This window comes from Oncorhynchus clarkii, chromosome 32 (assembly GCF_045791955.1).
Source record: "Oncorhynchus clarkii lewisi isolate Uvic-CL-2024 chromosome 32, UVic_Ocla_1.0, whole genome shotgun sequence".
Taxonomy (NCBI): Eukaryota; Metazoa; Chordata; class Actinopteri; order Salmoniformes; family Salmonidae; genus Oncorhynchus; species Oncorhynchus clarkii.
Genome location: NC_092178.1, coordinates 2,551,792 through 2,623,411, shown reverse-complemented (window position 1 = coordinate 2,623,411; position 71,620 = coordinate 2,551,792). Strand labels below are relative to the sequence as shown.

General features: G+C 46.8%; 3 protein-coding genes across 6 annotated transcripts in view; 2 read left to right on the top strand and 1 right to left on the bottom strand.

Moving 5' to 3' along the window:
- LOC139391706 (uncharacterized protein C6orf62 homolog) overlaps nt 1-5,330 on the top strand; it is a 10,852-nt gene extending 5,522 nt beyond the window's left edge. For all 3 annotated transcript variants that reach the window (XM_071139180.1, XM_071139182.1, XM_071139181.1), the window contains 2 exons: nt 180-314; nt 3,669-5,330. In XM_071139180.1, the coding sequence (XP_070995281.1) occupies nt 180-314; nt 3,669-3,794 (261 nt within the window). In that variant the 3' untranslated portion in view covers nt 3,795-5,330. The remainder of the gene's footprint in view (nt 1-179; nt 315-3,668) is intronic.
- Nucleotides 5,331-11,165: 5,835 nt separating this feature from the next.
- LOC139391705 (tyrosyl-DNA phosphodiesterase 2b) lies at nt 11,166-18,171 on the top strand. Of its 2 annotated transcripts, none has more exons than XM_071139177.1 (7): nt 11,166-11,396; nt 11,937-12,067; nt 12,274-12,489; nt 14,565-14,656; nt 16,398-16,516; nt 16,623-16,793; nt 17,287-18,171. In XM_071139177.1, the coding sequence occupies exons 1-7, from the start codon at nt 11,262-11,264 to the stop codon at nt 17,566-17,568; spliced, it is 1,146 nt and encodes a 381-aa protein (XP_070995278.1). In that variant the 5' UTR covers nt 11,166-11,261; the 3' UTR covers nt 17,569-18,171. The 2 variants fall into 2 exon arrangements, with proteins under 2 accessions (XP_070995278.1, XP_070995279.1); XM_071139178.1 differs by having other exon boundaries at nt 11,207-11,520.
- Nucleotides 18,172-31,478: 13,307 nt separating this feature from the next.
- Nucleotides 31,479-63,295, bottom strand: LOC139391871 (transmembrane protein 64-like). Its single transcript, XM_071139480.1, has 3 exons — nt 61,745-63,295; nt 37,539-37,694; nt 31,479-32,886 (listed from the first exon to the last, which is right to left on the bottom strand). The coding sequence occupies exons 1-3, from the start codon at nt 62,462-62,464 to the stop codon at nt 32,698-32,700; spliced, it is 1,065 nt and encodes a 354-aa protein (XP_070995581.1). The 5' UTR covers nt 62,465-63,295; the 3' UTR covers nt 31,479-32,697.
- Nucleotides 63,296-71,620: the final 8,325 nt, after the last annotated feature.

The following is a 71,620-nucleotide window of genomic DNA, read 5'->3' as shown; positions in this document are numbered from 1 at the left end:
CTGTTTTGGTTTATTAGCTGTTTTGTGTGTTCCTCGTGAATATGCCCCTGAAATCAAATTATATTCAACTAATATTCTGTACTGTTCCGTTGATGTCACGGTGAACGTAGTGGAGCCTATTGAACTTGAGCTGTTTTTACAAAGTGTTGTATCCCATATCCTGTTTTGTTTATCCACAGGCCAAGTTTGAGTTTCATCATGGAGACTACGAGAAGCAGTTGTTGCATGCTGTCGGCCGGAGGGACAAGGCTGGAGTGGTTATGAACAACCCAACTCAGTCGGTCTTCCTCTGTATGGACCGACAGCTCTTACAGGTCAGTCCGTTCACACAGCACCGCTGAGCTTAACACCCACGGGGCTCTGGTCAACAGGGTGTATCTTTCGACCAATAGGCAAAATGATAATTGTGTAGATACTCCTATAAGAAAACCAATGGTCCAACCGTCACCGTCAAAAGTTGTTACGAGTTTTAACCCTTTGTAGGAGAACGCTGTTCATTGGCTACAGCTCAGCGTTCAACACCATACTGCCCTCACAGCTCATCACTACGCTAAGGACCCTGGGACTAAACCCAATCTAAATCAATGGAGGCCAGAGGAAAAAGTGGTCCAAAAAAATCTGGAAAATGGCATTGAGTTGTGCTGTGGCACCGGCGCACTGAGTGTACACTGAGCGTACACTGAGCGTTTTTATTTTCAACGCCTTTTACATTTCATTCCGTGTGTTAATTTGTCTTTTTGCGTCCTCGGGGAAACAACTCAGACCACCACAACGTGAAGTCGATGCTAGAAAGCGGCTCTGTCAAGACCTCGGTGATAATTATCCGATGTATTACGTTGCGAAATCCTACTTTTGGGATATAACGTGTTTTTACGATGACCACTATCATTCCTGTCCCTCAAGAACTTCTAATGCTTCATGCCGATGACTAACTTCCTGTCACTTCTGTAATCAGGAAGTACTTTGAGAGGCTGGTTATGGCACACAATTAGTCCACCATCCCAGACACCCTGTATCCACTCCAATTTACATACCGCCCCAACAGATCCATAGATGATCCAGTCTCTATTGCATTCCACACTTCCCTTTCCCACCTGGACAAAAGGAACACTTATGTGAGAATGCTGTTCATTGACTACAGCTCAGCGTTCAACACCATAGTGCCCTCAAAGCTCATCACTAAGCTAAGGACCCTGGGACTAAACACCTCCTCCAGCAACTGGATCCTGGACTTTCTGGCGGGCCGCCCCCCAGGAGGTAAGGATAGGTAACAACACATATGCCACCCTGACCCTCAACTGGTGGGCCCCTTAGTCCCCTCCTGTACTCTGTTCACCCACAATTGCGTGGCCATGCACGATTACAACACCATCAAGATTGCTGACGACATGACGATGGTAGGCCTGATCACCTGCCACAATGTGTCAGCTGACAGGGAGGAGGTCCGTGACCTGGCAGTGTGGTGCCAGAACAACCATCTCTCCCTTTAAAGTAGTCGAAACACACGCAGGATGTTCTTCCCCCTCAGGAGGTTGAAAAAGTTTGACCACCCAAGCCATAGACTGTTCTCTCTCTGCTTCCACAAGCAGTACCGGTGCCAACAGACTCTAGAACAGCTTCCATCCCTAACCAGTAAGACAGATTAAATAGCTAACCAAATAGCTACAAGGACTATCTGAGTCTATTTGACTCTTTATTCTCTGTCTCTATGCACACTCACACAAACACTCACTCCATCATCTGATCACTCACACAAACACTCACTCCATCATCTCCATCGTCTGATCACTCACACAAACACTCACTCCATCATCTCCATCGTCTGATCACTCACACAAACACTCACTCCATCATCTGATCACTCACACACAGTGGTGGAAAAAGTACCCAATTGTCATTCTTGAGTAAAAGCGAAGAGAACTTATTTACATACAGTTGAAGTCTGAAGTTTACATCCACTTAGGTTGGAGTCATTAAAACTAGCTTTTCAACCACTCCACACATTTCTTGTTAACAAACTATAGTTTTGGCAAGTCGGTTAGGAGATCTACTTTGTGCATGACACAAGTCATTTTTCCAACTATTGTTTACAGACAGATTATTTCACTTATAATTCACTGTACCACAATTCCAGTGGGTCAGAAGTTCACATACACTAAGTTGACTGTGCCTTTAAACAGCTTGGAAAATTCCAAATTATGTTATGGCTTTAGAAGCTTCTGATAGGCTAATTGACATCATTTGAGTCAATTGGAGGTGTACCTGTGGATGTATTTCAAGGTCTACCTTCAAACTCAGTGCCTCTTTGCTTTACATCATGGGAAAATCAAAAGAAATCAGCCAAGACCTCAGAAAACAAATTGTAGACCTCCACAAGTCTGGTTCGTCCTTGGGAGCCATTGTTAAACGCTTGAAGGTACCATGTTCATCTGTACAAACAGTACGCAAGTATAAACACCATTGGACCACGCAGCCATCATACCTCTCTAGAAGGAGACGCGTTCTGTCCCTTAGAGATGAACGTACCTTGGTGTGAAAAGTGCAAATCAATCCCAGAACAACAGCAAGAAGGACCTTGTGAAGATGCTGGAGGAAACAGGTACAAAAGTATCGATGTCTACAGTAAAACAAGTCCTATATCGACATAACCTGAAAGGCTGCTCAGCAAGGAAGAAGTCACTGCTCCAAAACCGCCATAAAAAAAAGCCAGACTACAGTTTGCAACTGCACATGGGGACAAAGATCACACTTTTTGGAGAAATGTCCTCTGGTCTGATGACACAAAAATATAACTGTTTGATCATAATGACCATCGTTATGTTTGGAGGAAAAAGGGGGATGCTATGTAGGGAATAGGGTGCCATCTGTTTAGGGAATAGGGTGCCATCTGTTTAGGGAATAGGGTGCCATCTTTTTGGGACGTAGAGAAGCAGACAGACCACTCATTTGTGTTTTCATGTGTGTTTGTGTCTGACTTCAGACTCCCCCTTAATTCGAACATAATGCCACTCAACCAAGTGCAGCCACACAATGGCTTTGGGGAAGCTAATAGCCTATTGAGTTGTAGTACTCCGTTGGGAGCCATTGATTCAATGAGGTGATCATTCAGACAATGTTGCTAAACCACGGCGTAGTACCTTTTTTATTTCTACAGGGTTAGACAGTTGCTCCAGGAGACGTGTAGCTCCAGGAGACGTGTAGACGTGTAGCTCCAGGAGACGTGTAGCTCCAGGAGACGTGTAGCTCCAGGAGACGTGTAGCTCCAGGAGACGTGTAGACGTGTAGCTCCAGGCGACGTGTAGCTCCAGGAGACGTGTAGCTCCAGGAGACGTGTAGACGTGTAGCTCCAGGAGACGTGTAGCTCCAGGAGACGTGTAGACGTGTAGCTCCAGGAGACGTGTAGCTCCAGGCTAACATTCCTTCTCTTTGTGGCAGACTCCCCTCAATGCTAACCTGTCACCACTGCACTAGTCACACAATGGCTTTGGTAAAGCTGAGCGCTCTAACGTAGGTGGTAGAGAATCATTCTTCCTGTCATGGGGCGATGATGTCTTACCCACAGAAATATAATGTATAAGTGGAGTTACTAATTGTTAATAGATTTTAATTCTGTGGTCTAAACGGTCTCTTCCATGTTTTCTCTTGTCATCCCTTCTCTCCCCTGTCAGACTCCTAAAACCAAGGCCACAGTTTTTAAGTTGTGCAGCCTTTGTCTGTACCTGCCCCAGGACCAGCTAACGTGCTGGGGCGTTGGCGACATCGAAGACCATCTCCTCCCGTACATGCCTGACTAGGGCCAGCCGGCCTCCATGGCTTTCACCCACAACACAAGGAAGATTGACCCACAAGCCACTGAAGCAAGTTGATGTCTCTCTCTCATCCACCACACATCCTTCCTTTTGAATAGAATTGAACTGGTGCTTGGATCTCCCGTTTTGTTGTTAAACACTTGTTCATTCATTCATTTCCGTCCTCCTGAAGCACATTTGTTTTTCCTTACCAAGCTTCCTCCTCCGACCAGTTTCGGCTTGGTTTTCCCTTTTATCCTCCATCTTGTTTATTTTGAACCTACACAAACATTGATTTTGAGTGGTTGGTTATTCCCCCCCATGGAGCTGCACTGTCAACAGACCAGTCCAGTCACTGAAGGAACTCTTTATGTTGCTACCAAGCAGGAACAAAAGCCACACAGGCTTTCATGACGTTCAGTCTCTGCTGGACACATTGTAACCCAAAGATTGTAAAAGCTTCTGTCATTTGAAAGATGTGTTTTTAAAGAGGAAAAGATGCCCAGGGGGGTTCTAGAACGACATCTATGATGTGTTTTTAAAGAGGAAAAGATGCCCAGAGGGGTTCTAGAACGACATCTATGATGTGTTTTTAAAGAGGAAAAGATGCCCAGAGGGGTTCTAGAACGACATCTATGATGTGTTTTTAAAGAGGAAAAGATGCCCAGGGGGGTTCTAGAACGACATCTATGATGTGTTTTTAAAGAGGAAAAGATGCCCAGAGGGGTTCTAGAACGACATCTATGATGTGTTTTTAAAGAGGAAAAGATGCCCAGAGGGGTTCTAGAACGACATCTATGATGTGTTTTTAAAGAGGAAAAGATGCCCAGGGGGGTTCTAGAACGACATCTATGATGTGTTTTTAAAGAGGAAAAGATGCCCAGAGGGGTTCTAGAACGACATCTATGATGTGTTTTTAAAGAGGAAAAGATGCCCAGAGGGGGTTCTAGAACGACATCTATGATGTGTTTTTAAAGAGGAAAAGATGCCCAGGGGGGTTCTAGAACGACATCTTTTTAAAGATACATATGAACAGTATTTAAAAATCATTTGGTGTAGGTATTTCTTCTTTGTTTTCCTTTTTAAGAAGCCTCCTTAGTTTGAAGCTGGGTGTTTGTTTTGTTTTTTTAATTGATTTTGGCCGTCATTTGCATTCCTGTGAAATATTCCAGGCAGATCATTTTTGGTAAGAGCTGGAGTATAGATGAGAACAGTTGAGAGGGAGTTTTGAGACCAGTGTTGTAAATCGCATGGTGCGGACAGACACACAGTGTCGATGTTGGTTAGATGTTAACACGCAAGCCGTTCAAGCTACTGAAATCTGATGGGTTTTTTCCCCCCCAAGTGGGTTGACAAGGGTGAATGCTGGAACTGGTGTTAAAAAGATCATGTGCCTAACAATGGAACAGGTTGTGGAGTTGAAATGAATGTGATCGGCAGATTTATGTTCCTTAATTTGACAAACAACAGTATCCTAAGAGTACTAATTGATGCGGTGCTTATAAAATGGGTGTGTTTAAAAAATAAAATAATAATAATAATGTTTTGCAAGCTTGCTTTGCCGGGGGAAATAAGGCACAGTCGGTACATTTCATTTAGTTTTTTCTTTTGATTCAATGTGTTCACCTGAAGGCAGGTCAATGTGTTCTCCTGAAGGCAGGTCAATGTGTTCACCTGAAGGCAGGTCAATGTGTTCTCCTGAAGGCAGGTCAATGTGTTCTCCTGAAGGCAGGTCAATGTGTTCTCCTGAAGGCAGGTCAATGTGTTCACCTGAAGGCAGGTCAATGTGTTCACCTGAAGGCAGGTCAATGTGTTCACCTGAAGGCAGGTCAATGTGTTCACCTGAAGGCAGGTCAATGTGTTCACCTGAAGGCAGGTCAATGTGTTCTCCTGAAGGCAGGTCAATGTGTTCACCTGAAGGCAGGTCAATGTGTTCACCTGAAGGCAGGTCAATGTGTTCACCTGAAGGCAGGTCAATGTGTTCTCCTGAAGGCAGGTCAATGTGTTCACCTGAAGGCAGGTCAATGTGTTCACCTGAAGGCAGGTCAATGTGTTCACCTGAAGGCAGGTCAATGTGTTCACCTGAAGGCAGGTCAGTGTGTTCTCCTGAAGGCAGGTCAATGTGTTCTCCTGAAGGCAGGTCAATGTGTTCTCCTGAAGGCAGGTCAACCTGAAGGCAGGTCAATGTGTTCACCTGAAGGCAGGTCAATGTGTTCACCTGAAGGCAGGTCAATGTGTTCACCTGAAGGCAGGTCAATGTGTTCACCTGAAGGCAGGTCAATGTGTTCACCTGAAGGCAGGTCAACCTGAAGGCAGGTCAATGTGTTCTCCTGAAGGCAGGTCAATGTGTTCTCCTGAAGGCAGGTCAATGTGTTCACCTGAAGGCAGGTCAATGTGTTCACCTGAAGGCAGGTCAATGTGTTCACCTGAAGGCAGGTCAGTGTGTTCTCCTGAAGGCAGGTCAATGTGTTCTCCTGAAGGCAGGTCAATGTGTTCTCCTGAAGGCAGGTCAACCTGAAGGCAGGTCAATGTGTTCACCTGAAGGCAGGTCAATGTGTTCACCTGAAGGCAGGTCAATGTGTTCACCTGAAGGCAGGTCAATGTGTTCACCTGAAGGCAGGTCAATGTGTTCACCTGAAGGCAGGTCAATGTGTTCACCTGAAGGCAGGTCAATGTGTTCACCTGAAGGCAGGTCAATGTGTTCACCTGAAGGCAGGTCAATGTGTTCACCTGAAGGCAGGTCAATGTGTTCTCCTGAAGGCAGGTCAATGTGTTCACCTGAAGGCAGGTCAGTGTGTTCACCTGAAGGCAGGTCAGTGTGTTCTCCTGAAGGCAGGTCAATGTGTTCTCCTGAAGGCAGGCCAATGTGTTCTCCTGAAGGCAGGCCAATGTGTTCTCCTGAAGGCAGGCCAACGTGTTCTCCTGAAGGCAGGTCAACGTGTTCACCTGAACGCAGGTCAATGTGTTCACCTGAAGGCAGGTCAACCTGAAGGCAGGTCAATGTGTTCTCCTGAAGGCAGGTCAATGTGTTCACCTGAAGGCAGGTCAATGTGTTCACCTGAAGGCAGGTCAATGTGTTCACCTGAAGGCAGGTCAATGTGTTCACCTGAAGGCAGGTCAATGTGTTCACCTGAAGGCAGGTCAATGTGTTCACCTGAAGGCAGGTCAATGTGTTCACCTGAAGGCAGGTCAATGTGTTCACCTGAAGGCAGGTCAATGTGTTCACCTGAAGGCAGGTCAATGTGTTCACCTGAAGGCAGGTCAATGTGTTCACCTGAAGGCAGGTCAACGTGTTCACCTGAAGGCAGGTCAACGTGTTCACCTGAAGGCAGGTCAACGTGTTCACCTGAAGGCAGGTCAACGTGTTCACCTGAAGGCAGGTCAACGTGTTCACCTGAAGGCAGGTCAACGTGTTCACCTGAAGGCAGGTCAACGTGTTCACCTGAAGGCAGGTCAACGTGTTCACCTGAAGGCAGGTCAACGTGTTCACCTGAAGGCAGGTCAACGTGTTCACCTGAAGGCAGGTCAACGTGTTCACCTGAAGGCAGGTCAACGTGTTCACCTGAAGGCAGGTCAACGTGTTCACCTGAAGGCAGGTCAACGTGTTCACCTGAAGGCAGGTCAACGTGTTCACCTGAAGGCAGGTCAACGTGTTCACCTGAAGGCAGGTCAACGTGTTCACCTGAAGGCAGGTCAACGTGTTCACCTGAAGGCAGGTCAACGTGTTCACCTGAAGGCAGGTCAACGTGTTCACCTGAAGGCAGGTCAACGTGTTCTCCTGAAGGCAGGTCAACGTGTTCTCCTGAAGGCAGGTCAACGTGTTCTCCTGAAGGCAGGTCAACGTGTTCTCCTGAAGGCAGGTCAACGTGTTCACCTGAAGGCAGGTCAATGTGTTCACCTGAAGGCAGGTCAATGTGTTCACCTGAAGGCAGGTCAATGTGTTCACCTGAAGGCAGGTCAATGTGTTCACCTGAAGGCAGGTCAATGTGTTCACCTGAAGGCAGGTCAATGTGTTCACCTGAAGGCAGGTCAATGTGTTCACCTGAAGGCAGGTCAATGTGTTCACCTGAAGGCAGGCCAATGTGTTCACCTGAAGGCAGGTCAATGTGTTCACCTGAAGGCAGATCAATGTGTTCTCCTGAAGGCAGGTCAACCTGGAGGCAGGTCAACCTGAAGGCAGGTCAATGTGTTCACCTGAAGGCAGGTCAATGTGTTCACCTGAAGGCAGGTCAATGTGTTCACCTGAAGGCAGGTCAATGTGTTCACCTGAAGGCAGGTCAATGTGTTCACCTGAAGGCAGGTCAATGTGTTCTCCTGAAGGCAGGTCAATGTGTTCTCCTGAAGGCAGGTCAATGTGTTCTCCTGAAGGCAGGTCAATGTGTTCTCCTGAAGGCAGGTCAATGTGTTCACCTGAAGGCAGGTCAATGTGTTCACCTGAAGGCAGGTCAATGTGTTCACCTGAAGGCAGGTCAATGTGTTCACCTGAAGGCAGGTCAATGTGTTCACCTGAAGGCAGGTCAATGTGTTCTCCTGAAGGCAGGTCAATGTGTTCTCCTGAAGGCAGGTCAATGTGTTCACCTGAAGGCAGGTCAATGTGTTCACCTGAAGGCAGGTCAGTGTGTTCACCTGAGTTGATTCTTTATTTTGAAATGAATCTAGAAAACAACACTGCTGAACATATCCCAATACAATGCCAACTTAAAGTATTTCCTGGTGTTTTATTTATACAAAGTGTGTAGATATATATTTACTGCACAATTAGATACACAAAATAATCATCTTTCTTCACCCCTCCACAGACTTGCTGACTAACACAGTGCCACAGTAGCAGTGTGACAATTCCTGATTGGCTGACAGTGGCTCCGGGGTGAAGTTTCCCCCTAGCAACATGATCTAAGGTTCAGCTTCCGCTCCCCCAATCCTAACCTTTGGTGGGGAAATGCAAAACTGACCCAAGGTCAGCGTTTTGGGAAAGCACCCACCCTACATCAAGTAGCTACCAAGGTGCTTTTGAGTGTCTTTTGTGCGATGAGTTTTCCCAGAGGCTTTGCCAGTGAGGTCGACAGTAGCGAATGCCAGGGGTCCGTCCTTGCTTCAACACTGTGGCTGTGATCAGCACGTCTTCACCCACCTCGGCAGCCTTCATGTACCTGTCGGGAAACAGTTGTTCCATTCAGTGGCTGTGTCACAAATATCACCCTGTCCTCTTATATTGAGCACTATCTTTTGTCCCGAGCCCTAGACTGCCATTTTCAGATGCAGCCAAGTGAGCTTTTCCATTCATTGTTTTAGATGACAGGTTACTCTTTAATCTTTCACCCAGTGTGGAGCAACAGTTTTAGAGCTAAAGGGCTACAACAAGGTTCTGTATAAATGGCTTCCATTCATTCTACAGGTATTATCAAGCCTGGGTAGGAGTCTGTTTTGTGCCATCGTGCTACTTGTCATACCAAACTGCACAAAAAGACCTGAGACCAGGCTATTCTCCCATGTATCAGCTAGCTCCTGTAATTCAACTATAAAACTCAGGTGGTGTTCATGTCTGACTGGGGACCTGACAACCAGTCATTCATTATCCCTTGATCAACAGTGAAGGCAGGCACGGTAATCTGTCAGTTGCAAGACTGGTAGTCACATCTCAATTGTATGTCCTGGATTCCTTGTGTACTCTCTCTCTCCTTGCCCATTTCTCCAAAATGTAGAGAAACCTCAGCTATTCTGCTGCGGTAAGCTTTGAGATGGAGACGAGGGAGGTCAGGAATCCAGGACATACAATTGAGATGTGACTGCCAGTCTTGCAACTGACAGATTACCGTGCCTGCCATGCTCTGTTCACTGTTGATCAAGGGATAATGAATGACTGGTTGTCAGGTCCCCAGTCAGACATGAACACCACCTGAATTTTATAGTTGAATTACAGGAGCTAGCTGATACGTGGGAGAATAGCCTGGTCTCAGATCTGTTTGTGCAGTTTGAATGACTGGTTGTCTGGTCCCCAGTCAGTTTTATACCCTAGGTAACCTGAGAAAATGTAAGGGTGTGGTGAGGACACCTTTGTTGACAAGGCTGTTGAGGTCTGATTTTATCTTTAGCAATTTTTTTTTATGTAAAAAAATAAAACACCTTAACTCGATCAAACCCCTGAGTGTCCAACATATGCCAACATTTTTGTTTTAACTACTTCAAAGTTAGAGAAACCATATTTAACGACGCTGTACGCAATTTAATTCTCAATCGCATTAGTGGAACCAAACTTCCCTCAAAACAGTCTGCTTCTCCGGGTCGCTGATTGGTCAGTTCACGTTGCTGCTAACCCTTGTATTTTATTGGCTAGCTTCGCGAGGTGCGCTTGGCTAGCTTCACGAGGACGTGAAGTCTTTGCCCATCTAAGTGATGTTAGGATATATAAGTTATCCCGTATGAGCTTTTGTGCCGACTACATTACGTTGTTACAGGTGTCAAGATTATGGGCAAGTGGCAGCAGTGTGTCGGAGGACCGTTCCAAGGTGTGAGAAGTGTGCAGAAGGGCATGGGATGGAGGAATGTGTAGTATTGGGGAAAGTAGTGGTATGTGTTAACTGCAGGGGTGCCCATGTGGCTGGGGATCAGAAATGTCCCGTGTGAGAGAGGCAGGTTGAGGTTTCCAGGGTTAGTAGTGCAGAAGTTGTCATATGCTGAGGTAGTGAAGAAAGCAGAGGAAGGGATCCTGAGAGGACTGGTGTGACTAGTAGATCTGTACCAGTACAGAGGGAGGGATCCTGAGAGGACTGGTGTGAGTAGTAGATCTGTACCAGTACAGAGGGAGGGATCCTGAGAGGACTGGTGTGAGTAGTAGATCTGTACCAGTACAGAGGGAGGGATCCTGAGAGGACTGGTGTGACTAGTAGATCTGTACCAGTACAGAGGGAGGGATCCTGAGAGGACTGGTGTGAGTGGTAGATCTGTACCAGTACAGAGGGAGGGATCCTGAGAGGAGGGGTGTGAGTAGTAGATCTGTACCAGTACAGAGGGATAAACCAACAAGTGATATATGTTTCAGTAAGATTGGGCTTTCTAGCATTTATAGCAATGGTTATCAACTGTACTGCAGGGATGAAACGGAAGTCACAGACAATTGAGGATGTGGTGGCAGCTGCAGAGAGGTATGTGATGGCAGAAGAGTTACAGGGTGTGTTGAGTGGTGGTGTCCCATCCTTTCAGGCTGTTGGCCTGAGGTAGGACTAAATAGATGCAAATAGTGGAGTAGGGTGGTGGGTTTTTAGTGAGTGTAGGGTTAGATGGTATTTGTTTCATTTAAAAAATAATTTAAAAAAATAAAGCAAAGTAATAAGGAAGTTGTACTCCAGTCAGGTAGGTGGCGGTAATGCAACATTCATTGGCTGTCAACTGCTGTTAAACCTCAAATAAGAAGAAAAAATGCTTTTGCTTCGCTTCTAAAACAAGATTACGTGTCGCTATAAAATTGATAAAACCATGAGTAATATCTCCAAGTCCGTGTCGACTTTAGAAGAAACGAGGACTGGTCTGTGTGATGAGTTTGTGTCCGTAACAGGATCCGATAGCGCCGTGGCTCAATGTTACCTTGCTGAAAATGACTGGGAAATGGAGGTATAGCTAATTATCCTGCTTCAATCAGTCCATTTGATTAGTTAACATTGGAGGACTACACAACTTTGGAACACAGACCCTTTTTTCTGTCTGCAATGACAGAAGAGTCCAATTCAACATAAAAGTTGGTCAGAAATTATATTGCCTTAAAAACAGTTTCTAATATATAGAGTAAAATACGTTTTTCCATCTGTAGTCGGATCGAGGCTACGCCGTGAGATATGTCTCGGGGAAAATGTAACCAACCCAGGGTTGGGAGATGACCGTGCACTCTTAATTAGACCACCAACTGAGAAATGGAGAATTTCAATACTGCTGTTTGTTCATCAGCATGCTAGGCTAACTAATGCTATAGCAGCACATTGGATTCGACAACACTTCCGGTAGCTGCTCATCCCAACGTTAGGGCTTCTTATTTCCATGGAATCCAACGCGTTGGACATTTAACTTCACGTAATTAACTATCACTTTAGTTTTAAGGTCTGGAGGAAAAAACCATTAACCTTCTCTATACTGCATGTATGTTGTGCTACCTTTCAGAGAGCTCTGAACTCATTTTTCGAGGCTGACATGGAGGCAGTTTTTACAGTGGAAGATTCACCAAAGAAGGACATCAGCCCCCCTAAAGTTAAAAGACGGAAATTGGACAAACCACAGGGGAAAATAGACTGGTATGTATTGTGATATATACTCATGCGTTGGCCTGTCTACAATATCAATATTTATTTAGTCATTTTGGTAAGTGTAAAATAATCAAAGGCTTGATGATGAGTTGAATCAAGTGTGTTAGTGCTAGTGCAAGAACCGAAATGTGCACCCCCTTTGGGCCCTCGGGACTGGGAAACGCTGCCCTAATCTGTCCTTGCAAATCCTGCAGCATTGACCTGACCACAGAAGAGCCTGCCTGTTCCAGCAGCAGCAGCGCCAAGTCAACCAACTCCTCCAAGTCAGTGGAACCCAAAGCTGAAGTTAAAACCTCGGACTCTGAGGAGCAGGATGGCGGCAAACTGTCGCTGATCTCTTGGAATGTAGATGGTCTGGACACCGTGAACCTGGGAGAGCGTGCTAGAGGCCTCTGTTCCTATCTGGCCCTGTGAGTCGCTGTTGGTTAGCTGTCTTTAGTCAGCCGTTATGGGACCATGTCAAATACTTTCCTTAACATCCTCACTCTTAACCCAAGGACTTTTCTCTGGGTTACTTGACCTGCATCCCAAATGGCACCCTATCCCAAATGGCACCCTATGCTCTGGTCTAAAGTAGTGCACTATATAGGGAATAGGGTTCTATAGGGCTCTGGTCTAAAGTAGTGCACTATATAGGGAATATGGTGCCTAAGGCTCTGGTCTAAAGTAGTGCACTATATAGGGATTAGGGTGCACATTTTGAGATACAAAGATATATATTTTTTCTTCTGGATTTTGGAAATTCTCCCGCCGCCCCATTTTCATATCAGGGACCCCTAGTTTAGGAACAGCCGGCCCGGGGTTTAGGGAACAGCTGGCCTGGGGTTTAGGGAACAGCCGGCCGGGGGTTTGGGGAACAACCGGCCCGGGGGTTTGGGGAACAGCCGGCCCGGGGGTTTTGGGGAACAGCCGGCCCGGGAGTTTTATGGAACACCCGGCCCGGGGTTTAGGAACAGCCGGCCTAGTGTTTTAGGGAACAGCCGGCCCGGGGTTTAGGGAACAGCCGGCCCGGGGTTTAGGGAACAGCCGGCCCGGGGTTTAGGGAAACAGCCGGCCCGGGGGTTTAGGGAACAGCCGGCCCGGGGGTTTAGGGAACAGCCGGCCCGGGGGTTTGGGGAACAGCCGGCCCGGGGGTTTTGGGGAACAGCCGGCCCGGGGGTTTTGGGGAACAGCCGGCCCGGGGGTTTTGGGGAACAGCCGGCCCGGGGGTTTTGGGGAACAGCCGGCCCGGGGGTTTTGGGGAACAGCCGGCCCGGGGGTTTTGGGGAACAGCCGGCCCGGGGGTTTTGGGGAACAGCCGGCCCGGGGGTTTTGGGGAACAGCCGGCCCGGGGGTTTTGGGGAACAGCCGGCCTAGTGTTTTATGGAACACCCGGGGTTTAGGGAACAGCCGGCCCGGGGTTTAGGGAACAGCCGCCCCGGGGTTTAGGGAACAGCCGGCCCGGGGTTTAGGGAACAGCCGGCCCGGGGTTTTAGGGACCAGCCGGCCCGGGGTTTTAGGGATCAACCGGCCCGGGGTTTTAGGGAACAGCCGGCCCGGGGTTTTATGGAATATCCGGGGTTTAGGGAACAGCCGGCCCGGGGTTTAGGGGACAGCCGGCGCGGGGTTTTAGGGGACAGCCGGCGCGGGGTTTTAGGGGACAGCCGGCGCAGGGTTTTAGGGAACAGCCGGCCCCGGGGTTTTAGGGAACAGCCGGCTCGTGGTTTAGGAACAGCCGGCCTAGTGTTTATTTGAACACCCAGGGTTTAGAGAACAGCCGGCCCGGGGTTTAGGAACAGCCGGCCTAGTGTTTTATGGAACACCCGGGGCTTTGGGAACTGCTGGCCCGGGGCTTTGGGAACAGCCGGCCCGGGGCTTTGGGAACAGCCGGCCCGGGGCTTTGGGAACAGCCGGCCCGGGGCTTTGGGAACAGCCGGCCCGGGGCTTTGGGAACAGCCGGCCCGGGGTTTTGGGAACAGCCGGCCCGGGGTTTAGGGAACAGCCGGCCCGGGGTTTAGGGAACAGCCGGCCCGGGGTTTAGGGAACAGCCGGCCCGGGGTTTAGGGAACAGCCGGCCCGGGGTTTAGGGAACAGCCGGCCCGGGGTTTAGGGAACAGCCGGCCCGGGGTTTAGGGAACAGCCGGCCCGGGGTTTAGGAACAGCCGGCCTAGTGTTTTATGGAACACCCGGAGTTTAGGGAACAGCCTGCCCGGGGTTTAGGGAACAGCCGGCCCGGGGTTTAGGGAACAGCCGGCCCGGGGCTCTGGCTTTTGGGTCTATGTAGAATACACACAACCTATGTGAAAGGCATGGCTAAAATCCTTCCTCTAAACTCAAGGACATGTCTCTGGGTTAGCCTACACTTCAGGCAGATCCAAAACGTCACGGGGGAATTATGGGACAAAATTCACAGAAACGTCTTTTGCATTTGAAATGGACACTAGTTGTGGATATGATGGGTCTGTCTGTTAACATACTTTGACGTCGTTCTCTCCTCTCCTTTAAGGTACACCCCTGATGTGGTGTTTCTGCAGGAACTCATTGAACCGTATGTTCAGTACCTCAAGAAGCGAGCCGTCAGCTACACCATCATTGAGGGTATGGTGTGACAGTTTTACCATATCAAGATAACACCTACATTCCCATTTCCATAGTAGCATAATACTTAGGATGCAATTAGTTACGGAAAGAGGGGATACCTAGTCAGTTGTTCAACTGAAATGTGTCTTCTGCATTTAACCCAACCCCTCTGAATCAGAGAGGTGAGGGGAGCTGCCTTGATCAACATCCACGTCTTCGGCGCCCGGGGAATAGCGGGTTAACCGCCTTGTTCAGGGAAACAGTGGGTTAACTGTCTTGTTCAGGGCAACAGTGGGTTAACTGCCTTGGGGAACAGTGGGTTAACTGCCTTGTTCAGGGCAACAGTGGGTTAACTGCCTTGTTCAGGGCAACAGTGGGTTAACTGCCTTGTCCAGGGGAACACTGGGTTTAACTGCCTTGTCCAGGGGAACACTGGGTTTAACTGCCTTGTCCAGGGGAACACTGGGTTTAACTGCCTTGTTCAGGGGAACAGTGGGTTAACTGCCTTGTTCAGGGGAACATTGGGTTTACTGCCTTGTCCAGGGGAACACTGGGTTTAACTGCCTTGTTCAGGGGAACAGTTGGTTAACTGCCTTGTTCAGGGGAACAGTTGGTTAACTGCCTTGTTCAGGGGAACAGTTGGTTAACTGCCTTGTTCAGGGGAACAGTTGGTTAACTGCCTTGTTCAGGCGAACAGTTGGTTAACTGCCTTGTTCAGGCGAACAGTTGGTTAACTGCCTTGTTCAGGGGAACAGTTGGTTAACTTCCTTGGGGAACAGTGGGTTAACTGCCTTGGGGAACAGTGGGTTAACTGCCTTGGGGAACAGTGGGTTAACTGCCTTGGGGAACAGTGGGTTAACTGCCTTGGGGAACAGTGGGTTAACTGCCTTGCTCGGGGGAACAGTGGGTTAACTGCCTTGTTCGGGGGAACAGTGGGTTAACTGCCTTGCTCGGGGGAACAGTGGGTTAACTGCCTTGCTCGGGGGAACAGTGGGTTAACTGCCTTGCTCGGGGGAACAGTGGGTTAACTGCCTTGCTCAGGGGAACAGTGGGTTAACTGCCTTGCTCAGGGGAACAGTGGGTTAACTGCCTTGCTCAGGGGAACAGTGGGTTAAACTGCCTTGTTCAGGGGAACAGTGGGTTAAACTGCCTTGTTCAGGGGCAGAACGACAGATTTTTACCTTGTCAGCTCGGGGATTCGATCCAGCAACCTTTCAGTTGTTGGCCCAACACTAACCACTTGGCTGCTTGCCGGGCCAGTTGGATGCTGAAACAGAACCAGTGTCTTATGTCTTTTTATGCCAAGGTAATGGGTTCGATTCCCGCTGAGGAATGTAATGTTGCTTTGAAGTATCTGCTAAATGGCACAGTGGGGCAAAACGGTATTTACCACCAATTGTGCAAGTTCTCCCACTTAAAAAGATGAGAGGCCTGTAATTTTCATCATAGGTACACTTCAACTATGACAGACAAAATGAGGGGAAAAAATCCAGAAAATCACATTGTAGGATTTTTAATGAATTTATTATGGTGGGGCATTGGAGTCAACATGGGTCAGCATCGCTGTGGAATGCTTTGGACACCTTGTAGAGTCCATCCCCAGACGATTTGAGGCTGTTCTGAGGGCAAAAGGAGGGGGTGGGGGGGTGCAACTCAATATTAGGAAGTTGTCCCTAATATTTTGTAGAATCTCTGTGTGAGATATATATATAAATATAAATTATGCCATGACAAACGCATTTTACTTCCTCAATGTCAGGAGGCGAGGAGGGGTACTTCACTGGTTTGATGCTGAAGAAGTCCAGAGTCAAACTCCTGAATAGTGACATCATCAGTTACCCGACCACTCAGATGATGAGGAATCTGCTCGTTGCTCAAGTAGGTCCACACTGATTTTAAAACACAGGAATCTAAACGGGTCATTGTCTTTATTACTACACAGCTTATCGTAGCGCTGTCGCTGTGCGTGTCCATTCGGCCTCAGGTGACGTTCAGGGACCAGGAGCTGTGCGTGATGACGTCCCACTTTGAGAGCTGTAAGGGACAGGCAGAGGAGAGGATGAAACAGCTGAGTGTGGTGCTGAAGAGGATGAGGGAGGCTCCCACTAACGTGACTGTCCTATTTGGAGGGGACACTAACCTGAGGGACGCCGAGGTTAGGTCTCTCTCTGTGTGTTATCCTGAAACCATTCTTTCTCTCTGGCCTCTCATTCTTTCTCATCAATGTCACATTTGTTTATAAAGCCCTTCTTACATCAGCTGATATCTCAAAGTGCAGTACAGAAACCCAGCCTAATACCCCAAACAGCAAGCAATGCAGGTGTAGAAGCACGGTGGCTCGGAAAAATTCCCTAGAAAGGCCAAAACCTAGGAAGAAACCTAGAGAGGAACCAGGCTCCGAGGGGTGGCCAGTCCTCTTCTGGCTGTGCCGGGTGGAGATTATAACAGAACATGGCCAAGATGTTAAAATGTTCATAAATGACCAGCATGGTCAAATAATAATAATCACAGTGGTTGTCGAGGGTACAACAGGTCAGCACCTCAGGAGTAAATGTCAGTTGGCTTTTCATAGCCGATCATTGAGAGTATCTCTATCAATATCTCAGATAGGAATCTGTCAACCCTTGATAACTTTATTTCTGTCTCAGGTGACCAAGGTTGGAGGTCTGCCCGGTGGGGTGTGTGACGTGTGGGAGCAGCTGGGGAAGCAGGAGCACTGCAGGTACACCTGGGACACCAAGGCCAACAGCAACAAGAGTGTACCGTATGTCAGCAGGTGTCGTTTTGACCGCGTCTACCTCCGACCGGCCAAGGAGGGCCCCGGGTCCCGGATGACCCCAGACCACATGGCCCTGGTGGGTTTAGAGAAGCTGGACTGTGGTCGCTACACCAGTGATCACTGGGGAATCTACTGCAGCTTTATCCTTTAGCTTCTGAGACTTAAGGGTCCTGTCCCAAATTGATCCCTGTAGTGCACTGCTTTTGACCAGGAACCAATATGAGACGGGGAACATGTTTGCGTGTCCCAGCAGAGTCTGAAGAGGTTAACTTTCCTAACGGACAGTTAAAAAGGTTATAGTTGCTCTAATATTGGATCGGTAGCAAGCACAGTCTCTGTATGGCCACTGACGGCAGGATCAGAGACGGCTGGCTCACCTTTATTGTAGTGCCTTGAGCTGAGGACAGGAAGGTTTCAATCTTGCCTTGGTCACCTCACGCCTAACACACCCTCAGAATGGAAATGTTGAATGTCCTAAATGCCTCCCTATTTTAGTGCACTACTTTAGACCAGAGACCATACAACTGGTGAAAATGAGTGCACTATATAGGGAATAGGGGTGTCACTTTGGACAGCAGCTGTGCGGATCTTATCCCAGTGTTTAGATGCTTTATGCTCTCGTCTCCTAATAGGCTTTGGCTCTCATTTTTTTATTTCAATATGTGTTTGGTTTTAATAGCAGAAGTGTGATGATGATTTCCCTCAAATCTGTTTTTAGTCCTGGACATTGAAATAAATACATTCTGGAAATAAATGGCTTGTTTTTCTTCACCAGAGAGGCTTCTATGACATCGTTTAAACACCTAGGGAGTGACGTTGCGCAAATTATCAAGTCAAAATGCTTATCAATTTCCATGACAAAGGTTAGTTTAGGAGACATCTGTTCCCGTCTCACTGCCTTCTGTCAGAATTTGATTGGCCAATTTTGTATTTTTTTTTAAAGGAAGAAAGAGGACATGTCACGAGGCTCTGCTAAAAAGCTTTTTCTTCAAGTTGGTGTCCTTGCCAACGATCCTCAGCCTACACAGCATGTTCTCTCCTCCTGGTCGATCTCTCAGATTAGATTACATTTCATTTTTGGTCCTTGCTGAAATGTCAAGCATGGAAACAGAATGAGATGAATTGCTATTTAGATTAAAAACAAATGACCCTCGTAGCATTTTGCTACGCTACAGTAACATGGACGGAGCAAACTGTTACATTTATATATAATGCACATATTTTACCCAGTTACTGTTAACTCAAGGAAATGAGTCAATTGAAAACAATTCATTTGACCCTAATCTATAGCTTTCACATGAGGGAGAATACAGATACCTTTAAATAAAAGGTAGGGGCGTGGATCAGAAAACCAGTCAGTATCTAGTGTGACATCTCCCCTTCACATACAGTTGATCAGGTTGTCGGTGGGAACGAGGTTTAATGGCTTCCATTCAGTAGACTTGTGTTGCTTCTTTAATATCATGTGTCCTGCCAACCCCATGTCAACACATGCTGACCTCTCCAATTATATATATATATATGCAACCTTTTAACTTTTCCAATGTGCTGCCAGTGCTCAGACCATAGATACATAATTAGTAGAATGGACTCAGCTATTCTAATTGTATAGTTCAGATGTTTGGCTAGTGTCTACTGGCAGCTCTGTTTTCCTGGATGTTCCTTCACCCAGAGCACCATATTCCCTATATTGTGCACTAACTTTGAACAGGGACTATAGGGTACATTTATCTAGGGAATAAGGTGCCCTTTGGCACACTCACGTTGGATCTTCTCTGCTCATCATGAGCAGATATGTTTCTACAGGTACTGGGAGGGTGACAGGAGATATGTTGGTACTGGGAGGGTGACAGTAGATATATGTTGGTTTGTCTGATGATGACGTGAAACCCTACAGGTTTCAAACAGCAGGAGGTGCAAGGCAGGTTGTTAGCCTGGATCCCAGATCTCCATGTGCGGTCTAGCCAACTCCAATGTAGCCTGGGTACCAGTCTGTTTGTGCCACCTTGTCACTCCTCGTCTTGACGTGAAGGACAGCATGAAGTAGGCAAAAGCACAAACAGATCTGGGATCCAGGCTAACTCCAATGGTCACCATAGATAGGAGTTGGAAAGACGGCGCAAACAGATCTGGGATCCAGGCTAACTCCAATGGTCACCATAGATAGGAGTTGGAAAGACGGCGCAAACAGATCTGGGATCCAGGCTAACTCCAATGGTCACCATAGATAGGAGTTGGAAAGACGGCGCAAACAGATCTGGGATCCAGGCTAACTCCAATGGTCACCATAGATAGGAGTTGGAAAGACGGCGCAAACAGATCTGGGATCCAGGCTAACTCCAATGGTCACCATAGATAGGAGTTGGAAAGACGGCGCAAACAGATCTGGGATCCAGGCTAACTCCAATGGTCACCATAGATAGGAGTTGGAAAGACGGCGCAAACAGATCTGGGATCCAGGCTATGACGTTACAGCCCCAGACAGGGTCTGTATGATTCTGCCCGTTAATATCGTTCAGTTCAATCAACATCAATACAGCCCTGTCATCACATTTTTGCTAAATTCAGGGTGGAGCCTTAGTCTCTCCAGAAACAGTGAAGAACTCATTCTGGTATACACATACAGTGCATTCAGAAAAGTATTCAGACCCCTTGATTTTCTCCGTTACGTTACAGCCTTATTCTAAAATGGATTATATTAAATTTTTTCCTCAGTCATTAATCATTTGTTCTTAACTGACTTGCCTAGTTAAATAAAGGATCATTTATTTTCTGTATAATAATAAAAATGTAACTACACACAATACACCAGAATGACAAAGCGATAACAGGTTTTTCGACATTTCCAAAAATGTATAAAAAAATAAAACATCAATATCTTATTTACATCAGTATTCAGACTCTTTGCTATGAGACTCAAAATTGAGCTCAGGTGCATCCTGTTTCCATTGATCATCCTTGAGATGTTTCTACAACTTGGAGTCCACCTGTGGTAAATTCTATTGATTGGACATGATTTGGAAAGACACACACCTGTCCTCAGAGACAGGATTGTGTCAAGGCACAGATCTGGGGAAGGGTACCATAAAATGTCTGCAGCATTGAAGGTCCCCAAGAACACAGTGGCCTCCATTCTTAAAAGGAAGAAGTTTGGAACCACCAAGACTCTTCCTAGAGCTGCCCGCCTGGCCAAACTGAGCAATCTGGGGAGAAGGTCCTTGGTCAGGGAGGTGACCAAGAATCCTATGGCCACTGACAGAGCTCCAGAGTTCCTCTGTGGAGATGGGAGAACCTTCCAGGACAACCATCTCTGCAGCACTCCACCAATCGAGCCTTTCTAGTAAAGTGGCCAGACGGAAGCCACTCCTCAGTAAAAGGCACATGACAGCCCACTTAGAGTTTGCCAAAAGGCACCTAGAGACTCTCAGACCTTGAGAAACAAGATTCTCTGGTCTGATGAAACCAAGATTGAACTATTTGGCCTGAATGCCAAGCGTCACGTCAGGAGGAAACCTGGCACCATCCCTACGGTGACGCATGGTGGTGGCAGCATGCTGTGGGGATGTTTTTCAGCGGTAGGGACTGGGGGACTAGTCAGGATTGAGGCAAAGGTGAACGGAGCAAAGGACAGAGAGATTATTGATGAAAACCTGCTCCAGAGCGCTCAGGACCTCAGGCTGGGGCAAAGGTTCACCATCCAAACAGGACAACGACCCTAAGCACACAGCCAAGACAACACAGGACTGGCTTTGGGACAAGTCTCAATGTACTTCAGTGGCCCAGCCAGAGCCTGGACTTGAACCCGATCGAACAACTCTGGAGAGACCTGAGAATAGCTGTGCAGCGACACTCCCCATCCAACTTGACAAAGCTTGAGAGGATCTGAAGACAAGAATGGGATAATCTCCCCAAATACAGGTGTGCCAAGCTTGTAGCGTCCTACTCAAGAAGACTTGAGGCTGTAAACGCTGCCAAAGGTGTTTCAACAAAGTACTGAGTAAAGGGTCTAAATACTTATGTAAATGTTATATTTCAGAAGCAAAAAAGATATACATTTGCAAAAATGTCTAAAAACCCTGTTTTTGCTCGTCGTTATGGGGTATTGTGTGTAGATTGATGAGGAAAAAAACAAATGTAATCTATTTTATAATAAGGCTGTAACGTGTCAAGGGGTGTGAATACTTTCCGAATACAATGTATTCAACAGCTTTTTGAGACAGACAACCACACTCTGAAGCTGCTTCCAAAACCAGAGAAGAAGACTGAGAAAAGATGGAATGGGTGGATGGAAGAGAGTGCCTGGTGTGTGTGTGTGTGGATGTGGTATCTGTGGTTATATCCCTGTATGCAAATCAAATTTTATTAGTCACGTGCTGAATACAACAACATACAAATAGTCTGGATAGGCATTTGATTATTTGTAGCCCGTCAGGAAGTCCAGGATCCAGTTGCAGAGGGAGGTGTTTAGTCCCAGGGTCCTTAGCTTAGTGATGAGCTTGGAGGGCAATATGGTGTTGAACGCTGAGCTGTAGTCAATGAACAGCATTCTATTTCAAGGCCTACCTTCAAACTCAGTGCCTCTTTGCTTGACATCATGGGAAAATCAAAAGAAATCAGCCAAGACCTCAGAAAAGAATTGTAGACCTCGACAAGTCTGGTTCATCCTTGGGAGCAATTTCCAAACGCCTGAAGGTACCACATTCATCTGTACAAACAATAGTACGCAAGTATAAACACCATGGGACCACGCAGCCGTCATACCGCTCAGGAAGGAGACGCTTTCTGTCCCTTAGAGATGAACGTACTTTGGTGTGAAAAGTGCAAATCAATCCCAGAACAGCAGCAAAGGACCTTGTGAAGATGCTGGAGGAAACAGGTACACAAGTATCTATATCCACAGTAAAACGAATGGTTAAATCAGACCATAATGTACTCGGGGCTCCTTGGCAGAACAGAACAACATTCCCTGCTGGGAATGTCTCTCCTTTCCATCTGTTCCGGTCAGAACTGCAGAGCTGCTAAAATCATCCCGGAGCAGACAGCCAAGCCAAAGAAGGAGTGTTGCTATTGGACAGCCAGGCCAATGAAGGAGTGTTGCTATTGGACAGCCAGGCCAAAGAAGGAGTGTTACTATTGGACAGCCAGGCCAAAGCAGGAGTGTTGCTATTGGACAGCCAGGCCAAAGCAAGAGTGTTGCCATTGGACAGCCAGGCCAAAGAAGGAGTGTTGCTATTGGACAGCCAGGCCAAAGAAGGAGTGTTGCTATTGGACAGCCAGGCCAAAGAAGGAGTGTTGCTATTGGACAGCCAGGCCAGAGCAGGAGTGTTGCTATTGGACAGCCAGGCCAAAGCAGGAGTGTTGCTATTGGACATCCAGGCCAAAGCAGGAGTGTTCCTATTGGACAGCCAGGCCAAAGCAGGAGTGTTCCTATTGGACATCCAGGCCAAAGCAGGAGTGTTCCTATTGGACAGCCAGGCCAAAGCAGAAGTGTTTCTATTGGACAGCCAGGCCAAAGCAGAAGTGTTGCTATTGGACAGCCAGGCCAAAGCAGAACTGTTACTATTGGTCGGTCAGCCAGGACAGGACCACCAGGCTAAAGCAGAACTGTTCCTATTGGTCAGCCAGGTTAAAGCATAACTGTTCCTATAGGCCAGGCAGGACAGGATCCCCATGCCAAACCCCGACCTGGGTCCTATTCAAAACCAATGTTTCTTATTGAACAAGTTCAATTTAGTGGAAAGGAGGTGCCTAATGAACACGAGTCAGAACTGATAGCAATGACAGTCTCTAATTGTGCCTTATAGTTTAAGATAAAGAGAATTCAACTACAGACTGAAACTTATCCCAAAAAGTCCCTGCAAATCGACATAAAAACAAATTAACCAAAAAAAAACCTGTGTAATATTAAGAGATGGATGGAACATGGAAACAGAACACAACAAACTCCTAGTTTTCACATTCATACTATTAGCACTGTGCTTCTACACCTGCATTGCTTGCTGTTTGGGGTTTCAGGCTGGGTTTCTGTACAGCACTTTGAGATATCAGCTGATGTACAAAGGGCTGATAAATACATCTGATTTTAAATTTGATGACAGACAGGGTTACATCCCAAATGGCACCCTATTCCCTATATAGTGCACTACTTTAGACCAGAGCCCTATGGAACCCTATTCCCTATATAGTGCACTACTTTAGACCAGAGCCCTATGGAACCCTATTCCCTATATAGTACACTACTTTAGACCAGAGCCCTATGGGACCATATTCCCTATATAGTGCACTACTTTAGACCAGAGCCCTATGGCACCCTATTCCCTATATGGTGCACTACTTTAGACCAGAGCCATATGGCACCCTATTCCCTATATGGTGCACTACTTTAGACCAGAACCCTATGGCACCCTATTCGCTATTATAGTGCACTACTTTAGACCAGAGCCCTATGGCACCCTATTCCCTATATAGTACACCACTTTAGACCAGATCCCTATAGAACCCTATTCCCTATATATAGTGCACTACTTTAGACCAGAGCCATATGGCACGCTATTCCCTATATAGTGCACTACTTTAGACCAGAGCCCTATGGCACCCTATATAGTGCACTACTTTAGACCAGAGCCCTATAGAACCCTATTCCCTATATAGTGCACTACTTTAGACCAGAGCCCTATGGCACCCTATTCCCTATATAGTGCACTACTTTAGACCAGAGCCCTATGGAACCCTATTCCCTATATAGTACACTACTTTAGACCAGAGCCCTATGGAACCCTATTCCCTATATAGTGCACTACTTTAGACCAGAACCCTATGGCACCCTATTCCCTATATAGTGCACTACTTTAGACCAGAGCCCTATGGCACCCTATATAGTGCACTACTTTAGACCAGAGCCCTATAGAACCCTATTCCCTATATAGTGCACTACTTTAGACCAGAGCCCTATGGCACCCTATTCCCTATATAGTGCACTACTTTAGACCAGAGCCCTATGGCACCCTATATAGTGCACTACTTTAGACCAGAGCCCTATGGAACCCTATTCCCTACATAGTGCACTACTTTAGACCAGAGCCCTATGGAATCCTATTCCCTATATAGTGCACTACTTTAGACCAGAGCCCTATGGAACCCTATTCCCTACATAGTGCACTACTTTAGACCAGAGCCCTATGGAACCCTATTCCCTATATAGTGCACTACTATAGACCAGAGCCCTATGGAACCCTATTCCCTATATAGTGCACTACTTTAGACCAGAGCCCTATGGAACCCTATTCCCTATATAGTGCACTACTTTAGACCAGAGCCCTATGGCACCCTATATAGTACACTACTTTAGACCAGAGCCCTATGGAACCCTATTCCCTATATAGTGCACTACTTTAGACCAGAGCCCTATGGAACCCAAATCAAATCAAATCAAATTGTATTTGTCACATACACATGGTTAGCAGATGTTAATGCGAGTGTAGCGAAATGCTTGTGCTTCTAGTTCCGACAATGCAGTAATAACAAGTAATCTAACTAACAATTCCAAAACTACTGTCTTGTACACAGTGTAAGGGGATAAAGAATATGTACATAAGGATATATGAATGAGTGATGGTACAGAGCAGCATAGGCAAGATACAGTAGATGGTATCGAGTACAGTATGTACAAATGAGATGAGTATGTAAACAAAGTGGCATAGTTTAAAGTGGCTAGTGATACATGTATTACATAAGGATACAGTCGATGATATAGAGTACAGTATATACGTATGCATATGAGATGAATAATGTAGGGTAAGTAACATTATATAAGGTAGCATTGTTTAAAGTGGCTAGTGATATATTTACATCATTTCCCATCAATTCCCATTATTAAAGTGGCTGGAGTTGAGTCAGTGTCAGTGTGTTGGCAGCAGCCACTCAGTGTTAGTGGTGGCTGTTTAACAGTCTGATGGCCTTGAGATAGAAGCTGTTTTTCAGTCTCTCGGTCCCAGCTTTGATGCACCTGTACTGACCTCGCCTTCTGGATGATAGCGGGGTGAACAGGCAGTGGCTCGGGTGGTTGATGTCCTTGATGATCTTTATGGCCTTCCTGTGACATCGGGTGGTGTAGGTGTCCTGGAGGGCAGGTAGTTTGCCCCCGGTGATGCGTTGTGCAGACCTCACTACCCTTTGGAGAGCCTTACGGTTGAGGGCGGTGCAGTTGCCATACCAGGCCCGCCAGGATGCTCTCGATTGTGCATCTGTAGAAGTTTGTGAGTGCTTTTGGTGACAAGCCGAATTTCTTCAGCCTCCTGAGGTTGAAGAGGCGCTGCTGCGCCTTCTTCACGATGCTGTCTGTGTGAGTGGACCAATTCAGTTTGTCTGTGATGTGTATGCCGAGGAACTTAAAACTTGCTACCCTCTCCCCTACTGTTCCATCGATGTGGATAGGGGGGTGTTCCCTCTGCTGTTTCCTGAAGTCCACAATCATCTCCTTAGTTTTGTTGACGTTGAGTGTGAGGTTATTTTCCTGACACCACACTCCGAGGGCCCTCACCTCCTCCCTGTAGGCCGTCTCGTCGTTGTTGGTAATCAAGCCTACCACTGTTGTGTCGTCCGCAAACTTGATGATTGAGTTGGAGGCGTGCGTGGCCACGCAGTCGTGGGTGAACAGGGAGTACAGGAGAGGGCTCAGAACGCACCCTTGTGGGGCCCCAGTGTTGAGGATCAGCGGGGAGGAGATGTTGTTGCCTACCCTCACCACCTGGGGGCGGCCCGTCAGGAAGTCCAGTACCCAGTTGCACAGGGCGGGGTCGAGACCCAGGGTCTCGAGCTTGATGACGAGCTTGGAGGGTACTATGGTGTTGAATGCCGAGCTGTAGTCGATGAACAGCATTCTCACATAGGTATTCCTCTTGTCCAGATGGGTTAGGGCAGTGTGCAGTGTGGTTGAGATTGCATCGTCTGTGGACCTATTTGGGCGGTAAGCAAATTGGAGTGGGTCTAGGGTGTCAGGTAGGGTGGAGGTGATATGGTCCTTGACTAGTCTCTCAAAGCACTTCATGATGACGGATGTGAGTGCTACGGGGCGGTAGTCGTTTAGCTCAGTTACCTTAGCTTTCTTGGGAACAGGAACAATGGTGGCCCTCTTGAAGCATGTGGGAACAGCAGACTGGTATAGGGATTGATTGAATATGTCCGTAAACACACCGGCCAGCTGGTCTGCGCATGCTCTGAGGGCGCGGCTGGGGATGCCGTCTGGGCCTGCAGCCTTGCGAGGGTTAACACGTTTAAATGTCTTACTCACCTCGGCTGCAGTGCACTATATTCCCTATATAGTGCACTACTTTAGACCAGAGCCCTATGGAATCCTATTCCCTATATAGTGCACTACTTTAGACCAGAGCCCTATGGAACCCTATTCCCTATATAGTGCACTACTTTAGACCAGAGCCCTATAGAACCCTGTTCCCTATATAGTGCACTACTTTAGACCAGTAAACCATAGATCATTAAACCATACGTCGTCATTCTGCCTGTTGTACGGAGTCATTATGCCTGTTGTACGGCGTCATTCTGCCTGTTGTACGGCGTCATTCTGCCTGTTGTACGGCGTCATTCTGCCTGTTGTACGGCGTCATTCTGCCTGTTGTACGGCGTCATTCTGCCTGTTGTACGGCGTCATTCTGCCTGTTGTACGGCGTCATTCTGCCTGTTGTACGGCGTCATTCTGCCTGTTGTACGGCGTCATTCTGCCTGTTGTACGGAGTCATTCTGCCTGTTGTACGGAGTCATTCTGCCTGTCGTACGGAGTCATTCTGCCTGTCGTACGGCGTCATTCTGCCTGTCGTACGGCGTCATTCTGCCTGTCGTACCGCGTCATTCTGCCTGTCGTACCGCGTCATTCTGCCTGTCGTACGGCGTCATTCTGCCTGTCGTACGGCGTCATTCTGCCTGTCGTACGGCGTCATTCTGCCTGTCGTACGACGTCATTCTGCCTGTCGTACGGCGTCATTCTGCCTGTCGTACGGCGTCATTCTGCCTGTCGTACGGCGTCATTCTGCCTGTCGTACGGCGTCATTCTGCCTGTCGTACGGCGTCATTCTGCCTGTCGTACGGCGTCATTCTGCCTGTCGTACGGAGTCATTCTGCCTGTCGTACGGCGTCATTCTGCCTGTCGTACGGCGTCATTCTGCCTGTCGTACCGCGTCATTCTGCCTGTCGTACGGCGTCATTCTGCCTGTCGTACGGCGTCATTCTGCCTGTCGTACGGCGTCATTCTGCCTGTCGTACGGCGTCATTCTGCCTGTCGTACGGCGTCATTCTGCCTGTCGTACGGCGTCATTCTGCCTGTCGTACGGCGTCATTCTGCCTGTCGTACGGCGTCATTCTGCCTGTCGTACGGCGTCATTCTGCCTGTCGTACGGCGTCATTCTGCCTGTCGTACGGCGTCATTCTGCCTGTCGTACGGCGTCATTCTGCCTGTCGTACGGAGTCATTCTGCCTGTCGTACGGCGTCATTATGCCTGTTGTACGGAGTCATTATGCCTGTTGTAGTGGACCTGACAGTAAAAAAAAAGTAGTGGTAGTTTTTGTCAATATAGCACGTCTCTGGACTAAGGCAAGTTATATCAGGGTTTATCATACTAGGCAGGTTATATCATACTAGGCAGGTTATAGCAGGGTTTATCATACTAGGCAGGGTTTATCATACTAGGCAGGTTATATCAGGGTTTATCATACTAGGCAGGTTATATCAGGGTTTATCATACTAGGCAGGTTATAGCAGGGTTTATCATACTAGGCAGGTTATAGCAGGGTTTATCATACTAGGCAGGGTTTATCATACTAGGCAGGTAATAGCAGGGTTTATCATACTAGGCAGGGTTTATCATACTAGGCAGGTTATAGCAGGGTTTATCATACTAGGCAGGGTTTATCATACTAGGCAGGTTATAGCAGGGTTTATCATACTAGGCAGGTTATATCAGGGTTTATCATACTAGGCAGGTTATAGCAGGGTTTATCATACTAGGCAGGGTTTATCATACTAGGCAGGTTATAGCAGGGTTTATCATACTAGGCAGGTTATAGCAGGGTAAATCATACTAGGCAGGTTATAGCAGGGTAAATCATACTAGGCAGGGTTTATCATACTAGGCAGGTTATAGCAGGGTTTATCATACTAGGCAGGTTATATCATACTAGGCAGGTTATAGCAGGGTTTATCATACTAGGCAGGGCTGATAAACTAGGCAGGTTATAGCAGGGTTTATCATACTAGGCAGGTTATAGCAGGGTTTATCATACTAGGCAGGTTATATCAGGGTTTATCATACTAGGCAGGTTATATCAGGGTTTATCATACTAGGCAGGTTATAGCAGGGTTTATCATACTAGGCAGGGTTTATCATACTAGGCAGGTTATATCAGGGTTTATCATACTAGGCAGGGTTTATCATACTAGGCAGGGTTTATCATACTAGGCAGGTTATAGCAGGGTTTATCATACTAGGCAGGGTTTATCATACTAGGCAGGGTTTATCATACTAGGCAGGTTATAGCAGGGTTTATCATACTAGGCAGGTTATATCAGGGTTTATCATACTAGGCAGGTTATAGCAGGGTTTATCATACTAGGCAGGTTATAGCAGGGTTTATCATACTAGGCAGGTTATAGCAGGGTTTATCATTCTAGGCAGGGTTTATCATACTAGGCAGGTTATAGCAGCGTTTATCATACTAGGCAGGGTTTATCATACTAGGCAGGTTATAGCAGGGTTTATCATACTAGGCAGGTTATAGCAGGGTAAATCATACTAGGCAGGTTATAGCAGGGTAAATCATACTAGGCAGGGTTTATCATACTAGGCAGGTTATATCATACTAGGCAGGTTATAGCAGGGTTTATCATACTAGGCAGGGTTGATAAACTAGGCAGGTTATAGCAGGGTTTATCATACTAGGCAGGTTATAGCAGGGTTTATCATACTAGGCAGGTTATATCAGGGTTTATCATACTAGGCAGGTTATATCAGGGTTTATCATACTAGGCAGGTTATAGCAGGGTTTATCATACTAGGCAGGTTATAGCAGGGTTTATCATACTAGGCAGGTTATATCAGGGTTTATCATACTAGGCAGGTTATATTAGGGTTTATCATACTAGGCAAGTTATAGCAGGGTTTATCATACTAGGCAGGTTATAGCAGGGTTTATCATACTAGGCAGGTTATAGTAGGGTTTATCATACTAGGCAGGTTATAGCAGGGTTTATCATACTAGGCAGGTTATAGCAGGGTTTATCATACTAGGCAGGTTATATCAGGGTTCATCATACTAGGCAGGTTATATCAGGGTTTATCATACTAGGCAGGTTATAGCAGGGTTTATCATACTAGGCAGGGTTTATCATACTAGGCAGGTTATATCAGGGTTTATCATACTAGGCAGAGTTTATCATACTAGGCAGGGTTTATCATAATAGGCAGGTTATAGCAGGGTTTATCATACCAGGCAGGGTTTATCATACTAGGCAGGTTATAGCAGGGTTTATCATACTAGGCAGGGTTTATCATACTAGGCAGGTTATATCAGGGTTTATCATACTAGGCAGGTTATAGCAGGGTTTATCATACTAGGCAGGTTATAGCAGGGTTTATCATACTAGGCAGGTTATAGCAGGGTTTATCATACTAGGCAGGGTTTATCATACTAGGCAGGTTATATCAGGGTTTATCATACTAGGCAGGTTATAGCAGGGTTTATCATACTAGGCAGGTTATATCAGGGTTTATCATACTAGGCAGGTTATAGCAGGTTATATCATACTAGGCAGGTTATAGCAGGGTTTAATTTGCAAATAAATTCATAAAAAATCCTACAATGTGATTTTCTGGATTTTTTTTTCTAATTTTGTCTGCCATAGTTGAAGTGTATCTATGATGAAAATTACAGGCCTCTCATCTTTTTAAGTGGGAGAACTTGCACAATTGGTGGCTGACTAACTACTTTTTTGCCCCACTGTATATCTCACTGGTCATCCCCAAAGCCAACACCTCCTTTGGCCGCCTTTCCTTCCAGTTCTCTGCTGACAGTGACTGGAGCGAATGGCAAAAATCGCTGAAGCTGGAGACTTACATTTCCCTCACTGACTTTAAACATCAACTATCTGAGTAGCTAACCGATCGCTGCAGCTGTACATAGTCCATCTGTAAATAGCCCATCCGATCTACCTACCTCATCCCCATACTGTTTTTAATTTACTTTTTTGCACACCAGTATTTCAACTTGCACATCATCATCATCTGCTCATCTATCACTCCAGTGTTAATTTGCTAAATTGTAATTACTTCGCTACTATGGCCTATTTATTGCCTTACCTCCCTTACTACATTTGCACACACTGTATATAGATTTTTCTATTGTGTTATTGACTGTATGTTTGTTTATTCCATGTGTAACTCTGTTGTTGTTTGTGTCGCACTGCTTTGCTTTATCTTGGCCAGGTCGCAGATGTAAATGAGAACTTGTTCTCAACTAGCCTACCTGGTTAGATAAAGGTGTTCTCAACTGGCCTACCTGGTTAAATAAAGGGTTATATATATATATATATACACATACACACACACCTGGTTAAATAAAGGTGAAATGAAAATAAAATCCTAGGTAGGTTTTGCTGGGTTTCCCCAAACTCTGTCCTGCCCCCCCCCCGGTGGACGTTTAGCTTTTTGCCCTAGCACTACACAGCGGATTCAAATAAATCAACCAATCAACGGGCTCCCAAGTGGTGCAGCTCAGTGCTTGAAGTGTCACTCCAAACACCCTGGTTCTTTTCCAGGCTGTATCACAACCGGCCGTCATTGTAATTAAGAAATTGTTCTTAACTGACTCGCCTCGTACAAAAAAATCTAATAATTACAATAAATACATCTTCATGCTTAGATTATTTGAATCAGCTGTGAAGTGTTATGGTTAAGAACCAAGAAGGTGGACCCTGGGGGCCCAGGACTGAGTTTGGGAAACGCTGGCCTAAAGTGAAAGAGAAGAACAAGGAAAAAATGAATTTAAAAAAAAAACTCAGTGTGCTGTACCATTTATTTATTTCATCATTATGAGTTCAACGCATTGGCCCCTGGTCCCACACTGTAGAAGAGAAGCCATTGGCCCCTGCTCCCACACTGTAGAAGAGAAGCCATTGGCCCCTGGTCCCACACTGTAGAAGAGAAGCCATTGGCCCCTGGTCCCACACTGTAGAAGAGAAGCCATTGGCCCCTGGTCCCACACTGTAGAAGAGAAGCCAATGGCCCCTGGTCCCACACTGTAGAAGAGAAGCCATTGGCCCCTGGTCCCACACTGTAGAAGAGAAGCCATTGGCCCCTGGTCCCACACTGTAGAAGAGAAGCCATTGGCCCCTGGTCCCACACTGTAGAAGAGAAGCCATTGGCCCCTGGTCCCACACTGTAGAAGAGAAGCCATTGGCCCCTGGTCCCACACTGTAGAAGAGAAGCCATTGGCCCCTGGTCCCACACTGTAGAAGAGAAGCCATTGGCCCCTGGTCCCACACTGTAGAAGAGAAGCCAATGGCCCCTGGTCCCACACTGTAGAAGAGAAGCCATTGGCCCCTGGTCCCACACTGTAGAAGAGAAGCCAATGGCCCCTGGTCTCACACTGTAGAAGAGAAGCCATTGGCCCCTGGTCCCACACTGTAGAAGAGAAGCCATTGGCCCCTGGTCCCACACTGTAGAAGAGAAGCCATTGGTCTCTGAGATCTGAATGGTGAGCTGTGTTGTATAGAGAACTCCGGTTAACTCTTCCAACACACCGACAGCATCATCTGGATATGTGTGTAACAACAGTTTAACATTCACCTTCTGCACCCATTTCTGTCAAGCCGTCTACTCATACAGTTTGACGCGTACCTTCGCTAAATCCAACATCTGCACCACACAGAACGAACTGCAACTGCCTCTGCAACGCAATGCTGCACAACGCCGTTTCATTGGAAATTAATGCAACTCTGGTGTACCAAAATGCAATGGCGCTGTCGGTGTGTTGGAAGCGTAAGTCCGTGAAGAGAACACCACTGTACCTGACTACTAAACACCTGGCACCCCTCAGCTGCACCTACAAGCCCTATAGATCCACACAATCAGCATCCCTATTTGGCAGGTCCTCCTCACTCCAGACTCCTCACCGTGGAAGGCACTCCTATCAGATATCACAAATGCTACACTGGCCAATCAGTGTTCAGTTCGATTCCAGTCGCTCGTGTCCAATCAGGGTTTTGAGACATTTATCAGACCACGTTGATGATCCCACCCCCGGCCGACGCCCTCTTGCTGCAGTACGTGAAGCCGCTGTGATTGGTGGAAGTGCCGTTCATGTGTGATGTCTTCAGCTCCATCTGACAGGCAGCGATGGCCGCATTCAGCTCCACCTGGGCTCGATGGACCACGTAGAACATCAGACCTATACTGATGATGATCTGAGAGAGAGGGAAACAGAACCGTGTTTTAGAACCACTGATGAGAGGAGGGAGAGAGAACCAGAGGACAAAACTATTTAGAACCATGTAATTACTGTAGAACATGAGGCCTATACAGATCTATACAGACCTATAAGATCCCTACTGAGGATCTGAGAGAGGACAAGGCAAGCTAACTGTCAGAAGATCCCTACTGAGGATCTGAGAGAGGACGAGGCAAGCTAACTATCAGAAGATCCCTACTGAGGATCTGAGAGGACGAGGCAAGCTAACTGTCAGAAGATCCCTACTGAGGATCTGAGAGAGGACGAGGCAAGCTAACTGTCAGAAGATCCTGAGTGAGGACGAGGCAAGCTAACTGTCAGAAGATCCCTACTGAGGATCTGAGAGAGGACGAGGCAAGCTAACTGTCAGAAGATCCCTACTGAGGATCTGAGAGAGGACGAGGCAAGCTACCTATCAGAAGATCCCTACTGAGGATCTGAGTGAGGACGAGGCAAGCTAACTGTCAGAAGATCCCTACTGAGGATCTGAGAGAGGACGAGGGAAGCTAACTGTCAGAAGATCCCTACTGAGGATGTGAGAGAAAATCTGAGAGAGGACGAGGCTAACTGTCAGAAGATCCTATACTGATGAGGATCAATGAAAGGTTTAATTTCTTCATCCATCCAACATGTTCCATTTCTGCCACAGTAGCTGCCTATGGGTCTAGTTGCTGATGAACATGTTGTTCTTCGAATGTTCTCTTGAAAAAAAAAGGTACAAAAAAGGTGTCTGACCTGAAGAACCAAGAACTGGCTTTCCAAACAAACAAACAAAAAGGTATTTGGGGGCAGTGTTGACGATTTTCAGGACACAGATAAAACCTGGTCCTGGACTAAGAGGCACGTTCAATTGAGAATATCTAGTGAGTATACAGTACTTGAGTCCGGTTTAATCTGCGTCTGGGGTTTAATCTGCGTCTGGGGTTTAATCTGCGTCTGGGGTTTAATCTGCGTCTGGGGTTTAATCTGCGTCTGGGGTTTAATCTGCGTCTGGGGTTTAATCTGCGTCTGGGGTTTAATCTGCGTCTGGGGTTTAATCTGCGTCTGGGGTTTAATCTGCGTCTGGGGTTTAATCTGCGTCTGGGGTTTAATCTGCGTCTGGGGTTTAATCTGCGTCTGAGGTTTAATCTGCGTCTGGGGTTTAATCTGCGTCTGGGGTTTAATCTGCGTCTGGGGTTTAATCTGCATCGAGGCCACTGGCCCCTAGGGACAGACCCCTGGCTCAGCTGCAGACTGAAGATAAAGGTGCTACACAATGCCTTCAGAAAGAATTCATCCCCTTCGACTCATTCCACATTTTGTTGTGTTACAGCCTGAATTCAAAATGGATGAAACAGTTTCCCCCCTTCATCCATCTACACACAATACCACATAATGAAACAGTTTGACATTTTTGCAAACTTTATAGAAAATGAAATACAGAAATATCTCATTTACATAAGTATTCACACCCCTGAGTCAATACTTGGTAGAAGCACTTTTGGCAGTGATTGTAGCTGTGAGTCAATCTGGGTCTCTCCAAGCCATCCACACCTGGAATGTGCAACATTTGCCCATTGTTCTAAAAGAATCTTCGAGCTCTGTCAAATTGGTTTACTGATCATCGTGAAATCCCTGAGTGGTTTCCTTCCTCTCCAGCAACTGAGTTAGGAAGGACGCCTGTATCTTTGTAGTGACTGGGTGTATTGATACACCATCCAAAGTGTAATTAATAACTTCACCATGCTCAAAGGGATATTCAATGTCTGTTTTTAATTTGTACCCATCTACCAATAGGTGCCCTTCTTTGTGGTTGAATCGGTGTTTGAAATTCACAGCTCAACCGAGGGACCTCACAGATAATTGTATGTCTGGGGTACAAAGAAGTAGTCATTCAAAAATCATGTTAAACACTATTATTGTGGCCTCCCGAGTGGCGTAGCGGTCTAAGGCACTGCAGTGCTAGAGGCGTCACTACAGATCCGGGTTCGATCCGGAGTCGCAGCTGGCCGCGACCGGGAGACCCATGAGGCGACGCACAATTGGCCCAGGATCGTTCGGGTTAGGGTAGGGTTTGGCCGGTAGGGATGTCCTTGTCCCTTCTCGCTCTAGCGACTCCCGTGGCAAGCCGGGAGCATGCACGGTGACACAGTCGCCATTTTTATGGTGTTTCCTCCGACACATTGGTGCGGCTGGCTTCCGGGTTAAGTGAGCAGTGTGTCAAGAAGCAGTGCGGCTTGGCAGGGTCGTGTTTCGGAGGACGCATGGCTCTTGACCTTCACCTCTCCTGAGTCCGTAGGGGAGTTGCAGCGATGGGACAAGACTGTAACTACCAATTGGGGAGGAAAAGGAGCAAAAAAACGACATTAAAAACACCATTATTGCACACAGAGTGAGTCCATGCAACTCATTATGCCATTTTTTAAAGCACATTTTTACTCCTGAAATTATTTAGACTAGCCATACATAAAAAAAAATGTATTGAGTCAATAAGTCTTCAACCCATTTCAGCTTAACATTTTTTATTAATTTGTTAAAATGTCTAAAAACATAATTCCATTTTGACATTATGGGGTCAAAGTCTGATTGGAATCCATTTTAAATTCAGGCTGTAGCACAACAACATGTGGAAAGAGTGAAGGGATGTGACACGTTCTGAAGGCGCTGTATGTTTTAGTCTGACGGCCTGCCGCTAACTCACCTGACGCCCCTGTAACTCACCTGACGCCCCTGTAACTCACCTGACGCCCCTGTAACCCACCTGACGGCCTGCCGCTAACTCACCTGACGGCCTGCCGCTAACTCACCTGACGGCCTGCCGCTAACTCACCTGACGGCCTGCCGCTAACTCACCTGACGGCCTGCCGCTAACTCACCTGACGGCCTGCCGCTAACTCACCTGACGCCCTGCCGCTAACTCACCTGACGGCCTGCCGCTAACTCACCTGACGGCCTGCCGCTAACTCACCTGACGGCCTGCCGCTAACTCACCTGACGCCCTGACGCTAACTCACCTGACGCCCTGCCGCCCGTAACTCACCTGACGGCCTGACGCCCCTGTAACTCACCTGACGCCCCTGTAACTCACCTGACGCCCCTGTAACTCACCTGACGCCCCTGTAACTCACCTGACGCCCCTGTAACTCACCTGACGCCTCTGGGGGATTTGAAAAGCACTAAGTAGAAATCGCATTGTATTATTACTGATCATTATTTTTTACCTGTAGACAAAGTATCTAACTCTGTTCTGACGCACCTGAGACAAGGTATCCTCTGACGCACCTGTAGACTGAAGACAAGGTATCCTCTGATGCTCTGTTCTGACTCACCTGTAGACTGAAGACAAGGTATCCTCTGACTCACCTGTAGACTGTAGACAAGGTATCCTCTGACGCACTTGTAGACAAGGTATCCTCTGACTCACCTGTAGACTGTAGACAAGGTATCCTCTGACTCACCTGTAGACTGTAGACAAGGTATCCTCTGACGCACCTGTAGACAAGGTATCCTCTGACTCACCTGTAGACTGAAGACAAGGTATCCTCTGACTCACCTGTAGACTGTAGACAAGGTATCCTCTGACGCACCTGTAGACAAGGTATCCTCTGACGCACCTGTAGACTGAAGACAAGGTATCCTCTGACGCACCTGTAGACTGAAGACAAGGTATCCTCTGACGCACCTGTAGACTGAAGACAAGGTATCCTCTGATGCTCTGTTCTGACTCACCTGTAGACTGAAGACAAGGTATCCTCTGACTCACCTGTAGACTGTAGACAAGGTATCCTCTGACGCACTTGTAGACAAGGTATCCTCTGACTCACCTGTAGACTGTAGACAAGGTATCCTCTGACTCACCTGTAGACTGTAGACAAGGTATCCTCTGACGCACCTGTAGACAAGGTATCCTCTGACTCACCTGTAGACTGAAGACAAGGTATCCTCTGACTCACCTGTAGACTGTAGACAAGGTATCCTCTGACGCACCTGTAGACAAGGTATCCTCTGACGCACCTGTAGACTGAAGACAAGGTATCCTCTGACGCACCTGTAGACTGAAGACAAGGTATCCTCTGACTCACCTGTAGACAAGGTATCCTCTGACGCACCTGTAGACGGAAAACAAGGTATCCTCTGACGCACCTGTAGACGGAAGACAAGGTATCCTCTGACGCACCTGTAGACGGAAGACAAGGTATCCTCTGACTCACCTGTAGACAAGGTATCCTCTGACGCACCTGTAGACGGAAGACAAGGTATCCTCTGACTCACCTGTAGACTGAAGACAAGGTATCCTCTGACGCACCTGTAGACTGAAGACAAGGTATCCTCTGACTCACCTGTAGACTGAAGACAAGGTATCCTCTGACGCACCTGTAGACGGAAGACAAGGTATCCGCTGATGCTCTGTTCTGACTCACCTGTAGACAAGGTATCCTCTGACTCACCTGTAGACAAGGTATCCTCTGACTCACCTGTAGACAAGGTATCCTCTGACTCACCTGTAGACTGAAGACAAGGTATCCGCTGATGCTCTGTTCTGACTCACCTGTAGACAAGGTAACCACTGATGCTCTGTTCTGACTCACCTGTAGACAAGGTATCCACTGACGCTCTGTTCTGACTCACCTGTAGACTGAAGACAAGGTATCCGCTGATGCTCTGTTCTGCGATGACGTCCTCCATGGTGCGCAGCGTGGTGCCCAGGTAGGAGTTTAGGAGCTGTGTGGGCAGCAGGCCGACTGACGACGCCACCAGGTAGTTTGGCAACGACACGTCTGTGATCTGAAAGGAAGAAATATTGAAAGTCACAGTTAGTCTTGTCCCAGAACGGCCTTTAGGGAAGGAGCCCTACCTCTAGGGAAGGAGCCCTACCTCTAGGGAAGGAGCCCTACCTCTAGGGAAGGAGCCCTACCTCTAGGGAAGGAGCCCTATTTCCTGTTTCTGTAGCGTGAGGCAGCTTCATGTACAATATCACCCCCCTGGACAAGATGCTAGTCTGTAGGTGAAACAATCAACCTCGGATGAAAAGGTGATTCACCTTCAGATAACAGGTTGATTGTTTCTCCTACAGACTAGTGAAGCGCTGTATCCTCTATGTTAAGTCTCTTAACTAATCTCTTATCACTAGATTACTCAATAGAACAACTGCCCAAAAATAAACATGTGTTTCAGTCCCCTTGGCCTAGAATGTCCCAGGAAGGATAACATGAGCCTCCAGATATGACCTTGGTACAGACAGAATGCATATATTATGACTAGCCTAGCAGATACTGGTGGTGGGGGGAAGGAAGAAGGGGAGGTAAAGGCAGAGAGAGAGAGGCAGAGAGAGAGAGAGAGAGAGAGAGAGAGAGAGAGAGAGAGAGAGAGAGAGAGGGGCAGAGAGAGAGAGAGAGGCAGAGAGAGAGAGAGAGGCAGAGAGAGAGAGAGAGGCAGAGAGAGAGAGAGAGGCAGAGAGAGAGAGAGAGGCAGAGAGAGAGGCAGAGAGAGAGAGGCAGAGAGACAGAGGCAGAGAGACAGAGAGAGAGAGAGAAGCAGAGAGAGAGGCAGAGAGACAGAGAGAGAGAGAGAGAGAGAGGCAGAGAGAGAGAGAGGAGAGAGAGAGAGAGAGAGAGAGAGAGAGAGAGAGAGAGAGAGAGAGAGAGAGAGAGAGAGAGAGAGAGAGAGAGAGAGAGAGAGGCAGAGAGAGAGAGAGAGGCAGAGAGAGAGAGAGAGGCAGAGAGAGAGAGAGAGGCAGAGAGAGAGAGAGAGGCAGAGAGAGAGGCAGAGAGAGAGAGGCAGAGAGACAGAGGCAGAGAGACAGAGAGAGAGAGAGGCAGAGAGAGAGAGAGGCAGAGAGAGAGAGAGGCAGAGAGAGAGAGAGAGGCAGAGAGAGAGAGAGGCAGAGAGAGAGAGAGGCAGAGAGAGAGAGAGGCAGAGAGAGAGAGAGGCAGAGAGAGAGAGAGAGGCAGAGAGAGAGAGAGAGGCAGAGAGAGAGAGAGAGAGGCAGAGAGAGAGAGAGAGAGGCAGAGAGAGAGAGAGAGAGGCAGAGAGAGAGAGAGAGAGGCAGAGAGAGAGAGAGAGAGGCAGAGAGAGAGAGAGAGAGGCAGAGAGAGAGAGAGAGAGAGAGAGAGAGGCAGAGAGAGAGAGAGAGAGAGAGGCAGAGAGAGAGAGAGAGAGAGAGGCAGAGAGAGAGAGAGAGAGAGAGAGGCAGAGAGAGAGAGAGAGAGAGAGGCAGAGAGAGAGAGAGAGAGGCAGAGAGAGAGAGAGAGGCAGAGAGAGAGAGAGAGGCAGAGAGAGAGAGAGAGGCAGAGAGAGAGAGAGAGGCAGAGAGAGAGAGAGAGAGGCAGAGAGAGAGAGAGAGGCAGAGAGAGAGGCAGAGGCGGAGAGAGAGAGGCAGAGAGAGAGAGAGAGAGGCAGAGAGAGAGAGAGAGGCAGAGAGAGAGAGAGAGGCAGAGAGAGAGAGAGGCAGAGAGCGAAAGAGGCAGAGAGAAACGTCTTGTTGTTGCAATGCACAGAAACAAAGCACTTCCACAGGCTATATACATTCATGCTAGACTGGCCTACGTCCACGTTTCTCCTTGAAAGGGTTGAACTTGCACACTGAGGGAGTGGCCCACAGCATGGAGTCTGTCCTTAAGACAGTGGTTCTTTCACGTTAGTCCGCTGCTGTGAATGTCACTGTACAGCAGATATCAAATCCCCCAGTTATCTTGTGCTAAGCTAAGCAAAACGCACGGTGCTATGATATCTACGCTGTGTGGACTTTCCACCCAGGCATCTGTCTGTTCCTACTGCGTCCCAATGGCACCATATTCCCTATGAAAGCTGCGCACTGTGTAGGGAAAATGTTGTGATTTGGGATGCAACATGTGGGCAGGGCAGGGCGTGTATAGAGGCTGTGGGCAGGGCGTGTATAGAGGCTGTGGGCAGGGCAGGGCGTGTATAGAGGCTGTGGGCAGGGCAGGGCGTGTATAGAGGCTGTGGGCAGGGCAGGGCGTGTATAGAGGCTGTGGGCAGGGCGTGTATAGAGGCTGTGGGCAGGGCAGGGCGTGTATAGAGGCTGTGGGCAGGGCGTGTATAGAGGCTGTGGGCAGGGCGTGTATAGAGGCTGTGGGCAGGAGCTGTATAGAGACTGTGGGCAGGGCGTGTATAGAGGCTGTGGGCAGGGCGTGTATAGAGGCTGTGGGCAGGGCCTGTATAGAGGCTGTGGGCAGGGCCTGTATAGAGGCTGTGGGTAGGAGCTGTATAGAGGCTGTGGGTAGGAGCTGTATAGAGGCTGTGGGTAGGAGCTGTATAGAGGCTGTGGGTGGGAGCTGTATAGAGGCCATTTAAAAACAGCAGAGAATCCTAGAATAATCTTCTGTATAGCTGGTATGCAGAATAACAACATTCAATCAAACCCTAAATCCCACCCGGTTTGTCCCCTGTTCTGTTCTGGTTCAGCAAAAGATGGCATGGCTGAAACTGCCATTTTGAAATTGTATCACTTAGACTTAACCCCTGGCAAAACAAAGCTGTTTTCAGCACGAAACAAACAGAACATCAATCAAATCAATGTATATACATTGAGCCATTGTTCAGACAGACACTGCTTACAGACAGGAAGGCATTAGATTGGTACTGCTTTATCCAGAAACACTGGAGACCTAACCCATTGTGATTAAATAGGGCCCAGAGTTAGGACCCTGTAGACCTAACCCATTGTGATTAAATAGGGCCCAGAGTTAGGACCCTGTAGACCTAACCCATTGTGATTAAATAGGGCCCAGTTAAGACCCTGTAGACCTAACCCATTGTGAATAGGGCCCAGTTAAGACCCTGTAGACCTAACCCATTGTGATTAAATAGGGCCCAGAGTTAGGACCCTGTAGACCTAACCCATTGTGATTAAATAGGGCCCAGTTAAGACCCTGTAGACCTAACCCATTGTGAATAGGGCCCAGTTAAGACCCTGTAGACCTAACCCATTGTGATTAAATAGGGCCCAGAGTTAGGACCCTCTAGACCTAACCCATTGCGATTAAATAGGGCCCAGAGTTAGGACCCTGTAGACCTAACCCATTGTGATTAAATAGGGCCCAGATTTAGGACCCTGTAGACCTAACCCATTGTGATTAAATAGGGCCCAGAGTTAGGACCCTGTAGACCTAACCCATTGTGATTAAATAGGGCCCAGAGTTAGGATCCTGTAGACCTAACCCATTGTGATTAAATAGGACCCAGAGTTCAGCTGAGCATGTGAACAAACATCTTCCCTGTTGGTACATCACATGATGAATTCATAATTTAAAACCACCCAATTAAAAACGAATGATTAATGGGGTCGGTCGGGTGGCCAAACCGCACCCTTCATCATAGGGCACTACATAGGGGCTCTGGTCAAAAGTAGCATGCCTCAATAACATAGCTGGAAATAGTTATTTCAGCCATTTTATTTGTTCTGCTAAGCCTGGCAGACACTGGGGTTTTGGGTTACAGATCTAACTCTCTAAGGCAGGCTACTTCAGTAGGAAACAAACCAGGGGACATTGAAATGGAGCCTCCTCTTCTACAGAATGTTCTTACTAAAAAGGGGGTGGACGGACACAACGCAACTCCACAAGGGCCTAATAACCAGCCAACCATGGATGCATCATAGGCCCCCTGCGTCCCAAATGACTCCCTATTCTCGCTATAGTTCACTACTTCTGACCACAGCCCTCTATAAAAAAGGTGCCATTGGGTCGTGGTCAAAAGTAGTGAACGTCGGGATTAATGCAAAATAATTCTGCTCAAAAAGACTAGTAGCCTCGTATTTCTGAATAAATAAAACCCCTGTGGCTACTTCAACCAACACTCTGAAAACCAATACATTTTGTAGGCTAATGTAGAACAAGGTAGGACGTAGGCTAATGTAGAACGTAGGCTAAGGTAGAGCGTAGGCTAATGTAGAACAAGGTAGGACGTAGGCTAATGTAGAACGTAGGCTATGGTAGAGCGTAGGCTAATGTAGAACGTAGGCTAAGGTAGCACGTAGGCTAATGTAGAACGTAGGCTAATGTAGCGGGTAGGCTAATGTAGCGCGTAGGCTAATGTAGCGCGTAGGCTAATGTAGCGCGTAGGCTAATGTAGCGTGTAGGCTAATGTAGCACGTAGGCTAATGTAGCACGTAGGCTAATGTAGCACGTAGGCCTGTCTGTTGTAACTAAGGATATTGGAGTAGCAGAAGCAGGGTCTTCACATCACATTGGGGCAAAACAATCCGCCTTTTAACCACACATGAACATTTGTGATGATGTAATCTTATTTATCTTACCTTTCTTTAACTAGGCAAGTCAGTTAAGAACACATTCTTATTTACAATGACGGCCTAGTGGGTTAACTGCCTTGTTCAGGGGCAGAACGACAGATTTGTACCTTGTCAGCTCGGGGATTTGAACTTGCAACCTTCCGGTTACTAGTCCAACACTAACCACTAGGCTACCTGCTGCCCCGGTGATGATGTAATCTTAATAATTAAGATGCCATTTGACAGACAGTACGCTACATGATTTAAATCCACCAGAGTAGCTGTTCCACCTCTGGGGCGTTGAAGCACGGTAAACTGAGTTTGACAGTGGGGCGAGTTAGTTTTGGATGGCCTGGGGCCTACTGCTATTTGTCATATCGTAGCCTGATTGTTGCTGGGGGGGGGAAAAAACAGAAAAAAAAAGGAACATTCCTACGTTGACTTCCTGTCTGTCTCCTGCTTTAGCCAATGGTTGCAACGATGATGAAAACATTTAATTTAAAATCAGTATTTAGACTGTATGTCTGTCTTGACATGCTGCCTACAAAAACGTTCCTAAATAGACTTCCTGTCTGTGTCGTGCTAGCAGTACAAGATAAAAGGTGAGAGCAAAGTTGGATCCACAGCCTCATTCGGAAAGTATTCAGACCCCTTGACTTTCTCCACATTTTGTTACGTTACAGCCTTATTCTAAAATGTATATAATTATTTTCTACACACAATATTGCATAATGACATGGCGGGCTGTGGGTCATCTGGGGATTCACATTCATTATATAGTGAACAGGAAGTCATCTGGGGATTCACATTCATTATATAGTGAACAGGAAGTCATCTGGGGATTCACATTCATTATATAATGAACAGGAAGTCATCTGGGGATTCACATTCATTATATAGTGAACAGGAAGTCATCTGGGGAATCAGAGTAATTAAGTAGAGTAATTAAAAGTAGAAATGTCAAGCAGGTCGACAACAGTCTACAGACGGGCCTGCAGGTAGGATTCATTGAGGAGAGAGGGAACGGAGGCCTTTAACTGTCTTCAACAAGACATGATACAAGTGGCAACAACTTGTACAGTGGTGAGTGATTTGGGAGCGTCAGCGTTGTGATTTGGGAGAGTCAGCGTGGTGATTTGGGAGAGTCAGCGTGGTGATTTGGGAGAGTCAGCGTGGTGATTTGGGAAAGTCAGCGTGGTGATTTGGGAGAGTTGTGATTTGGGAGAGTTGTGATTTGGGAGAGTTGTGATTTGGGAGAGTTGTGATTTGGGAGAGTCAGCGTGGTGATTTGGGAGAGTCAGCGTGGTGATTTGGGAGAGTCAGCGTGGTGATTTGGGAGAGTCAGCGTGGTGATTTGGGAGAGTCAGCGTGGTGATTTGGGAGCGTCAGCGTGGTGATTTGGGAGCGTCAGCGTGGTGATTTGGGAGCGTCAGCGTGGTGATTTGGGAGCGTCAGCGTGGTGATTTGGGAGCGTCAGCGTGGTGATTTGGGAGAGTCAGCGTGGTGATTTGGGAGAGTCAGCGTGGTGATTTGGGAAAGTCAGCGTTGTGATTTGGGAAAGTCAGCGTTGTGATTTGGGAAAGTCAGCGTGGTGATTTGGGAGAGTTGTGATTTGGGAGAGTTGTGATTTGGGAGAGTCAGCGTGGTGATTTGGGAGAGTCAGCGTGGTGATTTGGGAGAGTCAGCGTGGTGATTTGGGAGAGTCAGCGTGGTGATTTGGGAGAGTCAGCGTGGTGATTTGGGAGAGTCAGCGTGGTGATTTGGGAGAGTCAGCGTGGTGATTTGGGAGAGTCAGCGTGGTGATTTGGGAGCGTCAGCGTGGTGATTTGGGAGCGTCAGCGTGGTGATTTGGGAGCGTCAGCGTTGTGATTTGGGAGCGTCAGCGTTGTGATTTGGGAGCGTCAGCGTTGTGATTTGGGAGCGTCAGCGTTGTGATTTGGGAGAGTCAGGGTTGTGATTTGGGAGAGTCAGTGTTGTGATTTGGGAGAGTCAGTGTTGTGATTTGGGAGAGTCAGGGTTGTGATTTGGGAGAGTCAGGGTTGTGATTTGGGAGAGTCAGGGTTGTGATTTGGGAGAGTCAGGGTTGTGATTTGAGCGTCAGCGTTGTGATTTGGGAGCGTCAGCGTTGTGATTTGGGAGCGTCAGCGTTTCGACAGAGTGGAGGGTCAAAGAGCAGTCTCGTCTTGGCTCCTGTCCTGGGAGGGACGTGATAACCTTTGGACAGAGTACTTTACCCAAGGGCAATTCCATAGGTAGGTTGATAATATTTCTTGGTATCTCAGATTGTTTGACATTCTTATGAAAGCAGCCATTTTAGGCCCGATTCAGACCCATCCATGCCTCCTGTAAGACTCTATGATCTGTGAACCGTACGTGATACAGACAACATCTTGGTATCATTACACTCCTTGTAGCACTCTCATATGGAGAGTCTACAATCTGAAGTGCATCACAAGTTCAGTAGGAACCCTGCTAATTCTGACGGTCCTGTAGGATACGTTTTTTTTAAATAAGCCCCGCCCACCCAGGGGAAATTATTTCAGAATCACGCCATGAGAGTGTGCTGTAAAGGAGTGTAATGATACCAAGATGTTGTCTGTATCACGTACGGTTCACAGATTATAGGGTCTAACAGGAGGTATGGATGGCTAAAATGGCTGCTTTCATTGTGAATTTCTAAAAAAATAAATGGTTTGTGCTCTAGAGGCAAATACAAATGCAAAAGAAATGCCCAACATCATTCCTTCCAGTGAAGTTACTGTGAGAATTGCCAGAAGAATCCGAGATAGATACTGAAAATATTTCTGGGCTACGTTTGTGAATACAGGCCCTGGCGTCATGGGTGGGACATTATAACCATTGGACAGGGAACTTCCAAGCCCCTCATAGTGTCAATATCCAAAATGGCACCCCATTTTCTACACGGCCGTTGACCAGGCGGGGCCCACGGCCGTTGACCAGGCGGGGCCCACTACCGTTGACCAGGGCCCATAGTGAAGCTGTAAAGTATGACCTGCTGACTGGTTTAGGTCAAATGAAAAGCTACAATCCTATACGACTCACTCACTATAGAGGTTTCCCTCTATAACCAGGTTCTCATGTAGGATGTTGCCTGTTCTTAGCTCTATTCTGTTTCTTTTTATCATTAAAACTCCCTCCCTAGTCCTTGCCGATGACAAGCATACCCATAACATGATGCAGCCATCACCAAGCTTGACAATATGAAGAGTGGTACTCAGGGACGTGTTGGATTTCCCCAAACATAACGCTTTGTATTCAGGACATAAAGTTCATGTCTTGATCCATCCTCAGTTTTCTCCTATCACAGCCATTAAACTCTGTAACTGTTTTAAAGTCACCATTGGCCTCATGGTGAAATCCCTGAGCAGTTTCCTTCCTCTCCGGTAATTGAGTTAGGAAGGACGCCTGTATCTTTGTTGTGACTGGGTGTATTGATACACCATCCAAAGTGTAATGAATAACTTCACCATGCTCAAAGGGATATTCAATGTCTGTTTTTAATTTGTACCAATCTACCAAAAGGTGCTCTTCTTTGTGAAGCATTGGAAAACCTCCCTGGTCTTTGTGGTTGAATCGGTGTTTGAAAGTCACAGCTCGACTGAGGGACCTTACAGATAATTGTACGTCTGGTATAAAAGACGAGGTAGTCTTTTAAAAATCATGTTAAACACTATTATTACACACACACACTGAGTCCATGACACTTATGTGACCAGCAATTTGGTCCTCCTGAACTTATTTAGGCTTCCCATAAAGGAGAGTTTGTATACTTATTGACTCAGGACTTCAGCTTTTCATTTTTTGTTCATTTGTAAAAAAAATATATATATATCTAAAAACATCATTCCGCTTTGACATTATGGGTTATTGTCTGGAGGCCAGTGACAACAACTCAATTTACTCCATTTTAAATTCAGGCTGTATGTGGAAAAAGGTCAAAGGGTGTGAATACTTCCTGAACTGCATGTTCATGTCTGAACTCAACTGTGGAATAAATAAATGATTATGCAAACAGTATGGGGTGGCAATGGTAACGCTGTAGCAAACCCTCTATAGGCTGTTAGGCTCGGTCTAGATTACCCACAAACCAACGTGACAGCATTTACTATGCCGGAACACCCTTTTCAGAGCACAAAAAAATACTTTTTTTGGGGGGGGTCGTATCAAGTTTCTCTACGTGTGAGGCTTCAGTTCTACAGCAGTGAAATGAATAAGGAAAACATTGGTCTAGTCTCCCTTTCAAGAGTAGATGACACTTGATTTTGTTTAAGCTACACTGTGAGCGAACTGTAACTTTGATTTTAGAGGTGGAAACTCCAACGTCATTAGCAGTAACTTCGTATCCGTCGTATGTCACCCAGCTTGAAACACAACCTAGTTTCAAGTCGGTGTTTGTTTGATGCGGTAGGCATTGGGGACTCCTGATAGGCTAAAGGAAAATGACACTCCTGGGTCTGTAAGGTTAGGGTACTATCCAAACAAAATGCTAACTGCTACCGATTCATATATCTATAAAATGCTAAATGCTACCTATTTCATATACCTATAAAATGCTACCTATTTCATATACCTATAAAATGCTAAATGCTACCTATTTTATATACCTATAAAATGCTAAATGCTACCTATAAAATGCTAAATGCTACCTATTTTATATACCTATAAAATGCTAAATGCTACCTATTTAATATACCTATAAAATGCTAAATGCTACCTATTTAATATACCTATAAATTGCTAAATGCTACCTACTTTGCAACTGCAGTAGGCTAAGAAAGCCACACTGACATGCAACAACTCTAGAACCATCTTTAATCACGCTAACCAGAAAAAGTAACCAAGCAGTCGATCCAGGTTAATAATAGTTGCAGGTTGTAGTTGGACAAATCAAACTGGACAGTAAGCAACATTATCTGTATGGTCACAGTGAAGGCACTATCCAACCAAAACGCTAACCCTTTCATAGAAACAGCCGTAGCCAATCTATCTAAGCCACCATAAAAGGCATTAGGGGCTCTCTTGTCCCAGTATCCAGGACATACCAAAATGATCTACTGAACAAGCAAAACAACGTAGCTACTAGAAGGTATCAGATGAAAGTTAGCAGTTATGATAAAAGTTGCCATCACGTCTGTGTGCAGCAGTAGAACTGTTTGACGGCTACCATGACTATGATGTTTCCTACAGTAGTCAACCTGGTCTGTCTAGAACAGCTGCTGTCTCCTACAGTAGTCAACCTGGTCTGTCTAGAACAGCTGCTGTCTCCTACAGTAGTCAACCTGGTCTGTCTAGAACAGCTGCTGTCTCCTACAGTAGTCAACCTGGTCTGTCTAGAACAGCTGCTGTCTCCTACAGTAGTCAACCTGGTCTGTCTAGAACAGCTGCTGTCTCCTACAGTAGTCAACCTGGTCTGTCTAGAACAGCTGCTGTCTCCTACAGTAGTCAACCTGGTCTGTCTAGAACAGCTGCTGTCTCCTACAGTAGTCAACCTGGTCTGTCTAGAACAGCTGCTGTCTCCTACAGTAGTCAACCTGGTCTGTCTAGAACAGCTGCTGTCTCCTACAGTAGTCAACCTGGTCTGTCTAGAACAGCTGCTGTCTCCTACAGTAGTCAACCTGGTCTGTCTAGAACAGCTGCTGTCTCCTACAGTAGTCAACCTGGTCTGTCCAGAACAGCTGCTGTCTCCTACAGTAGTCAACCTGGTCTGTCTAGAACAGCTGCTGTCTCCTACAGTAGTCAACCTGGTCTGTCTAGAACAGCTGCTGTCTCCTACAGTAGTCAACCTGGTCTGTCTAGAACAGCTGCTGTCTCCTACAGTAGTCAACCTGGTCTGTCTAGAACAGCTGATGTCACCTACAGTAGTCAACCTGGTCTGTCCAGAACAGCTGCTGTCTCCTACAGTAGTCAACCTGGTCTGTCTAGAACAGCTGCTGTCTCCTACAGTAGTCAACCTGGTCTGTCTAGAACAGCTGCTGTTACCTACAGTAGTCAACCTGGTCTGTCTAGAACAGCTTCTGTTACCTACAGTAGTCAACCTGGTCTGTCCAGAACAGCTGCTGTCTCCTACAGTATTCAACCTGGTCTGTCTAGAACAGCTGCTGTTACCTACAGTAGTCAACCTGGTCTGTCCAGAACAGCTGCTGTCTCCTACAGTATTCAACCTGGTCTGTCTAGAACAGCTGATGTTACCTACAGTAGTCAACCTGGTCTGTCCAGAACAGCTGCTGTTACCTACAGTAGTCAACCTGGTCTGTCCAGAACAGCTGCTGTCTCCTACAGTAGTCAACCTGGTCTGTCTAGAACAGCTGCTGTCTCCTACAGTAGTCAACCTGGTCTGTCTAGAACAGCTGCTGTCTCCTACAGTAGTCAACCTGGTCTGTCTAGAACAGCTGCTGTCTCCTACAGTAGTCAACCTGGTCTGTCTAGAACAGCTGCTGTCTCCTACAGTAGTCAACCTGGTCTGTCTAGAACAGCTGCTGTCTCCTACAGTAGTCAACCTGGTCTGTCTAGAACAGCTGCTGTCTCCTACAGTAGTCAACCTGGTCTGTCTAGAACAGCTGCTGTCTCCTACAGCAGTCAACCTGGTCTGTCCAGAACAGCTGCTGTCTCCTACAGCAGTCAACCTGGTCTGTCTAGAACAGCTGCTGTCTCCTACAGTAGTCAACCTGGTCTGTCTAGAACAGCTGCTGTTTCCTACAGTAGTCAACCTGGTCTGTCTAGAACAGCTGCTGTCTCATACAGTAGTCAACCTGGTCTGTCTAGAACAGCTGCTGTTTCCTACAGTAGTCAACCTGGTCTGTCTAGAACAGCTGCTGTCTCCTACAGTAGTCAACCTGGTCTGTCTAGAACAGCTGCTGTCTCCTACAGTAGTCAACCTGGTCTGTCTAGAACAGCTGCTGTTACTCTGTTGCACCTGGGTGGAAGCAGTGTTTTGATACTAAACAATGTGTGCTGTCAAAACAACACATGCCCACGTTTGTAGGAGACTGACTGCTCCATATGTTCCTTTGTTGTTTTCGACTAATGCTAAGGAGTATATGACTACAACCTGAACCTAATCCCACATCCTGCTGATCTTCATAAAGCAACAGAAGGGTTGACATATGTAGCGTAACCTAGCCTAACTAAAATAAATCTTGTCCATTTAAAATGCAATATCATGCTAATGTCAAAGATTGATTGAGGGGGGATTCCACTACATTATCTGGAACATTTGGGAAACAAACAAAATCAAGCTATTATTTTTTTTAGGCCTACCGTCTACTCTAACGATATATTTTCCACTAGTATGACTAGAACACAGTCATTATGAAAACATACGTATTTAAATATATGATTACCAACACAATGGGAATTCAAGATATTTAGGCTACATTTTACTCTGATACAATTTGAAAACCAGTGTGGAGTGCGATTGAGATAATCTGTGGATCTGTTGGGGCGGTACGCGAATTAGAGTGGGTCCAGGGTTTCTGGCATGATGATGGTGTTGTGAGCCATGACCTGGCTTTCAAAGCACTTCATGGCTACAGACGTGAACGTAGAGAAAGGCTAGTCTCTTTGGCAATGACAAGGAGTGGAACGCCAGATAAAGAGACTGGTACTCAGACTAGGGAATTATTATTTTGGGTTCCAGGCCACTCTTGAACATCTTAACCTATAAATAAAAGGTCTGGCCCGCAAATTAATTTTAACAAATCGGCCCCCCAAAAATCTGTGCGGCCCTCCTAAATCCCGATGTGGCCCTCAAGCTAAAAGGTATGCCCAACCTGGTCAAGGCTTATACGAGGCTTAGCCTATAGGCTACGGTATGAAAAGTGGACCACATCGACAAATGTGAAGATGGTGCTGCAGTGGATAGCTGCCATCTCTTACGAGCTCTTAACCAATTTTGAGTCTAATCACTGGAGAATAAACTGGACGAGCTCTGTTGGAGAATATCCTATCAATGGGACCTGAAGAACTGCAAAATCCTGTGTTTCAGAGTCGCGTCTGAACAAGGACAATGTACATCTAGCTGGTTCTTCTATGCATCGTCAAGACCGATGGCAAGCGTAGGGTGAGGTTAAGGGGGAGATGTTTGTCACTTTTGCCCAACACCTGTTGTTAACAATCTCTAATATAAAGGAAGTCTCAAGGTTTTGCTCACCTGAGGTAGAGTACCTCATGATAAACTGTAGACCATACTATTTACCAAGAGAGTTCATCTATATTTTTAAGACCGCACTAAACAAGCTGTATAGGACCTTAAGCAAACAAGAAAATGCACATTGAAAGGAGGCGCTCCTAGTGGCCGTTGATTTTAATGCAGGGAAACGGCAATCTATTTTACAGTACCTAATTTTCACCTGCAACCCCCCCCCCCGAAAAAAAACAACTCTAGATCACTTTTACTCCACACACAGAAATGCATACAAATCTCTCCCTCCATTTGGCAAATCTGACCATAAATCGTCCTGATTCGTGCTTACAAGCAAAAACTCAAGACAGGAAGTACCAGTGACTCAATAAGGAAGTGGTCCGATGAAGAAGACGCTAAAACCTACAAGGAAAATGTTCTGGGATTCATCCTGTAACATTGAGGAATTTACCACAGTCACCGGCTTCATTAAGTGCATTGATGAAATTGTCCCCACAGTGACCTTACGTACATACACACTGAGCTAAAGGCTAGAGCTGCCACCTCAAGGAGCAGGACACTATTCCAGGTGTTGAGAAGAAATCCCACTTCGACTTCTGACGAACCATCAAACCGTCAATACAGGACTAAGATCGAATCCTACTACGTTCTTCGGATGGGGCAAGGCTTGCAAACTATCCTGGAATACAAATGAAAACCCATGCAGTGAGCTGCCCAGTGACACGAGCCTACCAGACAAGCTAAATTCCTTCTATGCTTGAGGCAAGCAACACTGAACCATGCATGAGAGCACCAGATGTTCCGGACGACCGTGATCTCGCTCTCCGTAGCCGATATGAGTAAGACATTTAAAACAGGTTAACATTCACAATGGACAGACCGATTACCAGGATGCGTACTCAGGGCATGTGCTGTCCAGCTGGTAAGCGTATTCACGTATTCACATTTTCAAGATTCGGCATGGGCCCGCAGATGCTCAAAAAGCTCTACAGCCGCACCATTGAGAGCATCTTGACTGTGCTTGGTATGGCAACTGCTTGGCATCTAACCGCAAGGCGCTACAGATGGTAATGCGTACGGCCCAGTCTGTTTACAAAGCATGTGACAAATATTATTTTTGGCATGCCTTGTACAGTCTAATTGCTAGCCTGGGTGGGTACGATAATTTTTGTGCCACTCCTTGTCATGCCAAACATTTATATATGTTAGCCATGACTTGCAAGGATTTGACATGATAGAACAAACAGACGTGGGAACATGCTACCTAACCTCACAACAGTCTACTGGGACCAAACAGACGTGGGACCATGCTACCTAACAACAGTCTACTGGGACCATGCTACCTAACTTCACAACAGTCTACTGGGACCAAACAGACGTGGGACCATGCTACCTAACAACAGTCTACTGGGACCATGCTACCTAACCTCACAACAGTCTACTGGGACCATGCTACCTAACTTCACAACAGTCTACTGGGACCATGCTACCTAACCTCACAACAGTCTACTGGGACCAACAGACGTGGGACCATGCTACCTAACCTCACAACAGTCTACTGGGACCATGCTACCTAACTTCACAACAGTCTACTGGGACCATGCTACCTAACTTCACAACAGTCTACTGGGACCATGCTACCTAACCTCACAACAGTCTACTGGGACCATGCTACCTAACTTCACAACAGTCTACTGGGACCAACAGATGTGGGAACATGCTACCTAACCTCACAACAGTCTACTCCATTCCATTCAGGTGAGGAGGAAGATTATTTAAGATACTGTGTAAAGACGTAGGGTTTCAGATATTTTTGCAAGATGGGCAGGGAATCTGCTGTCCTAGCATCAGGGGGAAGATGGACAGGGACTCTGCTGTTCTAGCATCAGGGGGTAGATGGTTCCACCATTGGGGTGCCAGGACAGAGAAGAGCTTGGACTTGGCTGAGTGGGAGCTGCCTCCCGTAGGGGTGGAGACCTGAGGTGGCAGAACGGAGTGTTCTGGTTGGGGTGTAGGGTTTGATCATAGCCTGAAGGTAGGGAGGGACAGTTCCTCTTGCTGTTCCCTAGGTAAACACCATGGTCTTGTAGTGGATGCGAGCTTCGACTAGAAGCCAGCGGAGTGTGACATGAGAGGGCTGCAGAGTTCTGGATAAGTCGTAGGGGTTTGATGGCACAAGAGGGGAGGATGAGAACAGAGGAGAGAGAGTCAGCTTTGGCAGTTAGGTGAGAGAGATAGTGAGAGAGTTGTTCAGAGACGGCACGCTCAAGTGTTTTGGAAAGAAAAGGGACACAGGTCTGTGGTTTTTGACGTCAGAGGGGTCGAGTGTTGGTTTCTTGAGGAGGGGAGCAACTCTGACCATGTTGAAGTCAGAGGGGATGCAGACAGTGGTCAGGGATGAGTTGATGAGGGAAGTGTAGGCCTAGTGTTGACACAAAGGGGCAATTCACTGTTAGCCGTGTCAAGTGTTGGAGACCAGTGACAGATTAGTCCGTGGGGATAATTCCGGGTTTACCACCCACACACACACCACCTTCTCAGTGTGGGGTAAAAATAGTTGGGGGTTCAAAACAGACTAGGGGCTGCAACTCAAATGGCAACCTATTCTGTTCATAGTGCACTACTTTTGACAAAGCCTCATGTCTGGAATAGGGTGTAATTTGGGACATGCAGCCCTTGAGCTAGGCCTAGGGTAATGTAGGATCTCAGAAAAGTGCATCTGTGTTTAAAGTTCCCTTCAGCCTTTTATGTACTGTCCAGTTTGTGTAAACAGAAGCTAGGGTTGCAGTAGGTCCAGTTTGTGTAAACAGCAGCTAGGGTTGCAGTAGGTCCAGTTTGTGTCAACAGCAGCTAGGGTTGCAGTAGGCCCAGTTTGTGTAAACATAAGCTAGGGTTGCAGTAGGTCCAGTTTGTGTAAACAGAAGCTAGGGTTGCAGTAGGTCCAGTTTGTGTAAACAGCAGCTAGGGTTGCAGTACGTCCAGTTTGTGTAAACAGAAGCTAGGGTTGCAGTAGGTCCAGTTTGTGTCAACAGCAGCTAGGGTTGCAGTAGGTCCAGTTTGTGTCAACAGCAGCTAGGGTTGCAGTAGGCCCAGTTTGTGTAAACAGAAGCTAGGGTTGCAGTAGGTCCAGTTTGTGTAAACAGAAGCTAGGGTTGCTGTAGGTCCAGTTTGTGTAAACAGAAGCTAGGGTTGCAGTAGGTCCAGTTTGTGTAAACAGCAGCTAGGGTTGCAGTACGTCCAGTTTGTGTAAACAGAAGCTAGGGTTGCAGTAGGTCCAGTTTGTGTAAACAGCAGCTAGGGTTGCAGTAGGTCCAGTTTGTGTCAACAGCAGCTAGGGTTGCAGTAGGCCCAGTTTGTGTAAACAGAAGCTAGGGTTGCAGTAGGTCCAGTTTGTGTAAACAGAAGCTAGGGTTGCAGTAGGTCCAGTTTGTGTAAACAGCAGCTAGGGTTGCTGTAGGTCCAGTTTGTGTAAACAGCAGCTAGGGTTGCTGTAGGTCCAGTTTGTGTAAACAGAAGCTAGGGTTGCAGTAGGTCCAGTTTGTGTAAACAGCAGCTAGGGTTGCAGTAGGTTCAGTTTGTGTAAACAGAAGCTAGGGTTGCAGTAGGCCCAGTTTATGTAAACAGCAGCTAGGGTTGCAGTAGGTCCAGTTTGTGTAAACAGCAGCTAGGGTTGCAGTAAGCCCAGTTTGTGTAAACAGAAGCTAGGGTTGCAGTAGGCCCAGTTCGTGTAAACAGCAGCTAGGGTTGCAGTAGGCCCAGTTTGTGTAAACAGCAGCTAGAGCTGCAGTGGGCAGGCTTATACTGTAAATAGCCTAACGCATGGCTGGCTACTACTGCTGCTGCTTGCATTTCTTCCAGACACATTTAAATGAAGCTAGAATAATTCATCATCCACCAAATATTGGTTCACTTTAGAGAGCAGCAAAACTTCTCTCCCCACACTTATGTCACAACATTTGTACAATCAAAATAATCTACATGTGTCATTTACTAATGACCTGTCGCTCAGTAAACATGCTTGGACAAGGAGCAATAGTAATAACAACAACAACAACGAGAATCACGGGCTTGGATCACGGCATAACGACAGGCGTCGTCCGCAATGGAATAATTATACTGACCAGGTAGACGTAGTAAACACCACCAGGTAGACAGACTAAACACCACCAGGTAGACGTAGTAAACAACACCAGGTAGACGTAGTAAACAACACCAGGTAGACGTAGTAAACAACACCAGGTAGACGTAGTAAACACCACCAGGTAGACGTAGTAAACACCACCAGGTAGACGTAGTAAACACCACCAGGTAGACGTACTAAACACCACCAGGTAGACGTACTAAACAACACCAGGTAGACGTAGTAAACACCACCAGGTAGACGTAGTAAAAACCACCAGGTAGACGTAGTAAACACCACCAGGTAGACGTAGTAAACACCACCAGGTAGACGTAGTAAACACCACCAGGTAGACGTAGTAAACACCACCAGGTAGACGTAGTAAACAACACCAGGTAGACGTAGTAAACACCACCAGGTAGACGTAGTAAACAACACCACCAGGTAGACGTAGTAAACAACACCAGGTAGACGTAGTAAACACCACCAGGTAGACGTAGTAAACAACACCAGGTAGACGTACTAAACAACACCAGGTAGACGTACTAAACAACACCAGGTAGACGTAGTAAACACCACCAGGTAGACGTAGTAAACACCACCAGGTAGACGTAGTAAACACCACCAGGTAGACGTACTAAACAACACCAGGTAGACGTACTAAACAACACCAGGTAGACGTAGTAAACACCACCAGGTAGACAGACTAAACACCACCAGGTAGACGTAGTAAACAACACCAGGTAGACGTAGTAAACAACACCAGGTAGACGTACTAAACAACACCAGGTAGACGTAGTAAACAACACCAGGTAGACAGACTAAACAACACCAGGTAGACAGACTAAACAACACCAGGTAGACAGACTAAACAACACCAGGTAGACGTAGTAAACACCACCAGGTAGACGTAGTAAACACCACCAGGTAGACAGACTAAACAACACCAGGTAGACGTAGTAAACACCACCAGGTAGACGTAGTAAACAACACCAGGTAGACGTAGTAAACAACACCAGGTAGACGTAGTAAACAACACCAGGTAGACGTAGTAAACAACACCAGGTAGACGTAGTAAACACCACCAGGTAGACAGACTAAACAACACCAGGTAGACGTAGTAAACAACACCAGGTATACGTAGTAAACAACACCAGGTAGACGTAGTAAACAACACCAGGTAGACGTAGTAAACACCACCAGGTAGACAGACTAAACAACACCAGGTAGACAGACTAAACAACACCAGGTAGACGTAGTAAACACCACCAGGTAGACAGACTAAACAACACCAGGTAGACGTAGTAAACACCACCAGGTAGACGTAGTAAACACCACCAGATAGACAGACTAAACAACACCAGGTAGACGTAGTAAACACCACCAGGTAGACAGACTAAACAACACCAGGTAGACGTAGTAAACACCACCAGGTAGACGTAGTAAACACCACCAGGTAGACGTAGTAAACAACACCAGGTAGACGTAGTAAACAACACCAGGTAGACGTAGTAAACACCACCAGGTAGACGTAGTAAACACCACCAGGTAGACGTAGTAAACACCACCAGGTAGACGTAGTAAACACCACCAGGTAGACGTAGTAAACACCACCAGGTAGACAGACTAAACACCACCAGGTAGACGTAGTAAACACCACCAGGTAGACGTAGTAAACAACACCAGGTAGACGTACTAAACACCACCAGGTAGACGTACTAAACACCACCAGGTAGACGTACTAAACAACACCAGGTAGACGTACTAAACAACACCAGGTAGACGTACTAAACAACACCAGGTAGACGTACTAAACACCATCAGGTAGACGTACTAAACACCACCAGGTAGACGTACTAAACACCACCAGGTAGACGTAGTAAACACCACCAGGTAGACGTAGTAAACACCACCAGGTAGACGTAGTAAACACCACCAGGTAGACGTAGTAAACACCACCAGGTAGACGTAGTTAACAACACCAGGTAGACGTAGTAAACAACACCAGGTAGACGTAGTAAACAACACCAGGTAGATGTACTAAACAACACCAGGTAGACGTAGTAAACACCACCAGGTAGACGTACTAAACAACACCAGGTAGACGTACTAAACAACACCAGGTAGACGTAGTAAACACCACCAGGTAGACAGACTAAACAACACCAGGTAGACGTAGTAAACACCACCAGGTAGACGTAGTAAACAACACCAGGTAGACGTAGTAAACAACACCAGGTAGACGTAGTAAACACCACCAGGTAGACGTAGTAAACAACACCAGGTAGACGTAGTAAACAACACCAGGTAGACGTAGTAAACAACACCAGGTAGACGTAGTAAACAACACCAGGTAGACGTAGTAAACAACACCAGGTAGACGTAGTAAACAACACCAGGTAGACGTACTAAACACCACCAGGTAGACAGACTAAACACCACCAGGTAGACGTAGTAAACACCACCAGGTAGACGTAGTAAACAACACCAGGTAGACAGACTAAACACCAGGTAGACATAGTAAACAACACCAGGTAGACGCAGTAAACAACACCAGGTAGACAGACTAAACACCCGGTAGACGTAGTAAACACCACCAGGTAGACGTAGTAAACACCACCAGGTAGACGTAGTAAACAACACCAGGTAGACAGACTAAACACCAGGTAGACATAGTAAACAACACCAGGTAGACGCAGTAAACAACACCAGGTAGACAGACTAAACACCCGGTAGACGTAGTAAACACCACCAGGTAGACGTAGTAAACAACACCAGGTAGACAGACTAAACACCAGGTAGACATAGTAAACAACACCAGGTAGACGTACTAAACAACACCAGGTAGACGTACTAAACAACACCAGGTAGACGTACTAAACAACACCAGGTAGACGTAGTAAACACCACCAGGTAGACGTAGTAAACAACACCAGGTAGACGTAGTAAACACCACCAGGTAGACGTACTAAACACCACCAGGTAGACGTACTAAACAACACCAGGTAGACTTACTAAACACCACCAGGTAGACGTACTAAACAACACCAGGTAGACGTAGTAAACACCACCAGGTAGACGTAGTAAACAACACCAGGTAGACGTAGTAAACAACACCAGGTAGACGTAGTAAACAACACCAGGTAGACGTACTAAACAACACCAGGTAGACGTACTAAACAACACCAGGTAGACGTAGTAAACACCACCAGGTAGACGTAGTAAACAACACCAGGTAGACGTAGTAAACACCACCAGGTAGACGTACTAAACAACACCAGGTAGACGTACTAAACAACACCAGGTAGACGTAGTAAACACCACCAGGTAGACGTAGTAAACACCACCAGGTAGACGTAGTAAACAACACCAGGTAGACGTAGTAAACAACACCAGGTAGACGTAGTAAACACCACCAGGTAGACGTAGTAAACAACACCAGGTAGACGTAGTAAACACCACCAGGTAGACGTAGTAAACAACACCAGGTAGACAGACTAAACAACACCAGGTAGACGTAGTAAACAACACCAGGTAGACAGACTAAACAACACCAGGTAGACGTAGTAAACAACAACAGGTAGACGTAGTAAACACCACCAGGTAGACGTAGTAAACACCACCAGGTAGACGTAGTAAACACCACCAGGTAGACATAGTAAACACCACCAGGTAGACAGACTAAACAACACCAGGTAGACGTAGTAAACAACACCAGGTAGACAGACTAAACACCACCAGGTAGACGTAGTAAACAACACCAGGTAGACGTAGTAAACAACACCAGGTAGACGTAGTAAACAACACCAGGTAGACGTAGTAAACACCACCAGGTAGACGTAGTAAACAACACCAGGTAGACGTAGTAAACAACACCAGGTAGACAGACTAAACACCAGGTAGACATAGTAAACAACACCAGGTAGACGTACTAAACAACACCAGGTAGACGTACTAAACAACACCAGGTAGACGTACTAAACACCACCAGGTAGACGTAGTAAACACCACCAGGTAGACGTAGTAAACAACACCAGGTAGACGTAGTAAACAACACCAGGTAGACGTACTAAACACCACCAGGTAGACGTACTAAACAACACCAGGTAGACGTACTAAACACCACCAGGTAGACGTACTAAACAACACCAGGTAGACGTAGTAAACACCACCAGGTAGACGTAGTAAACACCACCAGGTAGACGTACTAAACAACACCAGGTAGACGTACTAAACAACACCAGGTAGACGTAGTAAACACCACCAGGTAGACGTAGTAAACACCACCAGGTAGACGTAGTAAACACCACCAGGTAGACGTACTAAACACCACCAGGTAGACGTACTAAACAACACCAGGTAGACGTACTAAACACCACCAGGTAGACGTAGTAAACACCACCAGGTAGACGTAGTAAACACCACCAGGTAGACGTAGTAAACAACACCAGGTAGACGTAGTAAACAACACCAGGTAGACGTAGTAAACACCACCAGGTAGACGTAGTAAACACCACCAGGTAGACGTAGTAAACACCACCAGGTAGACGTAGTAAACACCACCAGGTAGACGTAGTAAACACCACCAGGTAGACGTAGTAAACACCACCAGGTAGACGTAGTAAACAACACCAGGTAGACAGACTAAACAACACCAGGTAGACGTAGTAAACAACAACAGGTAGACAGACTAAACAACACCAGGTAGACGTAGTAAACAACACCAGGTAGACGTAGTAAACACCACCAGGTAGACGTAGTAAACAACACCAGGTAGACGTAGTAAACACCACCAGGTAGACGTAGTAAACAACACCAGGTAGACGTAGTAAACAACACCAGGTAGACGTAGTAAACAACACCAGGTAGACGGACTAAAACAACACCAGGTAGACGGACTAAAACAACACCAGGTAGACGTAGTAAACACCACCAGGTAGACGTAGTAAACAACACCAGGTAGACGTAGTAAACAACACCAGGTAGACGTAGTAAACAACACCAGGTAGACGTAGTAAACAACACCAGGTAGACGTAGTAAACACCACCAGGTAGACGTAGTAAACACCACCAGGTAGACGTAGTAAACAACACCAGGTAGACGTACTAAACACCACCAGGTAGAGGGACTAAAACAACCATACGGCCTCAGACAAGACAGGAAATAACTAGATTAAACAACAACTAGCTGTGAATTCTGATTCATACATGACGTTTGGAGAAAGGGAGACTCGTGCCCTGAGACGAGTGACTGAAACAGCAGTGCCTGTGTGTCTGAGAGCAGCAGGAGCAGTGGCTTGTTCTAATCCAATCTTTGCACCGGTTTCAACCGATACCCCGCCCGTCTCTTTGCAGACAGAAGAAGTAGCCAATAGTTATTTAGAGAACACAGCGCTTCACACTGTTTGAGTGAAGGAGAGATGTGTGCTGGCAGCTGGAAATGAATTTTTTCAGATCACAGATAATATAAAAGAACATACTTGACATAGTCATATTTCTCCATATCCATTACTTATTGTGTCACAGTATTCTGCACAGCCCCAGTGGGTAGCTTTGGGAACGCTAGGCCTTGTTCTCCTTGGAACGCTAGGCCCTGTTCTCCTTGGAACACTCGGCCCTGTTCTCCTTGGAACACTCGGCCCTGTTCTCCTTGGAACACTCGGCCCGGTTCTCCTTGGAACACTCGGCCCGGTTCTCCTTGGAACACTCGGCCCGGTTCTCCTTGGAACGCTAGGCCCTGTTCTCCTTGAAACGCTAGGCCCTGTTCTCCTTGGAACGCTAGGCCCTGTTCTCCTTGGAACGCTAGGCCCTGTTCTCCTTGGAACACTCGGCCCTGTTCTCCTTGGAACGCTAGGCCCTGTTCTCCTTGGGACACTCGGCCCTGTTCTCCTTGGAACGCTAGGCCTTGTTCTCCTAAGTGTGCAAGCTTGTGTTCCAGCCCTGTTCGAACACACCTGATACTGCAAATCAGCTTCTCGTCAGGACCTAGGCTACTTTAGCTGAATCTTTAAAGTATGTTGGAGCTAAAACAAAGGCCTGCACATCCACCAGGCTCTCCAGGAACAAGGTCGACCACCCTTACAGATGCTGTCTGTTCCAAATGACACCTTATTCCCTTTATAATGCAACATGTTGACAGCTGAAAGATATGGGGGAAAAAAATAATAATCTATTGATGATTTTATACTTAGAGGAGCCCAGACCTAACAGAGGAGCCCAGACCTAACAGAGGAGCCCTGACCTAACGGAGGAGCCCTGACCTAACGGAGGAGCCCTGACCTAACGGAGGAGCCCTGACCTAACGGAGGAGCCCTGACCTAACGGAGGAGCCCTGACCTAACGGAGGAGCCCTGACCTAACGGAGGAGCCCGGACCTAACGGAGGAGCCCGGACCTAACGGAGGAGCCCGGACCTAACAGAGGAGCCCTGACCTAACAGAGGAGCCCTGACCTAACAGAGGAGCCCTGACCTAACAGAGGAGCCCGGACCTAACAGAGGAGCCCGGACCTAACAGAGGAGCCCGGACCTAACAGAGGAGCCCGGACCTAACAGAGGAGCCCGGACCTAACAGAGGAGCCCGGACCTAACAGAGGAGCCCGGACCTAACAGAGGAGCCCTGACCTAACAGAGGAGCCCTGACCTAACAGAGGGGCCCTGACCTAACAGAGGGGCCCTGACCTAACAGAGGGGCCCTGACCTAACAGAGGGGCCCTGACCTAACAGAGGAGCCCTGACCTAAGAGGAGCCCTGACCTAACAGAGGAGCCCTGACCTAACAGAGGAGCCCTGACCTAACAGAGGAAGCAGGACCTAACGGAGGAGCCCTGACCTAACGGAGGAGCCCTGACCTAACAGAGGAGCTACTTGAGTGACAGGGTGTGTGTGTGAGAAGCAGCTGTTAGAGGGAGAGAGAGGACAAAGAGTAAACTAGAAAAAACAAACATAGCAATATGGATATTGCACATGTCAATATTTAAATTACGAATGCAATTAATTGTGCAGCCCTACTATATAGGCTCTGGTCTAAAGTAGTGCACTATTTAGGGAATAGGGTTCCATAGGGTTCTGGTCTAAAGTAGTGCACTATTTAGGGAATAGGGTTCTATAGGGCTCTGGTCTAAAGTAGTGCACTATATAGGGAATAGGGTTCCATAGGGCTCTGGCCTAAAGTAGTGCACTATATAGGGAATAGGGTTCCATTTGGGAAGCACGTTCTGGTTCCCGTTTCTCACCTGCACAGACAATGGAGAAAGGACCAAAGATACCATCAGCAACTGTACTTGCAAGATTTTCAACCATACTCACTGAGAACACTGCATTCTGGAGTCCAAAGGGAATGGGCGTGAGTCTCGCTAAGGCCACCACTTTGAGTCCACTTCCCCCCTCCACCACCCGAATTACAGCACTGAGCTGTTCAGAGTTCCCCACCTTGTTGACCACCCAGTCCGTCAACAGTCTCTTACACACCAGGTGAGCCACGAAGGTACCTATGAGCACCCCCACCATCACCAGTCCCATACCCAGCACGAAGCCGTAGAGGTATCCGGCAGCCACGTTCAGTACGATGTACCCCCAGCCGAATGGGAAGGACACAACGATCAGACCCACTATGAACAGCAAGGCTCCAACCAGGCTGTCCAAGCTCTCCACCCAGAGAAGAAGGTCCTTGAGGTACTGTCGGACTAGAGCCACGGAGGAGAAGCACACAGCTGTCAGAATGCATGCCAGGAGGGCACTCTTGAAGCAACACGTGGTAATACAACACGGGTGTCTGAACTCCCCGTTGGTGGCGCCACCGGTGAATGACACGCCAGTGTCAACGATGCTCTCCGGGTCTCCATCAGACTTGCCGACGGCGCCTCCTCTCTCGTCAAAGGCGTTGCATATCAAGAGGTCCATTTTATCGCACTCGTCCGGGGAGGATCTCTGGAGCCAACGGTTCAGCTGGATCTGTCCTTTGACCGCAGCGCGTTTAAGGACCTTTAGGACGACCTGCAGGGATGGTGGCGACCCTGCGCCCCACATGGTGGCCCGACAGCGGAGTCTCAGGAAGACGGACAGTCACGCTGACTGGTTGTGCCCAGATTTAAGATGGAGCGGTGTGAACTTGAATATGACCGTTTATCTTGTAGAAACGACGACGCCTGATCATAAACAGTGACAACTGAGAAAGGTAATTAGGGTGACGTGCTGACAGTGAGGAAGGTTATCGATGGTTTCTGTGTTGGGGACACATGTCTATTCTTCAGCATAGAGGAGAACTGTTTCCAATGGCTTCAGAAGGAAATTCTTCCCTCTGGGTTGCCGTCATAAGAATGACCGTCCAGTCTGACAGTTCTTGATCTTGGATCCACCAAATTGGGAGACATGCCAGTCCAATGATTTATGAAAAACGTTTCCACATCGCTTCGAATCGAAGGCGAACGTAAATGAAACAATCAATGCGTTGAAAAGCATCGGTCGCCGTTAATCTGGAGAACGGAGGCAAAACGACGACAACAAACCAGAAAGTCACGGTATTGCTAAAAAAAACGGCTGATCAAGCCAACTATTCGTATCGATACGAAAACGGTCCAAAGATAAATCCGTGCAAGACTCCCAACTTTTGCGAGTCGTCTGTCCTATTTGATCGTAAAAGCAGCGAGTTGCTACTCCACCGAGTCGGTCAGCTGCTGTCTGTGTAAAGTCCTAGAAACCCGTCCCAACCGGCAGAGTCACCGGACATGGACCTTGTCTTTCTGGTGCACAGTGATAGCCGTGTTGTCTAAGTCCGGCTGATAGCCAGCTGCGTCTTATTACTTGTTCAGCCCACAACAGTAAATGGTGTTGACGTTGAACGCTATTCATCCACCAGCCACTGCTCTGGTTGTTTCCCATAATGCCAAGTACCAGATCATGTGACTACTACCGTTCTGGCCTATGAACCACAGCGGAATAAACCCACCTGACTCGCTCTCGCTCTCTCTCTCTCTCTCTCTCTCTCTCTCTCTCTCTCTCTCTCTCTCTCTCTCTCTCTCTCTCTCTCTCTCTCTCTCTCTCTCTCTCTCTCTCTCTCTCTCTCTCTCTCTCTCTCTCTCTCTCTCTCTCTCTCTCTCTCTCTCTACCCACTAGACTCTCTCTCTCTGTACACACTAAACCCACTAGACTCTCTCTCTCTGTACACACTAAACCCACTAGACTCTCTCTCTCTCTCTCTCTCTCTCTGTACACACTAAACCCACCAGACTCTCTCTCTCTGTACACACTAAACCCACCAGACTCTCTCTCTCTCTGTACACACTAAACCCACCAGACTCTCTCTGTACACACTAAACCCACCAGACTCTCTCTCTCTGTACACACTAAACCCACTAGACTCTCTCTCTCTCTCTCTCTCTCTCTGTACACACTAAACCCACCAGACTCTCTCTCTCTGTACACACTAAACCCACCAGACTCTCTCTCTCTCTGTACACACTAAACCCACCAGACTCTCTCTGTACACACTAAACCCACCAGACTCTCTCTCTCTGTACACACTAAACCCACCAGACTCTCTCTCTCTCTGTACACACTAAACCCACCAGACTCTCTCTCTCTCTCTGTACACACTAAACCCACCAGACTCTCTCTCTCTGTACACACTAAACCCACCAGACTCTCTCTGTACACACTAAACCCACCAGACTCTCTCTGTACACACTAAACCCACCAGACTCTCTCTGTACACACTAAACCCACCAACCAAACAGTATGGATATAGACTACCACAGTGCGAGTTATAATACACTGAAACCCAATCAAACAGGGAAATGGTTCCAATCGGTGTTCCACCTTTATTTAAGTAAGTCAGTACAAGAACAAATTGTTATTTACAATGACCATTTAAAACTTGCACAAGACAGTTCACAGAATTGACCATTTAAAGAAAATGTTGCCAATTTAATCATAACATTAGATAGTTAATCCGGAGATTCTTACCTTTGCCTCGATTCGGCAGTCTGGTCCAGATCATCAAGGCATTTGTACTTCTTTATGATAGCCTCAAACACAGCCCTTATTTTAAATGTTTCTAAAATCCCTTTTGGGGAAAAAATGATTGGAACCATTTCCTTGTTTGACCACTAGGTTTTATGGGAATTATGACTCATACTGTGGTACTCTATACTAACAAGATACACATCCTCTTTGGTAAAGTTTGACAGCTGTTGGCATCCAATATGTTGCATTTGCGCCCCCCTAACTCAAATCAAATCAAATGTATTTATATAGCCCTTCGTACATCAGCTGATATCTCAAAGTGCTGTACAGAAACCCAGCCTAAAACCCCAAACAGCAAGCAATGCAGGTGTAGAAGCACGGTGGCTAGGAAAAACTCCCTAGAAAGGCCAAAACCTAGGAAGAAACCTAGAGAGGAACCAGGCTCCGAGGGGTGGCCAGTCCTCTTCTGGCTGTGCCGGGTGGAGATTATAACAGAACATGGCCAAGATGTTCAAATGTTCATAAATGACCAGCATGGTCCAATAATAATAAGGCAGAACAGTTGAAACTGGAGCAGCAGTTTATAGTATAGATCAATTACACTTTGTGATACAAAATGGGAAAGGGGAAGCGAGAAAAAAGTTAAATAAAAAAAAGACATATTTGAATTACTCTACCAACTAGCCCTCATTAAAGGCCATCAGGTCATTCCACTACTTTAAACCCTTTAAACCCAATGTGTCAAGTAATTATCTTTTTGTTTTCTCATGATTTGATTGGGTCTAATTGTGTTGTTGTCCTGGGGCTCTGTAGGGTGTGTTTGTGTTTGTGAACAGAGCCCCAGGACCAGCTTGCTTAGGGGACTCTTCTCCAGGTTCATCTCTCTGTAGGTGATGGCTTTGTTACGGAAGGTTTGAGAATCGCTTCCTTTTCGGTGGTTGTAGAATTTAACGGCTATTTTCGGGATTTGGATAATTATCCGGTATCTTCCTAATTCTGCTCTGCACGCATTATTTGGTACATGTCATTATTGTAATTCCCTTTGAATATTCGATGAGGGGTGTTGACGTCAACTGCCTGTATTCAGTGGAGATGCTTTGCTGTAGCCTCACAACCATGAATATGCATGAACATCTCGAAGCAACTCCGATATAAATGTTTTTCTCAAAATTGCCGGGATGTCCTACTTATATCAGTACACTCATTACAAATTAATCATTACGACACTTATATTTGAGCAAATAAAACTCACGTAGCAAATAAGCCATTCATTTTATGTCGACCAAATTCGACATTCTCTCATTAACCTCCATACAAAAACTCCTTGCTTGGTGTACGAAACAACGAAAATCCGCCACCTGCTGGAAGAAGACAGATTTTCCGCCGAGTTGGGCCTCTCTCTCCGTCTTCCTCTCTGTCCTCAACAACTGCAGCTTGATGTCGGAACCAAAGCACTGTTGGATACCTTTTTTTACATTTTTTTTAAAGAATAACATAAACAAATGAAATATCCTAATTGTGACAATATGGCTAATGTAATTATCTAGATGTTACTGTAATATATAGCCCACAATGTGTCTAGGCTACACATGGGTTGCTGTAGGAGATAACACTGGCCATTTTAGAGGCTTTACCTGTGTCTGAGAAACCGGCCCTTAAGGAGCAAGTTCCCAAGACACCAGCCATGGGGTTAATACCAAGTGCATTTGACTGCTTGGCATGTTGTTCACCCAGTAATGTATGGGAACTGGTTTACATGTACAGAGCATTCAGAAAGTATTCAGACCCCTTGACTTTTTCCACATTTTGTTACGTTACAGCCTTATTCTAAAATGTATTTAAAAAAATTTAAAAAATTCTTCATCAATTTACACACAATACCCCATAATGACAAAGTAAAAAAAGGTTTTTAGAAAATTAAGCAAACGTCTAATAATTATAATTATTTTTAATATCACCTTTACATAAGTATTCAGACCCTTTACTCAGTACTTTGTTGAAGCACCTTTGGCAGCAATTACAACCTCGAGTCATGTTGGGTACGACTCTACAAGCTCTGCAGATCCTCTCAAGCCCTGTTAGGTTTGATGGGGAGCATCGCTGGACAGCTATTTTCAGGTCTCTTCTGAGATGTTCAATCGGGTTCAAGTCCAGGCTCTGGCTGGGCCACTCAAAGACATTCAGAGACTTGTCCTGAAGCCACTCCTGTGTTGTCTTAGCTGTGTGTTTAGGGTCGTTGTCCTGTTGGAAGGTGTTTGAGGTCCCGAGAGCTCTGGAGCAGGTTTTCATCAAGGATCTCTCTGTACTTTACTCTGTTCATCTTTCCCTCCATCCTGACTAGTCTCCCAGTCCCTACCGCTGAAAAACATCCCCACAGCATGATGCTGCCACCACCATGATTCACCGTAGGGATGGTGCCAAGTTTCCTCCAGACATGATGCTTGGCATTCAGGCCAAAGAGTCTTGGTTTCATCAGACAAGAGAATCTTAGCCTTTTTGGCGCCTCAAGCGGACTTTCATGTGCCTTTTCCTGAGGAGTGGCTTCCGTCTGGTCACTCTACCATAAAGGCCTGATTGGTGGAGTGCTGCAGAGATGGTTGCCCTTCTGGAAGGTTCTCCCATCTCCACAGAGGAACTCTGGACCTCTGTCAGAGTGACCATCGGGTGCTTGGTCACCTCCCTGACCAAGGCCCTTCTCCCCAGATTGCTCAGTTAGGTCGGCGGCCAGCTCTAGGAAGAGTCTTGGTGGTTCCAAACTTCTCCATTTAAGAAAGATTGAGGCCACTGTGTTCTTGGGGACTTTTCAATGCTGCAGACATTTTTTGTTACCCTTCCCCAGATCTGTGCCTCGACACAATCCTGTCTCGGAGCTCTACGGACAATTCCTTCAACCTCATAGCTTGGTTTTTTGCTCTGAGATGCACTGTCAACTATGGGACCATCTATAGACAGGTGTGTGCCTTTCCAAATCATGTCCAATCAATTAAATTTACCACAGGTGGACTCCAATCAAGTTATAGAAACATCTCAAGGATGATCAATGGATACAGGATGCACCTGAGCTCAATTTACAGTCTCATAGCAAAGGGTCTGAATACTTATGTAAATAAGGTTTTTCTGTTGTTTATTTTTTATAAATTAGAAAACATATCTTCAAACCTTTTTCGCTTTGTCATTATGGGGTATTGGGATGTCATTATGGGGTATTGTGATGTCATTATAGGGCATTGTGATGCATTATAGGGTATTGTGATGCATTATAGGGTATTGTGATGTCATTATAGGGTATTGTGATAGGGTATTGTGATGTCATTATAGGGTATTGTGACGTCATTGTGGGGCATTGTGATGTCATTATGGGGTATTGTGATGTCATTATAGGGTATTGTGATGTCATTATGGGGCATTGTGATGTCATTATGGGGTATTGTGATGTCATTATAGGGTATTGTGTGTAGATTGACGAGGATTTTTTATTTATTTAATCCCTTTTAGAATAAGGTTATAATGTAACAAAAATGTGTGAAAAAGTCAAGGGGTCTAAATACTTTCTGAATGCACTCTGAGTTCATCCACTCACAGAAAAGAAGGCATCAACCTAGCAGTAAAACACATCAACATCTTCAGACAAATAGCAAAAGAAGCACAACTAAAATGGACAAAAAACAAACCTGAAAAACTAAAGATGACAACTGATTGTAAAATTATCAGGAAAAACACAGCAAACCAAAAGTACAGAAACCCAAATAATGGTGAATTACGCCTTCATTACTGTGAGACTTTAAAAACTCTCAGAACTAACAAGCCCAGTATAGTGCAAGCAACAGACACCAAGGAGTACGGAAACACAACTTCTGGCAACAACAAAAATAAAAAAACAACAACAAAAATAGAAAATCCAAACAAGAATTAATAGACGATCAACATTCATTGGACTCCCCAATTACTGACCATATAAGAAACTTCAAGCATGCGGACCTGATGACATCCTATAATGAGATGCTCACATTCACTAGCGCAACATTTCAATTGGCTATATGAAAACTGATCCTGAGTGTAGGTTATTTCCCTGACATCTGGAATCAAGGACTCAATAACCCCAATCTTTAAGAACGGAGACAAATTTGACCATAACAATTACAGAGGCATTAGTGTGAACAGTAACCTGGGGAATATTTTCTGCAGTATTATAAGAGTGGGCTTCCCGAGTGGCGTAGCGGTCTAAGGCATCGCAGTGTTTGAGGCATCACTACAGTGCCGCGTTCGATAACAGGTTGTGTTACAGCCGGCCTTAACTAGGAGACCCATGAGGCGGCCCACAATTGGCCCAGCGTCGTCCGCGTTAGGGGAGGGTTTGGCCGACCGAGATTTCCCATCGAGCTCTAGTAACTCCCTGTGGGTGGCCGGGTGACTGCAAGCTGACTCCGGTCGTCAGTTGGATGGTGTTTCCTCCGTTTCCTTGGTGCGTCTAGCTTCCGGGTTAAGAGAGCAGTGTGTCAAGAAGCAGTGCGGCTTGGCAGGGTCGTGTTTCAGAGGATACATGGTTCTCGTCTGTCACCTCTCCCCCTAGACCGTAGGAGAGTTGCAGCGATGGGACAAGACTGTAACTACCAATTGGATACCTCGAAAAAATAGGTGTTTTTTAAAATTTAATTGTAAGAGTTATAAACTTCCTTAATAAGCACAATGTCTTGATTAAAAGCAAGATTGGATTTATACCAATACATAGCACGATCAATCATATTTACACACTACAACATTACCAAAATGCACTCTTGCTTTATCGACAGCATTTGATTTTATTTGGCATACAGGACTGTTCTACAAAGTTATTGAAAGTGGTGTAGGGGGTAAAACATGACATAATTAAATCAATGTATACTGGCAATACATGCAGCATCAAAATGATTGAGTCTTTGAATGAAGAGGGAGATATAATACAACACCCACATCACACACTGCCACCTGGTGGGCACTGGAAATACAACACCACATCACACACTGCCACCTGGTGGGCACTGGAAAATACAATCATAATAATATTGCTGTCTGATATTGGGATCCAGTCTTGCTGTCTGGAGGTGGGATCCAGTCTTGCTGTCTGGAGGTGGGATCCAGTCTTGTGGTCTGGAGGTAGGATCCAGTCTTGCTGTCTGGAGGTGGGATCCAGTCTTGCTGTCTGGAGGTGGAATCCAGTCTTGCTGTCTAGAGGTGGGATCCAGTCTTGCTGTCTGGAGGTAGGATCCAGTCTTGCTGTCTGATATTGGGATCCAGTCTTGCTGTCTAGAGGTGGGATCCAGTCATGCTGTCTGGAGGTGGGATCCAGTCTTGCTGTCTGGAGGTGGGATCCAGTCTTGCTGTCTGGAGGTGGAATCCAGTCTTGCTGTCTGGAGGTAGGATCCAGTCTTGCTGTCTGGAGGTAGGATCCAGTCTTGCTGTCTGGAGGTGGGATCCAGTCTTGCTGTCTGGAGGTAGGATCCAGTCTTGCTGTCTGGAGGTAGGATCCAGTCTTGCTGTCTGGAGGTGGGATCCAGTCTTGCTGTCTAGAGGTGGGATCCAGTCTTGCTGTCTAGAGGTGGGATCCAGTCTTGCTGTCTGGAGGTGGGATCCAGTCTTGCTGTCTGGAGGTGGGATCCAGTCTTGCTGTCTGGAGGTGGGATCCAGTCTTGCTGTCTGGAGGTGGAATCCAGTCTTGCTGTCTGGAGGTAGGATCCAGTCTTGCTGTCTAGAGGTGGGATCCAGTCTTGCTGTCTGGAGGTGGGATCCAGTCTTGCTGTCTAGAGGTGGGATCCAGTCTTGCCGTCTGGAGGTGGGATCCAGTCTTGCTGTCTGGAGGTGGGATCCAGTCTTGCTGTCTGGAGGTGGGATCCAGTCTTGCTGTCTGGAGGTGGGATCCAGTCATGCTGTCTGGAGGTGGGATCCAGTCTTGCTGTCTGGAGGTGGGATCCAGTCTTGCTGTCTGGAGGTGGAATCCAGTCTTGCTGTCTGGAGGTAGGATCCAGTCTTGCTGTCTGGAGGTAGGATCCAGTCTTGCTGTCTGGAGGTGGGATCCAGTCTTGCTGTCTGGAGGTAGGATCCAGTCTTGCTGTCTGGAGGTAGGATCCAGTCTTGCTGTCTGGAGGTGGGATCCAGTCTTGCTGTCTAGAGGTGGGATCCAGTCTTGCTGTCTGGAGGTGGGATCCAGTCTTGCTGTCTGGAGGTGGGATCCAGTCTTGCTGTCTGGAGGTGGGATCCAGTCTTGCTGTCTGGAGGTGGAATCCAGTCTTGCTGTCTGGAGGTAGGATCCAGTCTTGCTGTCTAGAGGTGGGATCCAGTCTTGCTGTCTGGAGGTGGGATCCAGTCTTGCCGTCTAGAGGTGGGATCCAGTCTTGCCGTCTGGAGGTGGGATCCAGTCTTGCTGTCTGGAGGTGGGATCCAGTCTTGCTGTCTGGAGGTGGGATCCAGTCTTGCTGTCTGGAGGTGGGATCCAGTCTTGCTGTCTGGAGGTGGGATCCAGTCTTGCTGTCTGGAGGTGGGATCCAGTCTTGCTGTCTGGAGGTGGAATCCAGTCTTGCTGTCTGGAGGTAGGATCCAGTCTTGCTGTCTAGAGGTGGGATCCAGTCTTGCTCTCTAGAGGTGGGATCCAGTCTTGCTGTCTGGAGATGGGATCCAGTCTTGCTCTCTAGAGGTGGGATCCAGTCTTGCTGTCTGGAGGTGGGATCCAGTCTTGCTGTCTGGAGATTGGGATGCAGTCAGTTGGGGTATATTTCTACCTACCATAGAAGACCATAGGAGAGTTGTATTGTGCAATAGGATACACACTACATTTGAACTAGGGCCCATAAAACAGAATAGGGTGCCATTTGAAGTCGGAAGTTAACATACACCTCAGCCAAATACATTTAAACTCAATTTTTCACATTTCCTGACATTTAATCATAGTAAAAATGCCCTGTCTTATGTCAGTTAGGAACACCACTTTATTTTAAGATTGTGAAATGTCAGAATAATAGTAGAGAAAATTATTTATTTCAGCTTTTATTTATTTAATCACATCCCCAGTGGGTCAGAAGTTTACATACACTCAATTAGTATTTGGTAGCATTGCCTTTAAATTGTTTAACTTGGGTCAAATGTTTCTGGTAGCCTTCCACAAGCTTCCCACAATACGTTGGGTGATTTTTGCCCATTCCCCCTGACAGAGCTGGTGTAACTCAGTCAGGTTTCTAGGCCTCCTTGCTT

Coding starts and splice junctions, on each gene's coding strand:
- LOC139391705 (XM_071139177.1), top strand. CDS start 11,262: ATGAGTAATATCTCCAAGTCCGTGTCGACTTTAGAAGAAACGAGGACT. Junction 11,397..11,936: donor AAAATGACTGGGAAATGGAG/GTATAGCTAATT, acceptor GCTACCTTTCAG/AGAGCTCTGAACTCATTTTT. Junction 12,068..12,273: donor CCACAGGGGAAAATAGACTG/GTATGTATTGTG, acceptor CAAATCCTGCAG/CATTGACCTGACCACAGAAG.
- LOC139391871 (XM_071139480.1), bottom strand. CDS start 62,464: ATGTGGGGCGCAGGGTCGCCACCATCCCTGCAGGTCGTCCTAAAGGTC. Junction 37,695..61,744: donor TCCAGAATGCAGTGTTCTCA/GTGAGTATGGTT, acceptor TCTTCCTTTCAG/ATCACAGACGTGTCGTTGCC. Junction 32,887..37,538: donor ACCTTGTCTTCAGTCTACAG/GTGAGTCAGAAC, acceptor CCTCTCTCTCAG/ATCATCATCAGTATAGGTCT.